Source organism: Calypte anna, chromosome 1 (genome assembly GCF_003957555.1).
Source record: "Calypte anna isolate BGI_N300 chromosome 1, bCalAnn1_v1.p, whole genome shotgun sequence".
Classification (NCBI taxonomy): Eukaryota; Metazoa; Chordata; class Aves; order Apodiformes; family Trochilidae; genus Calypte; species Calypte anna.
The window spans coordinates 88,205,953-88,265,713 of record NC_044244.1 but is presented as its reverse complement, the minus strand read 5'-3'; the positions used below and the strand labels follow the sequence as shown (position 1 = coordinate 88,265,713).

General features: G+C 45.3%; 2 protein-coding genes across 13 annotated transcripts; both read right to left on the bottom strand.

The window, feature by feature from the left end:
• Positions 1-9,745: 9,745 nt before the first annotated feature.
• ING4 (inhibitor of growth family member 4) lies at positions 9,746-24,728 on the bottom strand. Of its 2 annotated transcripts, none has more exons than XM_030468777.1 (8): positions 24,649-24,728; positions 12,615-12,686; positions 12,243-12,409; positions 11,939-12,053; positions 11,534-11,642; positions 11,269-11,416; positions 10,801-10,862; positions 9,746-10,611 (listed from the first exon to the last, which is right to left on the bottom strand). In XM_030468777.1, the coding sequence occupies exons 1-8, from the start codon at positions 24,665-24,667 to the stop codon at positions 10,572-10,574; spliced, it is 732 nt and encodes a 243-aa protein (XP_030324637.1). In that variant the 5' UTR covers positions 24,668-24,728; the 3' UTR covers positions 9,746-10,571. The 2 variants fall into 2 exon arrangements, with proteins under 2 accessions (XP_030324637.1, XP_030324632.1); XM_030468772.1 differs by lacking the exon at positions 24,649-24,728 and adding an exon at positions 24,501-24,579.
• Positions 24,729-32,272: 7,544 nt separating this feature from the next.
• On the bottom strand, positions 32,273-54,906 carry ZNF384 (zinc finger protein 384). 11 transcript variants are annotated; one of them, XM_030454007.1, is made up of 13 exons: positions 54,869-54,906; positions 54,591-54,691; positions 53,983-54,031; positions 52,878-53,066; positions 50,200-50,270; positions 49,807-50,047; positions 49,142-49,472; positions 44,263-44,343; positions 37,231-37,455; positions 36,400-36,582; positions 35,490-35,568; positions 34,478-34,636; positions 32,273-34,309 (listed from the first exon to the last, which is right to left on the bottom strand). In XM_030454007.1, the coding sequence occupies exons 5-13, from the start codon at positions 50,263-50,265 to the stop codon at positions 34,034-34,036; spliced, it is 1,641 nt and encodes a 546-aa protein (XP_030309867.1). In that variant the 5' UTR covers positions 50,266-50,270; positions 52,878-53,066; positions 53,983-54,031; positions 54,591-54,691; positions 54,869-54,906; the 3' UTR covers positions 32,273-34,033. The 11 variants fall into 11 exon arrangements, with proteins under 11 accessions (XP_030309867.1, XP_030309821.1, XP_030309831.1 ...); XM_030453961.1 differs by having other exon boundaries at positions 50,200-50,266; XM_030453971.1 differs by having other exon boundaries at positions 44,263-44,340; positions 50,200-50,266.
• Between the last annotated feature and the right edge of the window lie 4,855 nt (positions 54,907-59,761).

Genomic DNA, 59,761 nt, shown 5'->3' with positions numbered 1-59,761 from the left:
GGGGTCTTTTTGGGCTGAGTGGCAACTGGTTTGGCTTGGTTTTGTTTACGGGAAGGATTATTTTGGGTTTAAGTTGCTTGCATTTTGTCTTTTTCCCCACAAAACCCCCAGCCTTGCCCACCTGCTGCCCACCCCTACCAGCTGCCCCCTCCACTGCCCCCGGGCCTTGCCTCTCCATGGGGACACCCCTCCATCTCCTCCTTTCCCTCCTTTGCCTTCATCTGGGCCCCCTATTCTCCCACCTTCCCTGTGCTCAGCAGCCCCTGAGGTGGCCTCAGGAGGGTGGGTGGGGGCTGGAGGAGGTGTCACTCACCCACCAGGCAGGGCAACCACACCATGGCTGCCCCAGGTTCTGACAGGGTGGCCCAGGCAGGGATGGAATGTGAAGGGGGTGGCATCACAGTTGGGGTGCAGGGGGCAACAGACAATGGCTGCTGGGGGAGGAGACATGGGGCACCTGTGGTGGCTGGCAACAACCTGCAACAACATTTGAGGCCTGGCTAGGGTGCCCCTGGGGTGAGGGCACCCCCAAAGGTGGTACCTTTGGGGTTCCTTGTACCCCAAAGCATTTTATACTCTTCTGCAGGGGAAAGGGGACAAAATCTGTTCCACATGTGGGGATTGAGACACACTCCATGTTTCTCTGGGGAAAGTCTCAGCACTGGATTGCATCGGGATGTGTTGGGAAGCTGGCTTGATCTCTCCAGAGCAGCTGTGCTGCCTTCTGAACCCCCATTGGGTCACAGGAGCACAGCCGGTCATCCTCTACCCTCAGCCTGAGTGCTCTCTGTGTGTTGAAGCCCTCACAACAGCAGAAGGGGGAATGAATGGTGCTGGTGAAAGAGGATTTGGGACCACCAGCATGGAGGTGTCTGAAGCCCCACAGGGTTGATTTTGAGGGAGACCCAACCCCACACACCGTGGGTGCCTGACCAAAGTGCAGGATGCAGACACAGTGACCCAGATGCGCACCCTGTGGGTTGCAGCCAACACAGCACTTCCTGAGGGTGGGCACTTTCTGATGAGAGAGATAAAGGCACCATCATAACCATCATGGGCAAGCAGCTGTCAGGGTGGTTGGAAAGAAAATGCTTGGCCCAACAGCTCCAAGAACTGCATCCATAAGTGAAATGCAAGGTGGCAAAGTGGCTTGGACTGCCCATGGATTCAGCTTGGCCACCAAATGACAGACTTGTAGGACTGAAGAGGAGCTGCAGACAAAGTCCACAAAGTCTTCAACAGCACAACAGGCTGCTGCTGAAATTTCTTCTGTCACAAATCCCAGGAGGGGCTGTACAGGTCTGCCAAGGTGAAAACTCCAATCAATGCAGCCTTGCAGGCCATGGGGGAGGTGTCTGAGCATGTAGCATTGCAGGAGACAAGGTGCACTTTGCCCTAAGATGCCTTGTTGGAAGATAATGTTGCCGAGAAGCTTGGAGCCTGACTGTTTAACAACAGCACTGAATATCTAGGATGGTTTTGTAGCTTCTTAGAAAGACAGCGATCAGGAGACATTTTTCAGCTAACTCTTGCCACTCACATTAAAACAGGCAACACTGCTGATGCTTAAAAATTTTGTCCCACTCCTCGTCTTCCATTACTTAGGTTGAGATGAAGTGTTTATCAGCTGATTTTATACAACTCTACAGCCGTCGGCTCCCCAGCTCTGTTAATCCTCTCTGCTCTCCCGTAACAACAGAGCTCAGGCTGAGTTCTGTTGTCCTGATTCCAGCAGCTTTCCAGAGGAGCTCATTCCTGACTGCTGTGGCTGATGGAAATGACTCTGGAAAGCACATGGCATGTCACACAGTGTCATCCATGTCTGGCATGTCCATGGTATGCAGCCCACACCTGCATGTGCCAGCAAGAGATCTATGGTGTATGGAAACAGGAAACAAGAACGAATGAGTCATGAAGAGTCCCTGGACATACACTGAACTCAAACACAAGACAGAAGATGCAGGAGCTGCCAAAGATGTCATCCTTGGTTGATGCTCTAGTAGCAATGCCTGTAGGGAGCTACTTTATATTTAGAAAGAAGGTAGTGATCTGAGGGAAGGTTGGATACCTAGCACTTCTCGTGCACTGTGGCACACCCCAGATTTGGTTCAGGTTGTCAGGTTCCTTCAGGGAACTCTTATGGTTCACAAGGGCTTTGAGAAACCAGCTAATCTGTGGTGAGCACCCAGCAGGGGTGGGAGGCTGCGAGTACAGGAGACACTGCTGTGTCCTTTGGCTTGGTTTGAGCCAGCTGGCTCTGACAAATAAGTCATCTTTGGGGGAGGGATGAAGACAGAAGGAGCAGTAGTTTGGAGAGGAGGCATCAGTACAGTTGCAAGCCGAGTGGGGGTCCACTCCCTGCTGCAGCATTGAGCAATTACAGTGGTCAGTAGCCCATAGCACAGGGGTGATGTTAATGACAGTATTTTCTGATTTCTGAGAGTTAACTTGGCACCTTTCAGGTTGTACTACCCATGGTGCATAGCAAACTGCATAACTTATGGTTGCAGACTTGAAACTGTGTTTTCAGAGCCACCACAAAATGGTGCTTTCTTCAGACGGTGTTGCTGGGTCAGCCTGAGCTCAGCGGGATGATGCACTCAGCTGTAACCCCCAGGTCTGCAGCGTGCCCTGCTCCCACAGCAGATTTGTGGAACAGCAGGATAACAGCTTGCTGCAGTTACAAGAACAGGAGTGGTGTGTTCCATGTGGCTATCTGATTGCCATGTTTATTCTGAGCTTCAGAAGATCCTGTCTGGTTTGTGAAGGACCACCTCTCTGCCCAGTTAGTCTTGTTGTTGTCTTCAATACCTCAGTTACCAACCCAAGGTCAAGTTGGACAGGGCTTTGGGCAACCTGGTCTAGTAGAAGGTATCCCTGCCCATGGTAGAGAACTAAATGATCTATAAGACCCCTCCCAAACCATTCTGTGATTCTATTTCTCAGCATTTTCCACTGTGCATATTCCACCACATACACCACCAGCAGCAGCAATGTCTGAAACTCTTAAAAACTATGGCTCACAGGCCCTTCCTCCTCTGCTACAAAGGGCTGTATTTCCCTTTCCTTCACCAGGCTCATAGAATCACCATGGGGTCAAGGTGAGCACCTCAAAATATCACCATCCTGGACATGACAAGCTGATTCAATTCCCCTAGCCTTGAGACAAACCAGGCTATGAGTTCCTTAAGGGGCTTCAAAGGAAAGGGAAATCTGTGATACATTAATTTATTAAAACATACATCTAAGAAAGCAGGTAGAGAAGAGGGTCCAAAGCCCATCACAATCCCCTAGCAGGGTGCTACCCTCTTCCCTCCAGAGGTGGCAACATTCAACAGCAATGGCTCCATCTCTCCTTGGGCTCCCCTCTCTCTCCTTGCCCACCAGGCTGACTTTCTTGCTAGACCTCAGTTCCCAAGGCATTTGGTTTTGCTCCCATTTCAGCAATCCTTTGGCAGCTCTCTTGCTAGGAGAATCTTAAGGAGAGGCAAAAGATGGTAATAGTGTTAATCTTGAGTTGTGGGACAACAAAGCCCCTTAACTGACACAGCAATCCCTACCCCAGTGCCTAAAGGACATGGATTTATATGTCCTCCAGCACTGCATCTGGGGGACACAGAGCTGCACCGCCAGGCTGCTCAGAGCAGCTGCCACCTGGTGACAACAGAAGGATGGACAGCCCAGCCAAGAAGCCATCAGAGCAAGAAAGGGTCCTTTTCCAGTTCAGATCTAGGTCTTCCACCAAGAAGGATCTATTTGAACCCTGGACACCTTCATGCTGATAGCTATGGCCCTGTGGGATTCCACTCAGACCAGGTCTCCACCTCCACAGACAAAAGCATTAGTGTGTGTGCTGGTTTAAACTAAAATTAATACAAATTGCTGACTTTAATCAGAAATAATCTTCACTCCGCAGTTGGGCTTCATCTTGGTAGGTTTACTGTCACTGGCTGAGAGCTGTGTGAATATGCTGATAAATATAGACTTTACATTAAAATTGGCACTCATTTTAACCTAGTGGATATGTTAATCTATTCACATTTATTCAAACTCTGTACAGTTATATCATGCATTAATTCAGATACTTAATTTACATTTTATTTTGTCAGGAAATAGTGAATGAAACATTTTTTTACTTGTCATTTAGAAAATGGTATATTTAATTGATTGCAAAACCAGCATTTTAAAATGGCTTCTTAAATTAATAATACAACCCAAACCAGGGTGGATCCATAAAAGCATGGTTGAATAAACTGCACAAGTTTTTTTTAAGGAAGGCTTCTTTAGTGAAAGAACAACCTGATCCAACCACAAAGTTGGGGCTTGGACTACAAAGCTCCAGAAAGATCTTTTCCCACCTAAATCTTTCTGTGGTAATTAATGTTTTTTTGCTGACGACTTTCAGAACAAGGAAATCTCATGGTCTCGCACTTTTTTTGTTGCTTGTTTTCTATGGGGGGGGGGGGGGAAATCCATCCATTTGTCTTCCCAGGCAGGTTTCCAGCTTCAATAGCAGTGATCCAGGACACTGAAATTGAATTTTACATCTACAAAAACAGACTGAAGCAGGCAACTTGCCGAACATTTTTTGACTTTAAGAGCTTTGTTTGTCTCTCTTTAAGACTGGGCAAAAATGTCTTTATAATGAACGCCTCTATTGCTTTTATGTATTCAGAAGAATAAACATAATTTAGCATAAATTAATCAAGATGATTGACTTTATTTATAAATGAACTGAATTTTATTTGATAAAAACAGCTACATTTCTTCTGATACTGTAACTACTAGGCAGCAGAGTAACTTCCTTCAGTTGTCTCTGGAAAGAAAACCAGGACATTTTGTTTCCTTCAAGTAACTCTTAGAAAGTTGCAGTCTTCCTTCCCTGCTGCTGCTGATTTAGAGCAGTCAGGAATTGCATGCTCCACAGGTGCTGCTGCTCAGTTTGTCAACATCTCCACAGTTTGCCCTCTTGGTTCAAGTGGCAGGGAAAAAACAGAGACATGGTCAAGTATAGAAAGCATGACAGCTTTTAAACTGTCAGACCAGTCATATTTTAGACCTTTGTGCAGAACCCTAGGTCTAAGCTTGCTCAGAAGTTTGGATAGTCATGGTAGGTTAAAACCATCTACTGATGAGTGCTTGGTTCGTGATTGGTGTCCCTCGACCTGCAGCAGGAGCTGTGAAACATCAGCATTCCTGCTGTCAGTTTACCCAAGATTGTTCACTGTGGTTCACAGAATGTTCAGGTTGGAAGAGATCTCCAAGATCATCCAGTCCCACCTTTGGCCAACACCATAATCTAACTAATAACCATGTCCTTAAGGACCAGGTCCAAATGCCTTTTAAATGCCTCCAGGGATGGTGACTCCACCACTGTCCTGGGCAGGACGTTCCAATGCTTGACAATCCTCTCAGTGAAAAAAAATGTCCTAACATCCAGCCTAAACCTCCCCTGGCATTACTTCCATCCATTCCCTCTGGTCCTATCACAGTTCACTAAGGAGCAGAGGCTGTTTCCCTCCTTGCTCCACCCTGTCTTGAGGTGGCTGAAGAGAGTGATGAGGTCTCCTCTCAGCCTCCTCCAGACTGAACACCCCCCAGCTCCCTCAGCTGCTCCTCACAGGACTTGTGCTCCAGGCCCTTCATGAGCTTCATTGCCCTTCTCTGGACAATCATGCAATCTCTGGTTGCATCATGGTCTGGGCTCAGTCACCTCATCCTGCTATGCTTTGGGTGGATCTTTACTTAGCCAAGTTAATGACCAGATAACCCCTCCTTTCGGGACTTGGAGGAAGTGCCTCCTGTTTCTCTGTGGATGTCAGAGTGGAACAATCCTGCAGAAGTCTGTAACTATCATTTCACCAAAAACTTACATCTGCGTATCTGCAATGAGAAACATCAAGACGACTTGGGTCCTATTTTCAGACACCTATCTCTTGGGAATATTCACTGCCAACTTGGGGTCTCTGAACTAATTTTGCCAATGTTTAAATTGAGTCTTAAGATCTTCAGAAACATCACCTTTCACCTGTAGCCATGCAACTGGTCCTTCTTATCCTAGCTTGCATTACTAGAGGATGTCATAATACCCAGTATATATCTCACCTGATTTAGAACCAACAGCAGCCCTGCTTTGAAAGGGAAGCTGGACCAAACCACCCCTGGAGGTACCCTCCAAACAGTGTTTCAAACTCTTAACATATATATGCAGTCATCTTGTAAAAACTGATCCCTGGTAGTCTTGAGTACCACTGAAACACACTGCAATTGAGCTTCAAATGGTCTTCTTAAGTCCAGAAGACTTACACAACCACAGCCAGCCAGAGACTGTCTACCACACACCTCTGAATGTACAGTTAGGTAAGTAATTAAGAGTGCTTAATGAAAGGGTGATGAGCTCTGGGGCTAGTTTAATCACTTGCTATCTTTGTAACAGCTAAGAGGGTTGTCCCAATGGTGCCAGGTGATGGTAGTGGCTGGGATGGTTTCTGTGCACATCACACATTGGACATGGCAGCAACAAAGCTCAGGGGGCAGGAGCTTGCTGAGCCCATCTGCTCGCTGGGAAGGGGAATACTTTGCTGAACTGTCTCATCAACACACTTTGCCCAGATACCTAGGAATGAATAGTGCCCACAGATGGGGCAATCACAGCTGGACAAGATAATTCAGTCACTTGTGTGCATGACCAATTATTATTGACAAGTGGGCTTAAAAAGGCTGGCAAGTCTGCTGTATGGCTCCAGCTTCCTGAAGACTCTACTCATCAGCTAGGTTATTTCCAATCACTCTAAAAGGGCAATTTCGCCAGCTCCATTTTAGAAAGTGTTTATGTTGCACTCACAGCTGCTCCAGGAAATCTGCAAGCTAGCCAGTTCTCTAAAGGAGTTCATGATTGCTTTAACTTAGTGTATCCCTTCTTTTAGCATTTCAATTCTAGAAGAAAACTTTTCAGATCCTATTACCACTGCAATGATACACTTAACTATTAGCAGTGACAATTAAAAAAAAAAATTAAGTAATTTTTGACTGGCCTTTTTTGTTATTTCCATTTTGTTGACCTGGATTTCTTGCTTGTTTTAGAAGCCGTTTCCTTCTCTGGTGTTTCAATATTTCACATCTGGACTGCTACAGCAGCCACCTTGACGTTGTTACAAACAGCACAGAGCTGGCTCTTTTCCAGCCTTGTAGACTGCCCAGAGCCTGACAGGGAGCAGACCACAGATGCCTTCGGGTGGCTATCACAGGATGACAAACATCATCCTCCAAAGACTGCTGATCAAAAAAGCCTTCATCCCAATAGAAGCTTATTAAAATCTTCCTTACTGTTTGTCTAGGAAGTACATCATCCCCATTCTACACCAGCACCAATACAGAATAAATATTTACAGAACACTTCCCCCTCCTCTCATTACAAACAATTCTGCTATCTGCAGTTAGTAATGGACATGTGCCATGTTCAATTATATCAAAAACAAAAGGCATTTAAAAAAAGCTGCTTATGTTTCTAGCCTTGTTGCTTGTAGGCTTTGTTCCTCCTGGCTTCAATTTTTGTACTTTGCCATTTCTAGCCTATACTGGTTCTTTTATTACTGGTTTATTTACTTATTTTATTTATTTATTACTAGTGATTAAATGTTGCACAGTTACTACACCGATTCCCTCTCTTGAAAGCTTCAAGAGTTTTTAACTTCATTTTCATCTATACTTGGTAAGCTGTAAGCTATCCTTGAGTTTTTTTTCCCCAGTACTTCTTGTCTAAGCTGACTTCTTCCTGTAAGTCCCTTTTCTGCAGCCAGTGTCCATCCTGGATACTTCTGCTGGTTGAAGCACCCCTTCACCGGACAGAAGCAGGATGCAATGGCAGAACAGTGGGTAAGTGAAGCTTCCCCCCTAGCACTCCTCTGTGTTTTCTGGCACTGAATCAGAAGCCAGCTAGGCATTTCTTATGTGTTTTCCATTATCAGAATGTTCATTGGAACATTCTCAAGCGTCCCAAGAAGCACATCAGTAAACCTGTGGCCAAGTCTTAGCCTGGAAACAGGAGCATTCTGGTCTACCTCCCCCTCTCAGCATTCTTCACTGACTGCAGAAGACCTGAGACTTTTGTTTCCCTAGTCAGAGCTACCCTCAACAGAGTTACCCCTCCTGCAGTAAGCAGCACCTCAACAATGGGCTGTCTTGTTTCCTGGTTTGGCGTGCAACACACCCCTGCCCACTCCCACTGCTACACATTACACCATGTGCATTTATAAATGGCTTTTCCTCCATCAGCAATGGCTTCATTCCAGCCACCACTTCAAACACCTCTCGAGCTCACAGTTCCCGGAGACCTTGCCAGTAATGGTGGCCACTACAACCCACTGTCCTCTCCCATCCAAACACTTAAAGGAGTGTTTGCATTCTTGTGTCACCATTTCACCCCGCCCAAAGCCCATTTTCAAGTTCAGACCACATCCTCCTTTTATGCTGCTAGACAAGCACCCAGCTGGCATGTGAGTAGGCTCACCTGAAGAAATTTGTTCTCCTGTCACAGCCTTCTCCCCCAGTGAATGATGGCACAACATCTCCTGTTAGAAAGACCGTATCAGACACACAATCAACATCTTCAAGGATTTACTTCCTGCATTCATACGGGAAGCCCCAGGAAAATGGTCTAAGACAACCTGGGAATGGCAGTACATACTGTGGCCGTGGCACCACAAACCATATGAGCCATAGGCTGGGTAAGAACTTTTATCTCTATTTTTCTGTACAAGATGTGAAGCCAAGCACTTCTTCTCCAAGCACGTGGTGCTGAAGCACTCAATGATTTCTGTTCAAACCCCAACAGAAGACTTAACACCAGCTTCTGAGCTGATGGCTTTGATGGTCCCTCTACCATTACAAGGTGAGAGCAACATGGCTTTTCACCTACACAGTCCTCTGAATGTTTTTAAAAATGAACCTCTACAAGAGCTTTGGCTTTTTGACTAGAGCAACAAAAATGCCCCATTGATCCCCATGCGAGTTATCTATGTGAGGAAAACATTTAGTATTTAAGGTGAAAAGCTTAAACCCTTCTGCATAGCAAAGAACAGGCAGAAAGAAGAGATTACAGGTCATTGATCTCCAGGCCATGTCAATGGAATTGATATAGGGGAGTTGCAGTACAGATCATCTCTTCCCAGTTACCTGCACACTACAAAGAGAGACACATCTGCAGTAACTGTTTTAGGATGTAACATTAACTTTGTAACAACACCTGGAGTTTCTGGCAACAAGGTGACCCAAGGTGACCCGCTGGCAAGCAAGTTATCCGATAACTGAAAAACCTACACACATTTCTGGAAGACCCTGGCTTGCCCTGATTGCTTATTTTCTCAGCTGTGCTTCCCAACAGCCACAGGGATGGTTGGCCTTGTGTAACATCCATCTCTCCTCCTCTGAGAGAGGACAACGGATGAAGTAAATAATGCTACAAAAATGTAAATAGATGTCCACCCTCTTGTGAGGGCATGACTGAAGGGGCAGGTATTTTTCATAGCCACCAGAAAGCTCAGTAACCTTTTGCAAAGTAAAATAGGTACATTTTCAAGCTGACTTAAGCCCAATGTCACTTATTAACATTGTTCAGGATTGTGACATGAAAAAGCTGTACCACATTCATAATTTAGAATAAAAGCAGAGCCAAGAAAGAAAGAATAACTGAAGTGACTGATTGGTCACAGGTTACTTTGGAGATGACAGTAAGGCAAACAGAGCATTTGTCTCAATGAACTTTATTTAATTCTTTATTATACACATGGGATCTGAGTCCCCAAACTTCCCATCATCAACATAATGGAGAAGCACTACCGCACAAAAGGAAGGCAGAATTTTGGAGCAGGAAGACAGGCTACATCAAGCCATTTCTCCCCATGTGGTCAGAAATTCTTCCTCCTTCACACAATATGCTTCCCAGACCAGCAGGTTTACCCCAGGAATAAGAGAGACAAAACTAGCTCTAAACACTCCCTCCTCCTTCTCTCCCCAACAAAAGAAGCTGCTCAATGCCAGTAGTGGAATGGTTAAAGACAGGGAGTACCTTAGATTTTCAGTCTCTCAACCAGCCCACTAGATTAAGAGGAGGCCTGGTTACTCCCTCTCTCCTGAAAAAAGATCCAGGAAAATCAAAGACCTAAAATGCTGAAGACTTACCTCCTTTCCTTCCCCCATCCCACAGCCTTGTTCTCTAAGCAGAGAGTAGGCAATGAACTCTGAGGAGGCTGAAGGAAAGCCAAGGAAAATCAGGAGCTACCTGAATCCCTGGGAATCTGGTGGCTACCCTGGTGCCCTCATTCATTCCCTTTGAGGTTCAGAGACCTGTTTGGAACAGTACAGAGAGGGCCTCCCTTAGGGATTCGGAAGCAACCAGGGATACAGAACACACAGGAACTGCTGTGAGGGTACACACCATTCCAGGGATGGCCCAAACCACAAACAGGGCAAGACTGCCCCCCCAGCCAAGGCCCCAAGGGCTGGGGGAGCTGGGACGAGGCCCTGGCAGGGGGAAGAGAGCTCCTGTAGCAGTACTGAGGGCTCATGTGATTTTACTTCTTCTTCCTCTCCTGGGAACAACGAGGGCAGAACCTGGTAGAAAGCAAAATAAAAAGCCAACATTTAGGGCATGACATGAACCTCAATCATGCAGTCCCCTTAGTTCAAATTTTTCTTTCTAAGAGGTCTTCTAAACGTGTATATACTGTACCCTCCGCTCTGACACCCAGGACCTCCCCTTTCCAAAGACCAGCAGGCCCTCCAAGTTGCTTTTTTACTCACCACTTTCCCCTTGGTTTTGTTGTCAGACCCACACAGGCAAAATGAAACCATTCAATGGAACACTGTTGGGATGGAAAGCAATCAGTTACAGAGTAGTCTTCTTTTGAAATCATTGCTTCTGGGCTACAGGAGTTTCCCAGCATTTGACCACAAACTCCTAACCACCTAGCAGTGATCAGGGAATGAAGACTCACACACAACCTATATATAACTAGCAAGGAAAACTCCCCTCTCCCTTGCTAAGCGTGGCGGCAAGAAAACAACCTGCCATTTTACAGACAACCCCGAAAAAAGAAAGAGGCACTTAACAAGTCATGGCAATTCACCCCTCTGTCCTTCCAAATACCCGAGATAAGCCCTCTTCTTCTCACTGCTTGCTGTATCAGACCCCACCCAAGCAGGACACGACTCTCCATGCAAGACTCCCCAGTCCCTTCTCCCCCATTTACACCAAGTGCAGGCTCTTACATCAGGATTGTCGCAGCCAATCATCTCCCCATAGGAGACCTGGTGGCAGAGGCAGTAAGTAGGCTCATTGGGGTCCACTGGCATATCCAATACATCTGAAGGGTGCACATTTCCAAAGGTAACTGAAGGCATCCCATACTCTGTGCTACTGCAGGACGGGAATAAAGAGTGGGGATCAGATCCTTTGCAGGGAATTCTGGCTAGGCTTCCCCTTTTCTGATTCGTAGTGCTGTGCCTCCATCCCAAAAATGTCTTAAACACTTACGTGCGGACAAGCTTCAATTTCTTCTGGGCAGTTTTTGGTGCCTCCTCATCAGAGTTCTTCCCTTTAGAGCGAGCACGGGCAGCTTTCTTTTCTTTTTGGGCTCGGCCCTCTGGTAAAGAAGAGAAAAAGGTGTTGCTCCTGCCAGCCCTTCGGAATAGACACCTGATTGTAACCACGTCTCCAGGACTAAGATACTTTGGAATGTATATTGGCTTTGAGCCATGCACCCCATTTTAATTTTATCTAGAGGCCTTGAATATGCTCACACATCTTTTTACCTGTCCTTCAGATTCCAGCGTAACAGTCTTTGATCTGTACCACTCCAGTGCCTGCCTTCATCCCCACCACTTCCATAGTCACTTGGCTGCCTCCTGTATCAATCTGCAGCCCAGTGGTGGTACTCACTCTTCTTGCCCTTGCTGGAAGAACTGTCATAGTCACTCGACTCTATCTGCTTCTCCTTCAGGTCTGCTTCAAAGCGAGCGAGGTCTGTGTCCAGCCGCCGGATGTGCTTATCAACCTGCAAAAAAGGCAGTGACCAGGCGTCACCCCAGAATAGAGTCCAAGAGGACAAAGAGAAGAGGGCACGGGGCTTGCACTATGAGCTCAGAAGCAAGAGTGAGGAGGGCCTAAAAAGAGAGATCGGGGCCTTCCAGAACTGGGGGCTTCAGTACAGCCTACAGTAAACATAAAACACTTCCCTTCATACCATCTCGTAGGTCTGCATTGCCAGCTGAACCTTGTCGTCCCCAAACTCCTTGCATTTCCCATAGGCCTCCTGGATTTGCTTGAGAAGCCCCAGTTTTTCCTCCGAAGACAAAGTCCTTGCATTGCTGATATACTCCGTGGCCAACTTATCTATTTCCGACTTGAGGTCTGAAACAAATTTAGCCATTAAGCACATAAATATAGGTACATACACACAAACTACAGTACCCTGCATTAAGAGGGATGGGAGAAGCAGAGCAGCTGTAGCCTTCCTCCCCAACCCCGAGATCCCCATGGTAAAGGTAAAGGAAAGAAAAAGCTGGTCAAGCTGCATACTTCCTGTCCCACCAACAAAACCATCTCTAATCCTCACCTTCTGTCCTCTGATCCAGATCTCGCATGAGCTGGAAGTTTCTCTGCAGCTCAAATGGCAGGTTCTCAATACCTGCAGGGAAAGGAAGATACACAGGTAAGTCAGGTTCCTGACCAGGATGGCAAGGCAGGAACAAAGCACACCAGTAACAACATATACACCACTACTGTGGTTCCCAGTGCGTTCTCCTGTGCCACATTAGCATGTGTCCATTTGTTGCCAACTCCAAAGATGACAGACTACAAAAACATGGTATTTTAAATCCAGGAGCATAGTTCTATACTACACAGTAGTTAAGAGAAAACTGCTGCCATATAGAAAGATCTACATTAAGAAAGCAGAAAACCAAAATCCGTAATGCAGTCAGTAAATATGGTACAATGTATCCATCCAAGAACTCTAATCAGCAATGAAAAAAAAAATCCAACAGCTAGTAAATAATGCCATTTAGTTAATTCTACGCAAGGATGTCAAACTTCAGAGTTGATCAAATGCTAATTCACTGAAAAGCGAATCCATTTTAGTGCATCCATTTTACATACAGGGTACAGGAGACACTGTTCAGAGTCAAAGCACAAGTCTGAGAGAGGATGGGGAGCAGGGAACAGCAGTCCTAACCGTCTGTCCATGTGCTCCCTCTTCTGCCTTCTGCACGGTAAGCTCAGTGTGGTCTGTCCAACACCAGGAAGGATGCTACATACCGTGAATAATAAACATTTGTAGGGCTCTGAATGAGCAATATGAAGTTGATAGTCAACTAATTTTCAATGCATTTTGCTACTCATCCCCTAGGCATCACCAGATGCTCAACTGACAAAGCTGATAAAATTAATTTTCATTTTTCCATGCCTGTCTAATCAAACTGAGATCTACTGTCACTGCATTAACCTGAAGTCCAAGCTTGACTGTTGCCACCTTCAATATCTAATAAAAAAAAATCATCTCTACAGTAGAGACATTTCATAGAATCATAGAATTGGCTGGGTTGGAAGGGACCTCAGAGATGAAGTCCAACCCTTGGTCCACTACCGCTGCAGTTAGCAGACCATGGCACTGAGTGCCACATCCAGTCTCTTTTTAAATATCTCCAGACATGGAGAATCCACTCCTTCCCTGGGCAGCCCATTCCAATGCCTGATCACCCTCTCGGTAAAGAAATTCTTTCTAATATCCAACCTAAACCTCCCCTGGCACAACTTGAGACCATGCCCTCTTGTCTTGCTGAGAGTTGCCTGGGAAAAGAGACCAACCCCCCCCCTGGCTACACCCTCCTTTCAGGGAGTTGTAGAGAGTGATGAGGTCTCCCCTGAGCCTCCTCTTCTCCAGGCTGAACAGCCCCAGCTCCCTCAGCCTCTCCTCATAGGGTCTGTGCTCGAGTCCCTTCACCAGCCTGGTTGCCCTCCTTTGGACCTGCTCCAGGACCTCGATATCCTTCCTAAACTGAGGGGTCCAGAACTGGACACATTTCCATGAAAAGCAACCTGCTGGCAGAGAAGGTCTGTATGCAAGATGTGGGTTTTAACAAGTACCACATATAGGCCATGAAATTAATTCCTGTAAGAGGCAAAAACAATTATGGGCCTCACTGTGCCCAGATGCTGTTCCTTTAGTTCATCTTTTCACAAACAGAATATAGTAAGTTACATACAGCATCCTAATAAATAATGAAGCTATTGCTTCAATAGATGTTGCCGTTTCTAATTAAATATATGAGATATGCTTGGATAGTAGGTGTCCTTAAGTACCTAGATAAATAATCACACAGGACATACACATTGCCCCCCTGCATTCAAGGACAGTTAACAGTGCAAAACTGAATTCTCAAAAAATTAGTAAGCAGCAAAATTAAGGCTACCTGCACATTTCTAAACTTGATACGTCTGCATTTGTCCAGCATGACAGACTTCAAACTACAGCTCATCTCAAAAGAAAATGGGGACACACTGCTTACAACTATCATTGCTTACTAAAGGAACTTATGACAGGGATGAAATCCAGCTTGGGAATCTCAAGACTATGCCTTTTTCCTTCCTGCAGTTCCCGGCCTCGACAACTCCAAACCTTTCAGTAGAGCAAAGGAAACATTACCCACACTGTAGCATGCTAGTTTTCATTCCTCTCCAAAGCACCCCCTGCAGAAGACAGAGGAAAACAGTATCTGTTTTTGCACTGCACTCCGAGTTTGTTAATTTAAACTGAGTTTATTAATCCTGGAAGATCACAACTTCCAAATTCTGGGATTTGTAATTAAAAGATCTGCAAATAATCGAATCTCTTTTTCAATTATAAAAATGAAAGTCTGGAAAAGCACAAGTTCTTCTGATTACAATCAGTTTTCCCTCAGCAGGGCTAGGAGCCTTTTAGACAGAGCAAGCAACTGAGCTAGTACAAAAACCAGTAGGATGCTATTCTCCAGGCAGAACAACCCCACATGGGGTTATGGCCACATTCTGCAGCAATGTTCTTGCGGCAGGGGAAACAGGCAGGAGTTTGTTTCTGGTACAGGACATGAAAGAGACTGTGCTCTAGTTTTTCACACTTTTTTCTTACTCTAAAAACCTGCCACCACTACCACAAGCACACGCTCTTCAGACTTTTCTTCCCAGGGCCGCCTTCTCTCACAGCCAGCACTCGGCCAGGCAAAGGTCACCTCAGCCTCATTACCTGCCCCTGCCTCTGCAGAGCTCTCTGCTCCCAGCAGCTCTCAGCAGTGCAAAGAGGCTTTGGTCCAGCCCTGGCTCTGGCCAGGCAGACACTCAGCACAGACACAACTGGAGGATCATTTACCACTCAGGCACATAGGAGCCATGAACTTCCAGCTGCTCGTTAGCTGCGCAGGTTTCCATGGTGACCAAAGAGCCAAAACTCTGTCATTTGAATTCCTTCCCTGCTAAAACTGGCAAAATAATTTCCTAAAATTCCAGCAAAAACTTTCATTCTGCAAATCTATTATTAGACCAATGTTCTGTAATCACTATGTCAATAAACTGGGAGAAGATGAAACAATTGACAGTGCAGTGACTTTATAATCTGAACTGCTACAGAGATGCTTTATCTATTCAACTGAAAGTAAAAAGAAGCTAAGAAAAGCACTACAAATTATCATATGGAGAGCCTGGCAAGAACAAAAAGTGTAACAAGATAAAGCTGCACCTAAGCAATTTTTAACTGAGCTACAAACTATTTGTATGGTGTACAGTTTAATCTCACGATGGGCAAGTTTTCTGTAGTCTGCAGACTAACTAAAAAGTTCTTGTGTATCCTTAGGAAAAAAATGATGCTCTTCATCACAAACTACCATAGTGGTCACAACACTTGCTGTAATTTCTTTGTCTGCACTGTGCTGGTTGTCAGACATCACCCTAAGAGTTCCACAGAAAAAAGTTTAAGTTTCCATTTCCTCATTCCTACTCATTGAACACACATTCCCCTCAGTCTTTCTGAAAACATTCATGTAGTTTATATAATTTCATTTCCTCCCAAATTTCTCCCTTTTCTTTTACAGTTAATTTGCTCTCTTTTCTTATTGCAAGATGCACCTAAACTTTTCATAACTAAATACTGTGTATTATAAAATATCCAAATAATTCTCAGATTCCAAAATGGATCACAGTAAAGAAAAAAACACCCTACAGGCATCCTTGATCACTGGGAGGAAGTGAAAGGTAGTCACTCTGTCCCAGACAGATAACAAGTTGACAGAAAAATTAAGAGAAGTGAGGATATCTTTCAACACAAATGGCATGGCAGCAAGAGAGGAAAAGGAGGATGGTGAAGATGTACAACGAAGGAAGTGCTAATAAGGGCAGCAGGTCGGCCAAAAGCATGAGCTGCCATGACTGCAACTGAATTCTTTTGCACAGGTCCACACAGAGCCACGTGCAGCCCCACTCATTCCTGCTGCAGTACACAGATCATCATGTACAGCATCAGAGCAGGTGTCTCAAGTCAAACATTTATCTACCTTTGTCTTTCCCCAATTCTTACCCCTTCATCACCTCCATTCTTCTTTCACCTTCTATTGCCCTCTTTCTTTGTCATTCCTTCCCCCATTTGCTCTCCTGCAGGCACCCATAACCATGCTGTCTTGTCCCTTTAAGAACCATGAACTCTTGCTCCCCAGGTCAGAATCCATCACCACCTTCTTTTCCTTCTACTAATTTATTTCTTTTCAGAAACATGTGGAGTGTCCAGTGTAGACAACTGATACTTAAACTTCAGATACTTAACTCTGACATATGCACACACAGAGCAAGCCTACAAAACCTGGTGTCTCTCACTAGGTTCCATTCCTCTGTAGTTCATCTTTTCACTGTCCCAAACGGGTTTGTACTGTGACAATGTCCAAAGTCCTAAAAAGAGATCCATTGGAGCAAGCACCACACAAATAGACAGTGACTTTCCTGAGATATCTGTCCACCGACATGTTCAGATGCAGGTTTAAATTCATCAAAAAAAAAAAAAAATAATGGAAAAATACATTTTGAAACATAACCACAGTTGCTTTATTGAACAGTACAGATTTCAGCAAACACTTTCAACACCACATTGCTGAAGATGATTTAAAACATCCTGCTTGGTTCTCAATATGTTGCAGCTTTTGAGGTATACTGCAGGACAATTGGCTTACAGCAAACTTCAAGATCTTCTTTGCTTCTTCATTAGGGGGAAGGAAGTCTTGTATATCCCTCTATCTCTCCTTTTAAAGGATATAACCCTTTTAAACTGCTGCTTCTACTCTTTTCTGTGTTCTCAGCTAATTATTTATCTTCCTATGCAGTTCATTGAAATTGATGCATGAGAACAATATATACCTTCCTCTCTATTCATATATGGCTCAGCCCTGCTGCAATATGCACATCCTAACTTGTAACATCATCCTGACAAGGTCTGCAAGGAGTAATAGTACTTATATTTTTCCAAACAGAGTACTCGGGTGCATGGTAGAATGACTTATCCACAGGCACCCAGGAATTCTGTGGCCATATCCTGTGCTCTAAGTTCTGGGACACCCCACTGCACACTTGTCCACTCAGGTGCATCTACTCTGGGGGCTGTCCAAAGAAGCATTTATCAGTCAGCAACAACAGCCACAGAAACCTACTGCTTCACTAAAGAGTGGAACACTTTCTTAGGGAGGGAGGACTCTTTTTGCCTTTTTCTTATTACCTTAGTTCAATGCTACAGCATCCACAGTTAAGATAGCAGGCAATGTTGTTAAGTCTCAGAAAAGTGATCTTTATTTTTATGTTAAAAGTCAATCTTGATTTTAGAATCTTGGAGGGTTTGGAAGGCTGGCATGTCACACAGCTACAGGCATTTCCAGCCCATCAAAGATCTCCAAAGGCAGGGACCACCACCAAGGAGATCACAGGGCTGTTTGCCAAAACAGTCACATCAGATTTGCTGTTGACTTAAGTGAAGAAATGCAGAGAAAATGCAGTATGCTTTGTCTTGTTAAGCTACCTTGTATCAGCTATGATAAAAACATCAGTCAAAATGAATCCTAAATAAACTGGCCATTAAAAATAATAAATGTATTAGCATAGTGTGGGCTGTGCCTATAGCTTCCACACAGAAACAAATTATCCCTATGAATCACCAAATCCCCTTCTCGGCATGGATCTCTTGTAATTTTCCACAGACCATTTGTGCTTGTGATGCAATTAATCCAACGTCTCTGTAAGACGAAGGGCATCTTTCACTTGACTAAAATTACATTGGATATAAAACCAGTTTATTAAGATATTTACATATTGGAAGTATGATGTGACAAACTCTAGAGGTAAGAACAGGGAGGTATGGTTGCATGCTACACTGGGGAAGGGATAAGAGTAATGATGGCAGGTGAAGTGAGAGATAGAACTGCTGGGGAACCTGGAACACAGTCAGGACTGGGAAGGAAACAACAGCCAGCTTGAGCCAGTCCTGACATCACACCCATGTCCTCTGAGAGTATTAAGACAGCAATACACATCATACCCTCATTTGATGAAGTTATACAGAAGAAAATCCAGGGAGATGTAGCTATTCTGAAATAATAATCCTATTTTCCTGTGTTAGCTAATATTATCCCAGAATGAAAGAACATTCCCATGTCAGCTGGAGGAAAAAGACAATGCCTTTCAAAGGGTGTATGCTGTGACCAGAAGTTTTCCAGTACTGACAAGCCCTGAACTGGTGCAACTCTACATGCCTACTGACATGAACACATCAGATGAGCAAAGGAAACTTGATTCAACCCTAATCAGTATAAAAAAGGGGAAAAAACACAAAAGAAAATTACTACACAGTACCACCTTAACTTACCAGCTCACAACTCCTCATCTAAGTCTAATGTTTCCATCATCGTCTTCACTGAGGCAGATATCTCCTAGTATCTGCTCCTGGCACAGGTCCTGACTGGTGGCCTCCAGGCCAATGGAATGAATATCAAGCAGCCATCTGACTAGACAGCCCAGTGACATCCTTCTGCCTCTCAAGCTCACCAAGATTACTATCCCTCTGCTGATGATACTCAAGCATTTAGATCTAATTTAGACCAAATGTTGGCATAATCCAGTTCCTCAGAAGTTTGGGGTGGGGGAAGATGGAAACATTTTTTTAATTGTTTTGTTACCATTTCTTAACAACATTCAGTAACAGACCAATCATACAGAAATCTGAACTTCCTTCCAGTCTGGCACACATTTCCCAACTGGAACAATGTGTTCTCCCACTTCAGTAAGGCAAATACAGCAACAGCCTCATCAGCCCAGGCAGGAAACAGGTGGACAGTGATGGCTGTAACCATCAGTGAAGGTGCTGCTTGATTGCTTCAGAAAGCACACCCCTATACGTGACCCTTCCATTCACTTCAGCTATGCAAGCAATGGGGCAGAAATCCTCAGCAGCAGAGCATAGGTAGATGAGCAGAGAGGTCATTTGATAATAAATTCAGGCACCAGGCAATTGAGAAGAGGTACATGTCTTTGTTCTGTTGCCATAAAAGATTAACTGATACCCACGAGGTGGGTAAATAGGGAAGCACTCATGGTAGAAAATACATGTGGTTGCACACAGAAGTTCCCTTCACTATAAAGATAATTCCTGCAGTCATGGCACACTGACATATAAACAGACACTTGTAGAAAATTATTTGGGATGTTTCCTGAATATAACTGCTTCAATGATGCCTACTATAAAGCAGGTCTGTGATCCCCTCAAAAATTCCAAACATGAAGAAAACTCAGTGTTTGCACCTCACCTGCTGGAAAATCTGTATTAGTCACCCATCATTTCTCCCCCTCAAAGCCTCCACTATAGTATTTCTCACCCATTATGAGAACAAATACTGAGCCAAGCACAGTAACTTCGAGAAAACACAAACATCTCTAACAATACTTCATGCACATTCAGTCTTCTGATCACAAAACACTTTTATTCCTTTTCCTTTTCTTCCTCCATTCACAGATCTGAATCTTTGCACCTATACTTTTTTCCCCTACTGAAGTTGCACTACTTTCTTGTCATGAGGGAAAGCACTGTGGTATCTTGCTTTTCCCCCCTCAGAAGCAGGCATAAAATGGATTAGAGACCAGACAGAGGACAGTACTTGAAGAAACGGAAATCTTAAGTTCAGCCACGGAAGAGAACTGAGGAAACAGCCATACACAAAGAAAAACAGAAGAAGAGAACTGTAATGAGAAACATTCTTCTTTCCCTTCCCTGAACCCTTTGGCTCAGAATGGTAATTGAAGGAAGGTTTCAGTAGGATGAAGGTAGGTGATCAGAGCAGACGAGATAAGGAGTTCCTCAGTCTCTTTACACAGCACAGAAAGAATGCATATATTTTTGTGCTGTGTAAACATCTGCTAGGGGCATAACACATTTCAGACAGATATGCTTTGCAATTAAAAGCTTAAAGCAAAGGCAAGGGTACATCTAATCCTAGTTCTACACCTAGTTTCAAATTACAGCAAGAACTTGAAAGCTACTGAGATACCAGACCTAAGAACTCGCCATGCATCTTTTACTAAGAAAATTGTTGTCAACTTGGCTATTCCACAAAAATCTCCTGAAAAAGAATCTTAGCTGTCCAACGTAGAGGACTCAGTTTATGAACTGAAACAACTGAGGCTGCACACGCAGCTTTCTCAGACTGCTCGTGCATTTTAACATTTAAATTTTACCTAATTTTAACCACATGAGATTTTTGTACCAGCATTTCTCATTCCCAGTGACTGAACAGTGATTAAAAGTTTTATGTTATTCTCTTTGCCCAATACAAAGTCACACATACACTACCCAGACCTCAACTGGAAAATTGCCTTGGTAGTCAGCTTTTCAAGGTGTTCATTACTGTGACTATAGAATGCTTTTTCACAATGCTGCTGTGGAGTAGCCCACTTCCCTCACTGACAAAATGAAGGTCAAGGAATTTACTGAGACAAATAGATCAAAGCCAAGAAGGGCAGCTAATTACTTACACATCTCTTGAAATGTCTAAACGTATTTCAGAATTATCTGTTCAAAGCAGACTTCAACTGCAGCAATGAGCACCCTGCATCCTTTTCCTGTGACTACAAGTTTTCACTCACAGTCTGAGGGAAGCACAATCTATGCAAGGAGAAGCTGTAAAAAGCACGATGCCCAAAACAAACAGAAATATCAGTCTCACTTTGTCAGTGGTAATTATCTGCCTCAAAGACAAGGCCACATTTTATCTTCCTTGAGTCTGCACTTAATTCATTATACACCTTTCTTCAAGAATTTGAAGAGGTCCCACAAACAACTGTCTTCTTTCATCACACACTCCTCATTCATTCCTTGAGCAGATGCAGCCAGTAAACCATATGAAAGAGAAACTCTGTGGGAGGAAAAAGCCAATTCAATTGAAAACGGTGTCTACATTAGCACTATTAATACTGAAATAATTTAATTCCGAGAAGTAAATGTAAATATTAGATATTTTTAAGAAATGACAAAACATTCTTGACTATTTATTTGCACCAGTTCTTAGGGAGCTTTGGAAACTTAATGAAAATACAGATAAAGTGTTAAAACAAACTTGCCTGACTGGACCTTTTTTGATAAGAACGTATGTTTCATTAGTGAAAACAATATCAAAATATGATTAATATATATTAATATTAATTAATATTAATCAATATAATTAATATTTATTAATATATTAATATATATATTATATATAATATGATTAAACCACAACTTGCATCAAATATTCAATGCAGTATCAGAAATTATCTTGCATGACAAGGCAGAGTATGAAAAATGAACCCCCAAACAAACCAACAAATATAAGATATAATAAAAGTACTTCAAATAGCTACATAAGAGTTTAAAATGCATTACAGAGAATTATTAGCAGTGGCTGCACCACTCATGCAAATCTTTCCTGAAAAACTGCAAGGTAGCAGTTTTTGATCCAGTACAAGAAAAGTCACTTGGGAGTGAGATACAGATTGAAGAATAATGGGTGGGACAGACCACTGAGACAGCAAGAGGCAGCCTGGCTGCCAACAGATACTATCAAGTCCTCGGGAGGGTAATAACCTGTAGGAAGGACCAATGTAGGTGATGGATAAAGGACTCTAGACTGCATTTCTAAAAAACAGAAAGATTCTATCACATCAATATCACTGTAAATAGTTACCTGAACACAAGCTCCTAGCTAAAACACAAGGGTCAGCAGGTTTGGGGCGTACCCAACAGAAGAACGATAACCTGACTTCTTTAGTTAGTACCATGAAGAAAACTGGCTACTAAAGGACCCTACACATTTTCAAAGGGCCAGAAGTTCAACTTGGATGGCTACAGAGTAGAGGAGGCCTGGAGAATAACAATATGGCTCATTAGAAGGCTGAAAAATATGTTATCTCAGGCAATTTTTTTTTTAATTTATTTTTGCTAAGTTACCAGAAAGAAGGTTAAGTTTTGATCAATTTACACAGGTAAGAAACTTTAAATAAGAGGACACTTTAACACAGCAGGTATAAGGTGTTAGAGGTGTAAGCACTTAGTATTGGAACTGTGAAAATTAACTACAGACAAATATCACAAAACCATGACAGAAAAGCCTATGAGCACACTAAACTGAATATACTGGAGGCTGATATGGATGCTTTCTAACTGGAAGTATTAAAACTCATATTATATGCTTTTCTGAAAGAACCTCTACATGAAGCACAGACTTGTTAGCTAGCAAAGGGAAGTAAAACTGCATATGTGATACAGGATACCAAACAAAATTGAAAAAGGCCTTTACAAGGTCTAGGAATATGCAAAAAAGGCTAAATCATTAGACTGAGGATTGCTTTGTTCTTCCCAATATCTTTGTAGACAGATTTTTTAAGGTACTTTTAGATTGTGCATATTACTTTTTTTTTAAGGAAGGCACCTTAAAAATGGCAGTCTACACCACCATATTTGTATTTACTTTAAGCAAGATGAGAATCTCTAATTCAATGTCAAGACCACGCATCACAGATGAGAAAGACAGTAAGAGTTTGTAATTTCCTCTGCAAGCTTTCACTAGAGAGGAACAGAGAAAATTCCAGGGAGTTAATAGATTTTAGCTGATAGTGTTGAGATTCAGAAGGGTTTGTCTTTGGAGGGAGCACTCTTAAACCACCAAACTCATCTACAGATTCCTTTCTCTCCAACTTAGCATCTACCATACCACTCCACATTCAGTGCTGCATCTTTCTCATCTCTACCTACCACGTGCAAATTCCAGCCTTTCACTCCTTCACCTTCACTCTGTAGCACTTAGCCAAAATGCACCTGCGCTCTCCCAGAAGGAAAATTAACATCCATCCTCTCCACCCACTTACTCCTTGTCCACCTGCTTCCTTCCCCTCTTCTCTAGTCCACTGTCATCCCAACTCCTGGCCACCTTTGCTCAGAAGTCTCAGCCAACTGCAGTCGTCCACAAGAGAATGAGAAGAGCAGAAAAACATACATCTTTTCACTTTAGTTTATTATGGTTCTTGAACTTTCTGAATTCACCCTGCTTCCACATTTCAAGTGCTGACACCAGATTAGAATGAAAACATGAAAAGAGCACTCACCAAAGAACAGGCTTCTAAACCTTAATTCATTTGTAAATTCCTTTAAAAAAAAAAAGCAACCAAAACCAACCAACCAAAAAACTCAGTCTCCTCTGAATAGCCTACTGTTTTAAGAACACAGATGTAAAACACGCATTGGAAGTTTTATGTCCCAACGGGCTGAGTTTGACAAAGTCAGAAACACTTTAAAGCAGGGCGATACCAAGAGAGCTCAAACAGCGTCCCCAACCCTATTTACAGAGCATTTACGGAGCACCTCCTGGATCGCCAAAGCAGGACTGCACTTGTCAAACGGCAGCGAAGGGAATGTATTAAAACCGCACCCCTACAGCCAAAGAAGTCGTCTTCGGCTTGGTTTCCAGTTTACCCTGGGAAGGCCGCCGACAGCCGAGCTCCTTCCAGCGGGGCCATCCCAAGCTCCCGCCGCCAGATGTGCTGACGGACGGACCGCCCGCCGCGGTGATGGCTCCCGCAGGAACCCCAGCCGAACCCTGGCCCACAACGGAGGGGTGGCTCCGGGCGGGCCGCCGCCGCCGTTTCTAAGCGGCCCCAAGACACCCCTGCGGGTCGGGCAGCGGGCAGAGCCTCTCCGCCCGGCCACAGGGCCGGAAGGCGGCGGTGCCCTCAGGGCCGGGCCGCGAGCAAGCAGGCAGGGCTGTCTCCCGAGAAGCTCAGAGCAGGCCGCGGCCCCCCAAACCGCTAAGCCCCGGAGCGAGGCTCCCGCGGGGCCCCGCCCCTCCCCGAGGTCCGTCCGACCGTGCCCCTGCGGCCTCCCGCCCGGGCGGCCCCCGGCCCCGCCCACGGCGGCTCTTACTATCCAGGTAGTGCTCCAGGTACATCCCCGCCGCCATCTTGGGCCCCGCACACACGGGCGCTTCCGCCGGGATGCAGACGCCGGCTCCCGCCGCCCGGAAACAGCGCTGCCCGCCCGCCGACACCGCTTCCGCCCGCCCTGCCCGCACCTTCTGATCCCGACGCCATTTTGGGCTCTGCGGGGTACCCGGGGCGGCCCCATCCACCGCCCTTTCCCGCCCGTGGGGACGGGGCAGCCTGGTGGATGCTGCTTCGCTCGCTCTGTCTCAGGGCTCCGCCGCGGCTCCATCGGCAGCGCCGGCACTATAGCCCCGCCGGGGGTGACGGATGAGCCCGGGCCACTCTGCTGCTAATTGCCGGGAGCAGCTGCGGGCCCGGCCGCGGAGAGACGGGGGGGGCAGGCCAGGCCTTCACGCAGCTCCCTTGAGGTGCTGGAGAGGAAGGAAATACCTTGTGCCTTCATCTCCGCTCTAAAAGCAATGGGGGTCGTCTTTTGGGAGGTACGGAAGGTTCTCCCCCGGCTTCAGATAATTTTTCAGTAGCCTGTATGGGCATTCTGGGGAGGAAGAGCTGTTGGTTTGTTACGGCACTTTGAAGGTTTACCATCACCAGAGAACTGGACAGCAAGAAGTAGCTGTTGCTGTGTTACAGACCATCTTTGTCATAAAATGATTGTGATACTAACTTAATGCATCTAACAAACGAGAAAGTAACGAAATTAAGTTAAGCATGTGACCCTCGCTCTCTTTTCCCCATTTTGCCTGAGCCACCTTTCCTCACCATGTATCACGAGTCACTTCTAGGTCTGACCTTGACTTGCTACAGAGCTCAGGGGACCTTTCCCAGACTGTCCTTTTGGTAGTGATTGCACCTGATGCGGTATGGTACTGTGCTACGTCAAAAGAATGAAGTCACATGCGATCATGAAGGAACCGAGACAAAATTATCTTGCTTCTTCTGGTCTTTAGAATCTGTAATATTCAGGATTCTTGTTTCAAGAGGTCAGCATTAACTTAACCAAACTGGGTTTGTTTGGCAAATGTGCTTCATTGCCTTTTGTCCTGCCCACTCACCTGAGTAATTTTTTTTTTTTCCTGATAGAGTGTATAATGAGGTAAGTCCTTGCTCAGGACTTCTTGCTGCTAGATTCTGGCCATGAGGAGAAGTGACCAGTCTTGTTCCTTCTCTTTCCCCCTAAAGATCTTCCAAGGCACCGTGCCTTCATTTATATTGATGTACCAGAAACAAGTCTTGCAGCAGCCTGCAATGCAAGACTGAGAGGCTGTTACAAAAAGCACCGCATCTGTTTGAACAATCAACTGTCTTGATGTTACACTATTTGGTTGATTCGGAGATCCGCTGAGTGGAGTCTTTTCCAGACCTATTCCTAAAGTAATTTAAGTTACTTATGACATATTTTTAATTATTCAAAATGTATTTCATATTCTTTTCCATTCCCACACGAAGCAGCTGGCTTCAGTTAACTGAACATTATTGTTAAGTCTCACTTTCTTAAAGTACTTCAAAATTCTTGTATAAATTGCCTTACATTCTTAATTAAGGACAAGGATGTGCCTATAATAAATATAAAAATATACATCTGCTTCTTATAACCTGTCACAGTACTGTACAAGAATGCCCCAAATGCATCTTGCTTGGAGCTGTTAGGAAACAGTCATTCTTAGACATCGGCAATTTGACTGAGAGACCACCTGGGGATCCCATCTTACCTTCCAAGCCAAGGCTAGGGAGATTTCAAAATGTTAGACCACCTAAATGGAAAGACAAGCTCCCTTTGGGATTGTTGCCAATACTGATACAAAAGACAGGGAAGAGACAGTTGCCTAGAAACTAAAACGGTAAACTTCAGAAAAATATACAAATGTATCTTTAACTTCATTAACTGCCCTGGTGCAGTTGGAAAAAAAATGAGGCGGTTTTGTGTACCTGCGTGGTCTCATGGCAGAAAATCTTCCAACACAGGAGAAACTAGTTCCTGAGGTATGAAAACAGAAAAGTTAATGTCTGTTTTGCTTTCTTTAGAGAGCCAAGACACCAAGGTTCATGGAGAACTGCATTGCTCAGGGTTCCAGAAGCATCCTCACCCACAGAGGGAGTGTTAGCATGGTAGTAATTTGATGAGAGGTGTGATATGCTTTAGAGTAACCACTTCTGCAAGTGAAAGTCCTAGCATGGGCACAGAGGTTTTCACAGGAAGATGCTTTCTGAACTGGAATAAGCTGTAGAAATACATGTCTATTAAATTACTATCCCCGATCCAGCCTCATACCTTGATATGCAGTAACTAACGTAGTAACAAAGCCCCATATGCTGACCCCAATGGTTAAACACACACCACCCTCCCAATCTCAGACTTTGCTACTTCAGTTGCATCCTACTGTTAAAACTAGTAAATATCCCTTCTTTAGATGAAGGACCTGACTGATGAGTGGGTTTACTGCCCAAAAGGCCTAGATGTCTCATAAAGGGAAGCTAAACAGCCTACTGAAGTAGTCTAGAGTAGTGGTTCTCAGCCTTTATTCATCTACAGATGCCAAGAGTATTCTCCCCTGGAAATGTAAACATCTGCACACCAAATTTAAACCTACAGCTTTTCTGTTTCCTTCAGATCTCTTAAATGCTGTCCAAGGATAACAAGGTGAAGGCCAATGCTTGAGAGGGTGCCTTAGGCACACCCCAGCAGGAGGCTTACACCTTCTCAGTCTTGGTTGGTTCCCTTTTTTCTGCAGAGGTACACATTCATCTCATCCCACTCTTTCCCATTCTCAGTTCAGAGATCCCTGCTCTGCATTTCCTCCTCCTCCTCAGGAAGGACTCAGTGTACCCACACTTCATTCTTAAGAGCTCCAGACAAACGATCTGCAGCACTTGCCCCCAAGGTGGTTAATCAGTTTTACAAATGAAAGAGGCTGCCAAAGGCCCCAGATTATAGCTATGTTGGCATTCCAAAAACATAACCTAATTCAGCAGCAAAACTAGGCATACACTCTAGTTCTTTGGTGTCATGATTTCTTTCTTGATTCTTTTTTCCATTCATTACACAGACACTACATGAAACGGAAATGTTTGTTGGACCAAGTTACTACATCTCTCTAGTATTTTGGTGTTCTACTATACAGAAACAAGAAACCATGCACACAAATGTTATCTGTTGTACCTGAAATGACGACTGAACAGGTACCTATCTTGTAGCTAAGGAAATGTACAGAGCAATTTCAATCCACGTTCTGAAACTGCACTAGTAAACCTGGGCAGCTTTTGGGTACGTTACCTGCAAAATATTAGAAGAAAATCCTAAACGTGATATATATCCTTTAGTTGATATAAAAATGATAAAATAAACAATAAAAATATAGAAGACAGGCAGAATCTCATAATTATATTCTATATTAAGAAGAAAGCTGGATGATTGTAGACAAATGAAATATTACCTATTGACAACGAGATTTAGGAAGATGTTTAGTTCTACCCATTGAACATCCTAGATGTTGCATAGCTAGAAACTCACAAGCAATAATTCTAAAAGAATTATCTGGCAAGCAGATGGAAACAATGGGGTTTCTTTTCCAAACAACTTTGGAGCTCTGAATGTATTCCAGAAGACCAGTAAATAACTTAAAAAGTGTTTGAGAAGTAACTGAGATCATCTAGGTTGCTGTAAAGCCAGCTAAACTAATGCTAATTTGGCAAAATCATAGTGTGATTGATAAGGGGTGCACTCAGATAAGAAAAGAAACATAATTCTATTTGTTTTAACCTAAAGAAAAAGATCTCATTAAAAGAACTACATATCCTTTTATGGCAATACAAGTTTGGTGGCTCAAGAGAACTGTCTAGGCCTGATGCAGAGACTTATAACTGAACCCTACACAGCCTGCTCATTCATGAAGCAAAAAGAAAAGCAGTAGATAGGTAGAGCCAACGATGGAGCCAAGACTTAGTGTGAGACACCTAAACCAGCTTAATTTAATTTAGCTCTTTGGAAAGAGGAATACAGTGACTTGATCACAGGCTGTAATTTATTACAAAAGGAGAAAGACAGCAGAAGATTTTAACGTGCTGAACAAAAGCGTAACAAGACCCTATGGATCTAAACAAAGAGTAGTAAAATAGAATGGTAGTTTTAATGACAGTGATAACCAACAACAAAAATCTAATAAGGGCCATGGTTGATTAACCATGAGGCTTTAATTTAAAGAAATCACAGAAATCAGTGTTAGGGGTTGGAAGGGTCCTCAAGAGATCATCGAGTGCAACCCCCCTGCCAGATCAGGCAAGTCTTAAATATTTTTTTAAGATTTAACTGAATTATAGCCAAGCAATACTATCATTAGTCACAGCTGAGATTCAGCTACTGCTTGTGGGTGACTTTTCCAAATTATTTCTAGCCTACATGCTATTTCCCTTTAAAGCAACGATAATTTGCAAAATCCAGCTAAGAACAGACGATTCACTAAAGGACAAAAAGAGAAAGTGCTACCACCTTCCAGCAAAGAAACAAGATGCAACTTAACACAGAACTCCAGGGTCACTGTCTTCTTGGGTACAGACATACAGAAACAAATGGGCTGGCATCACAAAGTAAAATGTGGGGTCAGAGAGTTCAAGGGAACCGAAGAGGAAAGGAAAGACCATGGGATCTTGTTAGAGAAAGTTCCTCTCGTGTAAGCAGGAGTTAAATAATTGAACCAGTGTTGGCTTGAATGCACAAAGCTGAAAAGCTGCAGACTGTGGAAACCTGAGGCTTCACCATCTCAGCAAGGAAGAATCTTGTATATTTGTTACACATTTTGCATCCCACAGGTAGCAACTATATTTTTTATACTACCTGAAGCATCCTGAATATGTTGAGCAGCCTCAGGAATCCAAAAAGGAAGACCTAATCCAAACTCAAATAAGTGAAAAAGATAATAAGGGTAAGGTATCTTAAATTATTTCTACACCAGCAACAGGATTCTGGATAAAGAAAGAAATAACAAACTCTCGTTGATGAGGAAAGAAGGATACCTGGAATAAAGTAGCATTTCTGAAACTTGATGGGCCAGTCCCTTAGTAAAAAAAAAATCATTAATTCCTTTCTGGATGACAGCAAAAGCTATCTGAGCAGGAACAAACTGCACAAACACAAGCAATAACACCTTTGAAATTACTAATAACACAGGAATTGTACAGCCTTAAACACACATGGATCGCCATGCTAGGTAACAGATTCCAGGGAGAGGAAGGATAGCACATTAAAAAACAACAAACCAAGGACCATGAAAAGTGATTTCAAGCACCTTGAACATATGAAACGAAAAACCACTGCAAGGAATTTTAACTTGTGAGACATTCCCCAGGGAATACAACTAGTCAGCAAAACATCCTTTCAACTTTTAGAACTGTAGCTTTCTTAATACAAGACACTGCACCCAAAACAATTCAATTTTTCAGATTTCAAAGTTATGTGTACAAGACAATAACTCGAGTGAGTTATTGGCAACTGCATCCTAGTCATATGGAATATGAACATGCAGAAGAGAGCCACAAGCAGTAATAAACCTGTGCTGAATCTATACTGATTTCCAATGTGAGCAAAATCAGAAAATGGTCTGTCCAAGAAAGCAAATAAAGCAGAAAAATATGAAACTCTGCTGTAAGAAAAATTTATTATGTGGCCAAAAAAGCCCGAATTCCACAATCAAGAAAGAGGAAGACTTTTGGTAAAAGATAATCCTGGGTTCACTAGGAAAGTCTGTGAGCAAAAAGAAACAATTTAAAACAAAACAAAACAAACAAAAAAGAACCCCAACACACCAAATGGGAAAGGCCAGACAACAACTGACATAAGTTAGACATTATAAAATAGACATTATAGAGTTTTATGGTAAGGAAAACTTTGTGGCTAGCAAAACTACTGGTAATAGGAAAGAGACTGGATCTTTCATTCCTTTCTTTAAATAAAAAAATAAACAAATCTTACTAATAGTACTGATGCTAGATAAAAATGGTGAAAATACTAGCAATACAGAACAGGGGAAATCAGTCAACACGTATTTCCATATTCAGAAAGAAATAGGATGTGAACACTTGTATGAAACCTCTAACCAGTACCTTAGTATTAAAGTAGAAGTTAGACAATGTCTAGCGGGGTAGTATATTTTTAGCCAGTATAGAAACCAGCGTCCTAAGAGTTCACTAACAAGCTCTCTAGACTATTGATGCAGATTTTAATTAAACTTGGGATATCAGAGAAATACCTTAAGACATTCATGACAGTGTTCCCAAAAGAAAAATGAAATTATTCAATGTCAAAACTATGGAAAAACTGTTGAGATGAAGAATTAATGAATGAAAAATAAAACCTATAATCCAACGGTTTTATGAAATAGAGATTTTGTAGAAAAAAATATAAGAAGGAACCCAAACCTTAATTTCATTTTTAGATTACATCATTATACATTTGGTTTAACAAAGGGGGACTGCATAGGTGCAACATACTTAAATTTTTGTAAGGCATTGACCTAGCACCATAAGTAAAAAGATTTACTGTACATTATCACACACTAAGAGGATTAAGAAATGCCTAGCCTGCAAGTCTCAGGAAGAAGCTAATAAAATGTTGCACTGAATTATGCTTTTCAAGTTAGTGTAGGTCAGATGCAACAGAACATTTTCAACTTGGATCAGAAAGTAACAAATATAACAACTTAGGTTTGTGGGTGACCAAGTTGGGAAAGGGGTGAGTAACCTGGATCATCATGAGCCAGATCCATTCACACAACCTGGACTTCAACACAGCCTGACTTTAAGTATCTAGAAAACCAGAACTCAGACCATACCTGTAGAAAGGGGGAAACTATGATGGAAAGCTGAGACTTCAGACGATCTGGGGGTCAAACCAGACAAGCAGCTCATGTGAGCTCCTATATAATGCTGCGAGAAGAGGGCAAACTCAATCTTCTGCAGACTTAAGGCAAAGGGCAGGGGGATCTTGTCCATAGCACTGGGGCTTGACAACTCCATTCTGAAATGAACACTTTTATAAGATGCTGAAAAATTTGACAAGACGTAGGAGAAAAAGACAAAAATAATTCACAGGTTGGAGGAAATCCCTTACAGTGGAAGGTTTAAGGAGTTCCATCTATTTAGCTTATCAAAAAGTGGACTGAGAAGTGGTATTACAGTGCTTAAATACCAGTCCAGGGGAAAAAGCCCCATGGTGGTCAAAGGCTAAGCCAGCGGGATGGATGTGTCCACAACTGGAAGCCAAAGCCAAACAGACCCAAAGGAGAAGTCTGGCTTAAATATTTAAACAATGAGAATATGAAGTCCTTGCACCAGGCTACCAGTTGAAGGGATTCTGTGCGTCCCAGTGTCCCAAAATCAAGCCAATGCATTCTGTCAACACATACTTCAAGTACATGTTAGTTCTCAGGGGGCTCAATCCAGAATAAAAAGGTTGAAATGTCACCTGTGAAATGTAGAAATCAAATTAGACAGCTGCTTCTAGCCTCAGCTATGGCTCCAGAAAACACTCCAACTCCCAACTGCTTGCAGCCAACCCCAGTGACCAAACGCAGAGAAAAAATGTTTCTGCCACAGGTTTCACACATGCAGAGCTCCTCGCTTTCCTAGTGTGAAGTGCAAGACTGCCTAAAAGCAGGGATGTTGCTGCCTTTGTGTCTGCCCACACGGCCGCTCAGGACTCACAGCAGCAAGATGCTCGTGCAGTGCTCTGGTGCAGGGGGAAGGAACACACGTCACAGGGGCAGGGTGCCCACAGCAGCACCTTCAAGGAGCCTTTTACACCAGTTTATTTCTATACAAGGTGGTTAAAAAATAAAAAGCCCCTATTGGTTGTTCATACAGAAGTCTGGGATTCTATAGGCTTTGGGTGGGTGATTGATTTTAAATCCCAATAATACATGCTTTTTCCCTTGCCTTCTCATTCTCTTCCGAGTCAGCCTCCACAATCCAAAACAGGACTAGAAGTCATGTGGACCAATTAAAAAAAAAAAAAAAAGGGGGGGGAAGGAGAATTGAAGACGAAGAGAAAAGGGAAAAACAAACAAAGATTGAAAATAAAAATTTGCCAGGATAATGCGTTTTATAAACACAGAGATAGAAACAGTTACAGCAAGGACAGAGCGGGCCAGGGGTGGGGAATAGATATTTATATATATATATATATATATAAATTCAAGGGGCCTTCAGTTTATTCTTGTTGGCTCCCCCTTCTCATTAGATTGGTCTCTCTGTGGGGATCTTCACCCCCTTCTCTCCACTGTCGACCTTTTGGGGATTCTCTCCCATGACCAGGGTCCAGAAGAGGCCACCACCACTGCCACGTGAGTCCAGCCCGTCTTGGCAAGAGGGAGCCTGGGAGAGCACTGTGACGGAGGCAAGCAGGAGAAGCTAGCCTTTCCCTGCCTCCTGCTGGCTCCTTGCAAAGAATGGTCTATTCCTCCTCCTCCTTCCCTTTGGGAAACTGGGGACAGGACAGGTGTGTGAGAGTCAGAACTGCTGTTGTTCCGCCTTTCGGGAAAGGGAGTAGAGAGAAGGGTGATGATTATTTTGGCAGTCTCTTACCCTCCCTCCAGTTGCTTTTTGGTTTGTTGTTGATGCCTGCAGGCTTTTCTGAGGAGGTTGGGGGAAGCAGGAGGGAGAGGAGGAGTACAAGCTGCTAGGACATCATCCACAACGGGCAGAAAGAGCAATGAGCGGGAACCCATGCTCCTACAGGGCCTTGGCTGTCATGCTGTTCAGACAGCTGGGAGAGAGAGAGGCAGGACCCAGCTCCAGACAGACTCCTCTCTATTGCTCTCCACCAGGGGAGGAGAGAAGAGTGCAACACTTCACAGCCCTCGGGCAGTGTAGGCCCCTGCCCAGCCCAGAGAACATGCCTCGCCTCTCCCTCCCCAGCACTGGTCTCACCTTCCACTGGGGAGAAGGAGGTTTCTCCCGTCCAGTCCTTGGGGCAGAACAAGTGACCCCTCCTCCCTTCCACAAGCAGGAGGGACAGGAATGGGTATTTCTCACTTAGACACTCAATGAAATCCTCAAAAGAACCTCGTCCAGCTGTGAACCCTGCCACATTCTTCTGTGGCCTGCTGAAAACGTGTCCGAGCCCCTGCGCATACAAGGACCGTCTCTCCATCCCATCCACCATGCATGCCTCAGCATGCACACCCCCTTCATATGCATCCTACAGTGAGAGAGAAGGCAAAGCGGGGGCCTTTCTTTGGGTTTGAAATGAGGGGCTCTTGCATGAGGAAGTGATCCCAGCACAGGAAAGGGGCTCTTGCACAAGGAAGCATCCTCCTACCAGGCAGGCTGTTGCACAGAAGGAGCACCCCCTTGAGACAGGCTGTTGTTCAAGGGGCTGCCATGGACAGGGTTACACAGCCAGAAGAGGCTGTTGCAGGAGGAGAGGCCGGAGACTGTTGCACAAGGAGGGCCGCTGCACAAGCGGTGCGCCCCTGGGCGCAGGCTATGCACAAGAGGCTTTCTGCTCCCTGGGTTGAGGTCTCTCTAGGAGCTGGAGAGGTGCTCCACTTGGATTGCGCTGGTGCTGACAGTGAGGCAGATGTCCTTGTGATGCTCTGAAGTCTTGTAAGGAGTCAGGTCAAAGGAACACTGGGGGGGAGGGTTGGGTTGGTTAGTGTCTCCAGAAGGGCCCCCTGCTGCACCCCCACCCTGTGGTTGGAAGTGCTGCTGCTGCTGAGAGGCCTGGGCTTGTGCCTGAACCACCTGCTGCTGTGGGTCAGGGATGTTGTGTTTCCGCATGTGCTTCATCAGGTAGGTCTCCTGCAATGGGGAGAACAATGTGAGAGAAGCGGATGATGTCTGCAAAAGCCAAACCCACGGGGAAGGGGCAGGGCTAGCTAAGGGGGGGCTGATCCCATTGGACCTCTCTGGGAAATGAGTCTGCTTTTTCTCTGGGAAATGAGTACCCTCAAGGCAGCAAACACTCACCGAGGTGTAGGCCCGGCTGCAGATGGAGCAGGTGTAGACCTTGGCGTGTTTCACTGTGTGCGTTGCCAGGTGTACCTCCAACGAGGCGGCATCCGTGTACGCACGGTGGCAGTTGTGGCACTTGAAAGGTTTGTCTTTGTTGTGCTGCCGTCTGTGGGACTGGGGGGGAGGCAGTGGGGTGGAGGAAGGAGGAAGCAAGCACAGGGAACAAAACAAGTATTAATACTTGAGGTGGCTTTACGTCTGACACCCCCTTCCAGCCAGGCTCCAGGCTCCAAGCTCCCTAGCCCCTGTTTGCTGAGGGAGGTATGCCTGGATCCTGTCACAGGGCAAACTGCTGCTCCCTCCAGCCCACTACATCTTCTTTACAGATGCCCTTATTTCTCAGGCATTTGAAGAGCAGAGTCTCCTAACTTTACACAACCCCCATTTTCTCACTTCACACACAAGTCTTTCTCAAGTCTTTTGCTTTTCATTTTCTCCCCTCTTCTGCCTCACTAACTATTTGCTCCCGGCATCTGTCACTGCCCTTCAGGGCAGGATCTGCTTTAACTGCTCGCAGGCATTTACAGCTCTTTGCCATTTGGCACACCTTACAGTTCCCCTCCTCCAGGGTACCGCAACAGGACACACCACCACTGCTCCATTTGATCCCTACTTTTATGCCCTCCATTTCATATTAAAACAAACAAACAAAACCCAATCAGATTTTATGCTATGTGACATTTAGCAAAAGTCTTGGCCCAGCTCAGTAAGAAAACTGAAAAACTGACTGGAAGAACTTTACCAAGGTCTCAACATTCTCAAGTCAAGTTTAAGGTTTTATAGAATGCAACTTCTTTGGGCCACTAGTTCCACAAAAATTTCTCCCCCACCCAGAGCCTTCTGTATTCTTTCACTCTCCTCCTGCCCCAATTTCTCCAACTCCTTTACCACAGGTGAGGAGCCTCTAGTCCAACTTGACAGCTGCCCTTTCCACCTCCATTGGGGAGGACAAGCCCAGGCCCCTTACCTGCAGGTTGGAAAGCTGGGTGAAAGCCTTTTCACACCCAGGGTGAGCACATTTGTAGGGTCGGTCCCCGGTGTGGATACTGTTGAGGAGGAAGAGCACAAATGGGAAGCAGTGAGCAGGCAGGCATTGCAGACTGCCAGGGCCTGGTGCTGTGATAAAATCTCACAGTCACTTAGGAGAGTGGGGAAGGGGATGATGTTGCCTCCAGATGCTGTTCCAGCTAGACAAAGGGAGCTCTGCCCAGCTCCTGTGTCCAGCTAGAAGCTAGAGAAAACAGGCAGTCAAGCAGACTTCTGAGAGTGACCAGGACTGAGGAGCAAGAGCTTATGAATCCCTGGCAGGCTTGGCATGTGGGCCACCTAAAAAGGGGTTGGGAAGGAGTCTGGAGGTCCAGGCTTCCTGCTCCAAGCTCAAAAGTCCCATATGACCAAGAGGAGTCTCTTCTCCTCTTTCTGCAGTACCAAGAAAACAGCTCTGTTCCTTCTCAGGACAGACACTCCCGACACTTTTCCCTTTACATTTTCAGGTTGAGATCACCTACGGTGTTCATGTGTCCCTGACCCCCTGCAATGCCAGGAGAAGCTTCCACACACTCAGTCCAACCCCCGTGGTGCCAGTCTGGGATCCCCTACGGCCAATGCCTCTCTCTCTATCGCTCTCTCTCTCTGTGCCCCCCGCGGTGCAAGACCATGGATACCCAGGGACAGCACGTGCCCACCTCAGCCCTGACGTGGTCAGTGTCTCCTGCGCAGCCTCCACTCCGTCCACTCTGGTGGGTCACCTCCTTCTGTGGGCGCAGCCGGCCGCGTTCCCCGCCCGCCCCCCGCATGCTTGGCGCGCGTGCTCCACAGGTGCATGCCGGCAGCGCGGGGGGGCCAGGGCCAGGCCCCCGGCCTCCTCTGGCCCTTACCGTGTGTGCTGCTGCAGGTGGGAGAGCTGGCGGAAGGCCTTCTGGCAGTAGCGGCAGGTGTAGGGCTTGGCCCCCGAGTGGATGCGGAGGTGCTGGGCCAGGTAGGATGTGTTGGCGAAGCTCTTGGAGCAGTGAGGACACTTGTGCGGCTTGACAATCGCCGTGTGGAGCTTGGAGTGGATCCTGCCGAAGAGGAGGAGGAGCAGCAGCAGTTGGACACGACCGCCATCTGGCTAGTGCTGATGGAATGAGGGCACAAAGGGGGTGGGACAGCACCAGGCTATCTGCTACAAGGAGGAACTCCAAACACGGCATGAGCTCGCTTGGTCTCAAACCCGTGCTCCCTTTGGATTTAAGAGATCGTGGTCTGTCCGCACCGGGGGAGGATCCAGAGAGAGGAACTATAGAGTTTGGACTGAGGGGCATTGGCAGAGCTGTGTGTGGGAAGCCTACGGCTGAAATAGCAGGGGGGCTGCAAGCCTGGACCGAGACATTTGGCAGCACTATGCTGGGGTGACAGGGAACAGTCCTCCTAGGCCCACTCTGCTCTCGCTCTGACACAACCAGCCCTACCTCCTGTCACAAAGCATCGCTCCACGGCAGGCGCCCCTTAGGGTGAGCTGCGCTAAGCTCTGTGCATGCCCAGCCCCTCGCTAGCCAGTGACAAGCCTCATGTGTTGGACACCGCTACTGCCACTTTGTCAACTACCTGACCGGCCCGAGGAAAACAGCGTGGTCTCCCCAGGCAGCTGCCCACTGCGGGTGCTCACAGCATGCTGGGGTGACAGCAACATGCAGCGCGGAGGGCTCCCGGCCTCCTCTGTGCCTTACCGTGTGTGCTGCTGCAGGTGGGAGAGCTGGCGGAAGGCCTTCTGGCAGTAGCTGCACGTGTAGGGCTTGGCCCCCGAGTGGATGCGGATGTGCTGGGCCAGGTAGGAGCTGTTGGCGAAGCTCTTGGAGCAGTGAGGACACTTGTGTGGCTTTGTCTCCGTGTGGGACTTGGAGTGGATCTGCATCTCCGACTTGGAGTAGAAGGTCAGCGAACACATCCGGCACCTGGGACCGGGACGAGGGGAAGAGACAGCGTCACATGGGAGCAAAGCCAAATATGTATCAACTCTAACTGGATGGGGTCTTCCACACTGAGTGAAGGAGGGATGTTTTCTCACTACATGGTTCTGGGGAGGTTAGACCTGGGACACTGTGCTCAGCTGTGAGTACTCTGGTCACAGGGGGACAAAATTAAGCTATAAACTGGCAGAAGACACCAAGCAAGACCTTGCAGACAGACAAATAAAGGTCTTGGAGGAATCAAAGAGGTTAATTTATTAGACTTAAAAGGGAGATAGGGCAGCACTTTGGAAATTTTCCAACAGCAAACCGAAGGGGACAGGAATAATAATTCCCAGATAAAAAAACCCCACTTTGTTCGTTTATGATTTATTTCAGTGAAAAAGAAAAAAAAAAAAAAAAAAAGGTTGCAAATCCTGGAAATCCCAGGTTAAGGTTCATCTTTGTAATGAAGTTAATTCTATGTACTGCAAAGTCTGCAAAAGCTGTTATGACCACACCCAATTAATTCTGCTCACATTTTTTGAGAAGCTGCTTCATTATTTAGAATACAAAATGCTGCAAATAACAGTGCTGCTTTCCTAGCAGGTGTCATAAAGATGATCTGGATATCAAATGTGTTATTTTGCTGGTCTAATGGGCTTCCATCATTTATAACTTACTGATGTGATGAAAAATGTTTTGTCTAGGAGTTTGGACCCATCTGTTCCCATAATGATCAGAAACATATTTGGTAACACACAGACTCTTTGAACAGAAAGAGGCAGTCGGCATTTATCTGCTATGGATGCTGCTGTTAAAGACTGTTCCTCCCACCTTAACACCAGGCTGTTAAGAGAAGCTTGCAGAGTTACACAGTTCAGGATGGTAAAAGCTTTTAAGGTCAATAATTTGACAGAGAGACAAAGGCTGCATCCAAGTTACTGGACTTTTTTTTTAAATAAAAACTGTGCCAACCAAGGACCAGAGTTATGGTTTCTCTGAACTTAAGTTTGCAGACTTTTCAATGAAACAAGATAAAATTGAACTTGCACTTGGAACTTCCAGGGCCACATCCAAGAGAAAAAATGCTGTCCAGAAGAAGTCTGTTTAACATGAATTCAACCTTCACAGTGGGCTGACATATGTTTTTGTCTGTGAATTTCTTTAAGTTTTACAACTGCTCCAAAACTGCTCAGTGACAAAAGTCTCTGCAGGTATTACAAGCCAGACAGAGCTGATCCTGGTGTTCCCTATATCCATCTCCTCCAAGGAGGATACTACATTACATCTACTATTTTGACTACTGGCATTGGAGCCAGAAGCTTTCTGAAGAGCACAGTCTGATCAGCATGTGTAATGTAGGGAGTATTTATCCAGCACCTACCTTAACTTCCACAGGCCCTTCCAAGCCACAGCTTGGTTTTAAGCCATTTAACTGGAAGCAATGCCTCCCTATCAAGCACTCTACCACACACCTGCCATAGCATTTTTTCCTCTCCATCATTGTTCTTTCACATTCATCTTTCTCTTAATCCACTTTAATTGCAAACCTTAACAGAGCAGACAAGCTAAACACATCCTTAGATAAATCCTTCCTCATACAAACACAACAATCCCTTCTGGAATCAACAAACAGAAGCAATTGGACTGATTATCCCTAGGACTATTACAGATACATGGGGGGAAAAAAGAACACCAGAACAATCTTTTTAAAGAAGTAGCTCTTGGTTTATAAATCAAACTGTCTCCAAACACTCATGAAATTTGTTGAGACTTCTGAAATGTTTTAAGCTAGACCTGAATACAGCCCATGCATTTTGCAGTCCTCAAGTCATACTTACAAGATGAGGATTGTAAGAGCAGCAATGCTAGAAAGAACTTTGAGGTGAATACTGAACTGAAAAGTACCTCCGAGTCTGAGTCCCTGATAGTGCAAGCAATTATGCCACAATCCCATGACTTTTATCAAGTTCCCTCTCAGCAGATGCTTACTTCCATTACTCTCAGTTAAACTCTGCTCCACAATTTAAGTCCTCTGATAAGTAACCACTCAATTGAAAATGATCTCCCAGTGCAATGCTGTGACAATACAGATAACCAAAGCAAAGGGGAAAAGTAGGTATCACTTCTGTAAACAGGAACAGGGCCATTATTCCTGCAATAGTGTGTCTAATTCTGAAGCCCACCAATCAAAAATTGTTGAAAAACTGAGACAAGCCCAGCAAACTTAAAGAACAATGGTATGTGAAAAACTGGCTTGGCAGTGAAGATTCACAAGGCCCAGCCTATCCAGGGTTGCAGAAATGCTTAGAAGATAGCTTGGTCAATACCCCTATAAATGTATTTGGGAAGAATACCATCAATTACTAGGAACTTGCTTCATGAGCCAAGAAAGGCAAAATGAGAAATTGTAATTGACAGTAGAAGTTAAAAAATCCAAGAAGAAACGGGATCTTTACAACCATGAGAATTATTCATCTTTGGAACACTCAGAGTATGGCCTCAATTACTTGGCCCCTACATTAAATATTTTGAGAGTCCATCTACATTGCTGAGGGTAATGCCTTTCTAAAAGTTTTGCTCTAGCTTCACTACAATTTTGGGCACTGATCTCTTCTGTGCTGTACATGTGACTATATTTTAAACAGTCTATTCTGTTCTGAAAATTTCATGAACTTTACTATGTCATCAAGCCTAAGTAATCCCTTGCATTAAATGTGTAGTGCCATAATGCCACCTACTTTATTTTCCACAGCTTCTGTGCATACTTTGCTTTACTTACTTGCTTTGTCAGGTATCTGCCTTCAGGTCAGAAATTCCTTAGAACAAACTTTAGTGAAGAGAAACAGACTGAACATCCTTTGCTATTTTCAAAATTATAAAGAGGTATTTCTAAACCTGACTGGCACTTGCATAAAAATGGAAGATAAATCTGATTGTTAGTAAAAACCATCTTCCTCCCTGCCAATTCAAACCCCTCTTGTCTGAATTCAGCAGCTACAGACATTCCAGTATTGTTTTTCAAATAACATTTTAAAAGGAAGTCTTGCAAGGACTCACTGTTCAGTCATCTGATCAGCATTAGCCCTGAGAGGGCAAGAATATTATGTAGCATTAACAAATTGATGAACCTTCCAAGTTAAAAAAGCCCTGGAACACAGCAGAAAGCTGCATTTCAGACGAGTTTTGTATTGTGTGGTATATCAGGCATTTTCAAGGGAACAAATGATCCATTTAATTAAGGGCTTCACATTCTGCCTCAGACATCAAATATTAAAGGGGAAGATGCAATCAGCCCTCTAGTGGGCAAATATAGATTTTTTAAAAAAAATGTGAAACCTTTATGGATAATGAGAACATCATAAATGACACTAGCAGCATTTCAGTATTCTCCTTCAGTGACATTCTCCTGGCTGGGGAGATGAAAAGTTGGGAGTGCTCCACGCTAAGCATGAACAAAATGCTATACGAAATAATTGATTTTTTCCCCTCTGTTTAATATCCATTTTTAATCTTTTTCTCCCCACTGAGCTTCTAAACTAGCGTTACTTCCACTGTATTCTTTCTGAAAGCAAGTAACAGAAATGACTGCAGCATTCCCATTGACAGTGTGACACATCCCTACAGTTTATTAAGGCTCTGCAAATTAGACAGCCTAGGAGAACATATTCTTAATAACAGAGGTGTATGTCTCCATAATAAATAGTTAATTTAGTACCTAGCTGTATGCCAGAGATCAAAAGAAACCCCTTTCGATGTTTGTAATGCTTTCTTTTTACAGTGATTCTGTAGGGAAATACAATGAGACATTCAGAGAATATTTGTGTTAGGCAGAAACACCCTCAAAAACCATGAAATGCCAGTAAAGGGTAGATGTACAATTTTAATTCTGCTCCCATATGAAAGTAATTATGATGAGTCATAAACAAAATTATGCTTATAGCAACTAGACTACAATTCTGTGGCACACAGTGCTATATTTTTTTTCACTTTTCATGGAACGTTCCACCTTATTCACCAATTGCTATTATGAGATAAAATACCAACTGAACTACCGGTTCATAGTCAAATTTACCTAACATGGATTAACTGTATTTTTCAATCAAGTGCTTAAGTAATCAGTATGAGTAGTGAAAATTACATAAACTTTTACATGGCTTTGAGAATTCAAATCCCTACTATCTACTGAGACTAGTCTTAGAAGTTAATTGAGCCCTTGCTCCTTCTGTTAGACTACAAATACAAGTTAGGCACCAAGTTTAAAGAACAAAAAAGCAAATCAGGAAGGTCTGCAGTTAAACTAGATGATAAGAGCAAGTTTAGGCTGCCTGAAGAAGCACGAAGATGCCAAGTGAAAACATATGAATTGAACTTCTGCTTTCACAGTTCTACACCCAGCATGAGCTCCTACTCAAAAGTTAACATTATGCTTCCATTTGCCCATTTATGCTACTGGCATCTATACTACCCTGTCTATCAGCTACGATCAGGAATCTCAGTCAACTCATTTTCACAGGCTTTCAAGTCACTTGGTGGCTTAATAAGCCTAAAGAAAATCATTTACTCCTGGCAAGGCAGCTTAGTGCTTTTAAATGCTCTCACCACATTGCACTTTTCAAGTTCCAAGATTTGAGGGCACTCCTGCATTTTGTCCACTTTCCCAAATGTTCTTTAAAAATTCCAGGCTCAGAATTTTGTGGCATTTCAGCACATTTCACAAGTTGCCTGTCTTCTTTTAATGATGCCATCACTTATGATTTCAACAACTGCATTAATCCTCTTCTGTCACAGCCTTGTACTGGGAGCTCACACCGTGTCACTGAATTCCTAAAAATCATCTTCACAGTCATACTGTTTCCCCATATTCCTTATCCTTGGATCAAATATATTCAATAGAATTCAACAGGACACTTCTGTCTGATACTGCTTTCCACTGTCTCCAAACACCTAAGCCTCAATCCCAGACTACTTGAGAAGTCATGGGGTATTACTCAAAAGGCTGTCTTCCATTGGACTATATAAAAATATAATTTGCTTAATAGTTTCAGTTTAACAACCACATAAGGCTTCTATTTGGGGGGTTTTTTTAGCTATCCACCAGCTATTACTTATAGATATAAATTTTATCAGCCACGACTTTCTGCTGACCTCCAAATCACTGAAAAACATCAGGCCTAAGACCTTTCCTACCAATTCGTGAAATCAGTCATCATTTATTACAAAATAAAACATAACAAGGGCTTTCCTTGTATAGAGGAAACATGCAAAAAGCTAAACTTAAAAGAATACAAAAGCCCCACAAGAAAGCCCTGGTAAACTTGGAAACACCAGAATTAAGGTCATCTATGTCACCATAATTTGGCTCTGCAATGCAGGTGCATTGTGCTACAGCCTTATTGACTGTTTCCACAGAGCTGCAATCCTTATTACGTTGCACAGACAGATTCTTAACTGGCAAGTGTTCAGGTTTTTTCATCACCACTCTGTGTGCAACCTCAAGCCTTGTTGACCACATGCAATTCCAACCTCATGAAGCAGAACCACTCATCTGTTGTACCCACCACAGAAATACCAGTGCTCCATAAGCACTGATCAAGCCCCATAACGCCCCTGTTTTATTTTTTCTAAGGTAAGGGAGTGAAACACAGTAAGACAGACATACCCACTAATTCCAAGTGGCCAAACTGATACTTATGGCCACTTCTTTTTCCTTTAAAGGAAAATTAATATCATATGCATTCAAATCACAGCTCCTATATATTTCTATGCTACGATGTAATGCTTCTGTAAAGCAAAACAAGGTCTCACATGTAACAGAGGACTATTAAACGATACTTGAGAAGAGATTATGGTTTTAGGAGCACCAAACGTTAATTATTTCAGGATTACTGTCTGTGGTCATTTTTAGCCTGCAGCGAATGGAAATCCACTGAAGACCAGACATAACTTATATCTGCACAGGCTTCAAGGCAAAATTTTCTGCAGGCTGGAACCACACAGCTGTAGGATACCATGGCAAATCTGTGGAAGAGGCAAGCATAATCCACAATTGCTCAGACTAGCAGTCAAATGCCTTCCCAAAATCATCCTTCTTAACACTGAAACTACATGTCAAAATATATTTTTGTTTTTAAACAGTATTTTCAGGTTGTCTAAGTAAACATGCAGGACTGACATGCCATCATGTACACAATGACTGTAATCACAAAATCAAGGATGGTATCAAAGTGCACTGACTCAATAGGGCCAAATTAAGGTGTGACAGAATAGTTACAAGTTCTCTCTCCCCAGCTGAAACTGTGACTGTCCCACTCATTCCCTTGTACACATGCATTCCATTGATGTGTAAGTAACATGCTAAAATTAAAACTCACAACTGAAGGACCTTTCCTGTTAAAAACGTCTGCTTGGTACTATGATGAACTGATTGTATGTGTGCACAGAAACACAGTTACATCTCAGCAGAAGGGACAAAACTTATCATAACACAAGTTTTTACCTTATTATATCCTGAGGCATGTGGTAAGTCTTAATTTTGACACTTTCTAGCCTACAGGCACACATTCATATACAAAGCAAAGCTTATGTGTACAAACTGTGTGTGTGTATATATAAATATAACTACATATATATGGATGCGCTTGTGCACCTGCCCACCTCAGAGTTCTGAGATCATAAGCCAGTTTCAACTAAATCTAGAAAATGGGTAAGGACCTTAAATTCATCACAAGTCTTATTAAAATATGCAGCTGGGGAAAGAAAAGAGACCCTCTTGGAGCCCCCTGCTGAGGGAAAGGCTAATAAGCTCACCCTTGATTAGACATCAGAGAATCCACACAGGAGAGAGCCGCTGGAAACCAGGCTTCATTAGTTCCGCTGCTCACGGAACTACTTGTTAAAAAAAGCAAACAGAAATTCCAACATGTGGCATCATACTGACACCCATGTTGGTCATAAGCAATCTTAAGATCAACTGCACAGACCTCTGCCACTGCAGCTAGGATGACAAATGACAACAATGGTAGTTTGACACCTTTTTCTAGCCTTAGAGGGGCATGAGGTTCTTTGCCACACAAGGTTACATTCCTCTGCTTAGATAGAAAATCTAAGACATAGAAAAACATCAAGAGACATAGAAACATTTTAGGAATGCTGGGTTGAATATTTCTAGGCTGTGGAGGGAATATGGTCAAACCTTCTGCCTGACACTTCAACCTTAACTCCACCTTTGCCCTTCACCTTCTACCCTGCTGCAATCCCCTCTCTCTGCCACCAAGACCCAGGCCCAAGCTCTTTACTGACATGTCTCAGACTCCTTAATGCAGTGCTTGTTCCCTATTCCATTTTCCCAGTTACCTAATACCTGTCTCCTCTATTCCACACTTCTGCTTGTCTGTCCATGCCCCATGCTCTTGCTCCCATCTGTTCTGCTAATTCTAGGTACCTCCTCATTTTCCAGCCCCTAACAGATCTGCCTCTTTTTTCCTCCCTTCAATCTTGGTCCTTCACAGATTAACTCTGTGCCATATCTCCCTTACAAACAGACTCCCCTGATGCATTCTTTAGGCTTTAACCTTTTCCCTCTCCTCCTTTTCAATTCCCAGCTCTGCTCTACCAAGTTCCCAAACTTCCTAGACAAAATCATCTCCAGACCCTGGCCATAACTCACTCCTGTCCCTACTACATTTGAACCAAGCAGTGCCATCTTGCACCTTGCCTTTGTGCTCATCAGAGGGGGGAGGTCACTGTCAACACCAGGCACATCAGACTCCCTTCTGAAGCAGAAGCAGCTGTGACTGGAGGAAAAGCATGCTTGGCCCTTCAGTACTAGTCTAGAAGATACTTATTTGCTGCAGAAAGAACACGTATTTAGCCCAGCCTCATGCAGAAAATGTGAAAGGTTAGAGCCTATTTATCTATTCTGTGGAGAAAGGTAAGTCTGGTCAGTGCCTGGAGTCATGCAAGCCTTAAGAAATTTTGAAGAGGACATTGTATATTTCAACTACTAAACTATAAAGCATCTCAGAGCATGCTCGACAGATTTTTTCCAAGCTTACAACTTGGCCAAATTTGACCGTAGCTTCACAGGTGCAAGTGGCTTACAAAGGCATAGTCACCACGTTTGAATCTATTCAAAACCATGTAAAGCTCACAAAACTGCTATGCTAAATCCAGTACAGGGCAGAAAAAAAGGCTTCTGATGAGACATGTCCGAGAACATACCCACACATTGCATTCAAACCACTGGCTGCCCTTGTATCCCTAATTTCCTCACTAAAGGGAGCCTCCGTCCAGCTCCCTCACACTCTACAGTTCATCTCTGCTTCTTGATAAGCCCTCTAAGGCTTCTGTGCACTTTTGCACTATTGACTGACCTCAGAAACTACCTATGTCTTTCAGCTGCTTATTGTCTCCCAAACCACCAGCTGTTCCCACAAGGTAGTGGTAGTAGGAAAACTGAGAACTAGCAGTAGGGATCAGAGAGCTTGTTGGTTACAGTATGATGACAAGGCCCTTCTCAAGCTTACAGCTCTTCTGTTGGTTTCCTAGGCTCCAAAGCACAGCTTGCAAAGCCTTTGCAGACTATAAACTGGTATTCATCCTAGCCTTTACAAACTTAACATGGGAACCAGCCTATAAAGAGCTCTCTTTCTCTTGCAAAGAAACTATTTAGAGAACTGTTTGTTAGAGAGAGAACTGACAACTTAGCCCAGACTAGCTCAAGCAGTTCATCAGTCTTGTCCACTGATCATACCCACACCATTAACTTCTAGAAGTGCACAGATACAGGCACCAAAACAGTACTAAGAAACAATCCTACTGCCTCCAGGATGTATGCCCACTCTCTCTTCTTCAGCACCTCTTAAGCTACTGAAAAGAAGCCATGTGTTTCACACTGCCAGCATCTTACTAGAAAGACTCTCAATGCCAATCTCATTTTCAACTGAAAAAGGATATTCTATAAAGATGTCAGGGAATAACAAAGAGCTGAGAATGAATCCAGACAAGACTGAAGCAGCATTACTCATGAAGGAAAACGCTTCACAGGACTGGGTTACATGCTGTCCCCTGCAGGTGCAAGCACTCTTCTAATAGCACAAAACAAAGCACCAAGGACTCTGCCAGACTAATCCTACAGCTAGATGTCCAAGATCTGCAAGGGACACCATCATCACACCTTTTTTTAAAGAAAAAAATAGTCACAAGAATTCTTACACTACTTTCACAGCAGACTACTAATCCTCTTTTACAGATGATACAGAAGCAAAACATCTGCCATTTGCTGGAGCAGGAATCTCTTCATTCTGTACAGAATGGGATGAGCTGCAACAACAGTCTCACCTAGGTGCTCCAATTCCTTCTAAGTGTGCCTTGCTGTGCTACTCATCCAAGACTTCACTCTCTCTTCACCAACACACTAGCAATCAGGAATTAGGGAAATCAGCCACCTGCTCAGGCAGTCGGGACAAGAAAGCTCTCTGAGCTCAAAAAGAAACTTAAAACAAAAAAAGATAATCACTTTAAACAGGAGGATTATTAAAATTATTGTAATTAAATATTCCCAAGCTTGAGGAATTAGATATTAAAAAAGGCACATTGAGCAATACAGTACAACTCCTTTCAGGCATCTGACTGGGTTCTTCACGTGCCATCAAAAATCATACAAACGTAGACATATGAATACTACAAGCAACTCCTCCTCCAGCCTCCCTAAGGGAACAAGAGTAGATGAACCTCATCCACAGTCTAAGATGTGCTGCTAACTGCAGTAATGGGAATGACCCCAATCACCCCGTAGAATGAAAAAGCAACACAGGAGTCCTCAAGGTTTTAACTTGCAAGTCTATTCATACGTACATTAGGAAGAAATGATTTTACAGTATTTCACAATAGCTTTCTCACCCACAGCTCCAAGATAGCATTTTCTTTTATTGCTTTTAGCTCTAAACTTGCACATGGACACCAGTCAAAGAGAAGACTTTGGTGGTCTTCAATAAATCTCAATTTAGCTATCTTGTACCTTAGTTCTGCTCAGGGGAAGGCCTGCTTGGGATGGAGGCTGGAGGAAAAGATAGATGTCATGCTGACATTAAACATTAAGACAAGAAATCTCCCTAACTACGTGTTCCTATGTATAAACTCATTTGTGTTTTTCCTGCAAAGTCTTTTTCATGAGCTGTTACATAGACTATGCATGTTCATAAACTTTCTGCTGAGTCATTCCACCTGGAGTGGGCATTTTTTTCCAAATTTCCAAGTAAACAAGGAGCTATAATTAAAGTCTTGGTTTAACTTTAATTCTAGTGCTCACTGCCAATTGTGTCCCCTGTAAATACATATTTAACAACCTAATTAGCAACCCAGACTGTAAGCAGCTTGAGTAGTTTGGAATTGTGGCTAAGTCCCAAAATAAATGGTGGTATTACAAACAGCAAGCTACTTTACACTCCCACCCCTCTTTATCATACGCTGATTATATTTTAAAGTGGAAGAACTGGGACATTGGGCAAGAGAACAAAAAGGCTGATCCAAGTCCTGGTTTTCTACCCATTTAGCTGTATTGATTTAAAAATGTAAACATTCTTTAAATGCTATTGTTAAAAATTAAACAGAACCTGGGGTGGTTGCACTGAATCTGTGTAGATGCCTTCATACTGTTATGACTTAATTCCAGAAACATACCTACAACTGTACAAAAAAAAAAAAAAAAAAAAAAAAAAAAGGGGCTAGGGTGGCTCAAGGGAAACACTTTGAGACAGGATAATCAGCACAAAGAAGGAAAATTAAAAGAGCGAGGGACCATTTCCTATTTCTTTTTCCATCTGGGTACTACTTTGCCTCTTACTACCTTAATCATCCCTCAGAAACACCTATCACTACATCACCCACCAACTAAGACAGGACATCACATTTCCTCCCTGGTACTTGCCTGCTCTGTCCACTCCCCACATTTTCTAAAACACCTACATTCCTAACCCACTATTCCCTCCCAGTTAATCTCTCCCTTTACCACCACTCACTTGTAGACAAGCCACATCCCTCCAAGCTCAGAAACCCAACCTCAGGGCTCAGAACTCTCCTGCCTCTTATCTGATACCCCTAGGGCTCAGAAACACCCTTACACCTAATTCAGAAATACTTTTTTTTTTTCTATATTGTTGTGAATGCTGAAATGGGAGATCACAAGGGGCAATGCACACAGGAGCAGACACCATCACCACAGTTCACTTTCTGCTCTGTGTGCCTCCAGATTGTAGTTTTTACACTGGACAGATTGGACTAATTTGGGGCACCCAGGGCTCTCACACTAGGGCTCTCAACTAACATCAGACAGTACTGCATTCTGCAGTACATCAGCCATACTTCCTGGCTGTGGCATCAAGGAGACGGTTAAGCCCCCATAACATCACAGTCGTCAGCTAACCTAGTAACATTAACATCTGTGCATTTAGGGAAATATGGCAGCCCACTACAGTGGAGACCCTTGGTTTTGGGTGGACCCCACCAGCTTACAAACATTCCTGATTAGAGAGAAAACTCAACTCTTTCTGTTGCTGAAGGAATGCCTACTCAGGGACTCTACAAGGAATGGGCAGAGATCTCTTTTTCCCCATGTAACCCTCTAAAGGGCTTAACAAACCCCCATCCCCATGCAGTGTTACAGTCAAGGTTTAACTCTGCTCCCCACCTGTATGTCTTGCCATCCTTGTGCTGGTCCTCATCATCCTCGTTTGACAGCACAAAGGGATCGCTCATCTCTGGCAGCCCCGACTCCTGCAATCGTTTCTTCTTTCGGCCGCGGGGTGGTTTGGGGGCAACTCCCCCACCCCCACCACCCCCACCAGCTTCAGATAGGGTGGTTGTCCCTTTCTTGGAGAGGTCAGGAACCACCTGAAGGGCTGCTTGTGAGCCAGGGGGTAGCGCAGAAACAATCATGGGAGCTGAGATGGGAAAGGTCTGGGCAGAAGAGGCTGTGGTCACCAAGGAACCTGATGGGGAAGTTATCACCAGACCAGGACCTGCAAAGAAAGATGGAGAAAGTCAGTTATGTCATTTCTGATTATGTCCAACCCCCTTATTCCACAGAATCAAACCTTATACACCTACTTTTGACTACAAACAAACACAAGAGTAGCCTACACATTCCCAGTCTCCACTGCTGGAAGTCAAACTTCCATAAGGAGAATAGATGTGTGGAGTGCCAAAAGATCCACAGTGAAGCCATGCCAATGCAGTCCACACCATCACTAAGGATGGGGATAATCTACAGCCCTAAATGGATTCTCCAGGACTTTCTCTTCTCTAATCCTGGAGTCTCCTTCATATGCCCCCAAAGTCTTTGGAGTCCCTTACCTGCTGTCATGAGCCCAGCAGACTGCACTGGTACCACAGTGATGTTCTGAGTCACGGGGGCTTGACTGTGTGGTGTCAGCTGCTCAGGCTTGGTGTCTGAGTCCATGGAGATACCAGCAGGGAGGGCCACAGAGGTGGGCACTGTCAGCAGGGCAGGGTAGTGGGGGGGAGCCAGGCTGCAGCCCTTCTCTGTGGGCAAGAGCTGCTCCTTCATCTTGTTAATAAACATGGTGTTCTCAATCTAAACAGGTGGGAAAAACAGTTTTTAGAATACCCTGGCACAGATTCTTCCAGCAGCTGGCTGAGCCAGAAATGCAACAGAAACACTCATCATGCATGAATTTCTAACAGGAATCGAGAGCAGCATGATAGGTTAGAAGACAAAGATCTTACCTGTCCCGAGACGGTGGGCACTGCTGGCCAGAAGTACGGGGAGGAGTTGAAATGAGATTCTTCCATCCTAGCTGGGCACAGGGGGAAAGAGGAAGGGGGAAGGGAAGAGGAATGGAGGAGAAAAAAGACAGACAGACAGACACACACACACACACACACAAAAAGAACATTAAACCCAAAGAGACTACAACATGGAACTGACCCAGTCTAATGCTGCGACAGTTCCTTCATCTCCCCTTTCTTACTTGACCAACTTCTCCCCACTTTTGAGCTATTCACCCAAATAAAAAAATTATTTTCAGGAGGAAAAGCTGTCTGCTGTTCCCACAGGCTTGGGTCAGTCTCAAATGCCTCTTGCCCAACAGCCATTCATGAAAAAAAAAACCCCAAACCAACCAAAAAACCACAAACCCCAGGACTTACTACAAACCCAGAACAACTCAAAAAGTCCCCAGCAATCATCCCTCCAAATACATGGCATAAATGATGAAGCCTGTGCCTCTGCAACCAGGCAAATACAGTTGAAAACCATTTTTTCTGTCACAGACAGGCTGGGACTTTACCTGTCCCTCCACCCCAGCAAAGACCCAGATGCAGCAAGGGGACATTAGCATTATGTTATGCAGGAAGAAAGGCAGGAAGAGAGAGGGAAACAGACTTGCCCAAGATAACAGATAGCCACAGCAGACCAAAAAGTCAAACTCCGGGCTCCTAACTTCTTGCTGTCCACTGCTCTGAGCATCCTCATCCCCATTCTCAAAAGAAAACCAAAAATATCACTCAATATTCCTGACAGCCAAGATCCTCTGCTCTCATCCAAGAAGACAAAGCAGTGGGAAAAGAACCTGATCACCCTTTCCCCTGAGATCCCCTATTTTCAAGTGGGATCGTGTTGTGGCTCTCCACTGCCCATTGCATTCCCATCTTTGGAACAAGATTCTGCAGGACTCTGTCCCCAGCCAAGTGCTGCAGCTCAATGCTCCATGCAGTCAGGAGCTCAGTGAGGACTAAGTCAAACACCAAGAGGTAGCCCTCTACAGACAGAAGTGTCATCTCTTTAGGAACACCCATCTGTCAAAGCCCTTCCCATTCTAATCCTGACATTCCTCTGTGTAATAGCATTCGTGACCAAGGTTTATTATACTTGTGAAAATGTTATTCCAAAATTAAAGAAATTCACAGAAGAGTATTCACTGCACTCAGAGAACATCTGGCAGAGCAAGCTGCTTAGAGAAAGCAAGCACTGTATGTTTCTCATGCAGCTACCTGCAAATTGTCCCACTCCTAATTCTGTTATGATGTGGCAGTAGTCTAATTAATGAGTAAATATTGCTTCTGAAGGGCCTACCTCAATCATCAGATAAACTGAGGAGCACGCCCCAAGTAGCATACAACACTTACTTTCCAGACATATACTAGGGCAGAATAAATACATGTGGAATTGCTGCACGCGAGCCAAAATGCAAAGACAATTTTCCTCTATGTAGAGAAGCAGTATTTAAATGAACCAAATTACCTGATAATTTTGTTTTTATGAATTGCTCATGCAACAGCAAAGCCAAGTGTTCCTGCCTCACTCACTCACTCCAAATCAACATGCTTAAGGAGGAATTATTTACCTTGCCTCAGTGGCATGCAGTCAGACTGCTAGCTGCCTGACTGAATTACTTGGGATTTACACTGCTGTGATTCAATCAGAATCTGCTGGGGCAAGACTCTTACCTTCCTTCCTCTCCTTTCTCTTCTGAGCCAAATTAATTATTAAGTGCACTGCCCACAGCAAGGCCCTATGTATGTAACACTTAATTACATGACGTTTTTCTTCCCCAGGATGGGCACACATGAAGAGATAACGCATTCCTGGCAATTGAGCACCATCCGAATCAAGAGGGGTGTTTGGATTGGAATGTAAAGTCTGGGTTTGAGGTTGTTTGTTTGTGTTTTTCAAATAAGTAAGCCTTTATTTGCTTATCTTCCACATCAAAAGCATCAAAGTAAACCTGACTTTGTAAAAACATAGCCCATATAATAATCAGATTAATTTTCCAAGTGAAGTTTGCAATTGTCCAAGAATCTTCTTGATTCAATGGCAAACTTCAGCAGTTAAAGAGATAGACGCCAATTTAAACAAAAATCTCACAACAGCTTTCTTATTTAAAGAGTACAAGTTGTGAAACTCAACTCCAGTTCCTAAAATCCAGACCAGCACAGGTGAGGGCACTCACTGGCTGCCTGTCTTGATCCAGTCCCCAAACAGAACTTCAGAGAGCACCCAACTTCTGCTTGCCTTGTGTTCAAGTTAAAATAAGGCTCTTACTAATTCTTAAAAGATGACTACGCTGTTTTCATTAAAATCTCCTAGAATCCACCTCCCCATCCAAAAAAGCTTCATGCTTGAGCAGATAACAGGCCTCAAAACTTTTGGCTTGAAAGGCTGGAGTGTGATGAAGTTATAAGAATGAGGAGAAGGAAAAAGTGCAAGAGTTGAAGCTTTCATGCAATCTTACTAGCAAGCCAGTCTTCCAAAGGGAGAAAACAAAGATAGAGATTCCTCCACCAAACCACTGCCCTAATACCCCCAGCTGCCCCCCCCCCCTACCCTGCTTTTAGGCTAAATGGTATTTTGAAAACATGCACCCCTAATTTGCAGCCCCCACTTTAAGGCTGCTTACACTTACTTTACCAGAACTCTGCACGTAACCCTTCCAATTGCTCTATAACTACCAGACATGGGCTGGAGCTTCAACCCTGTACCACCGCACGGTCCCACTGCAGTGCCTTCATCATCCCATCTTCCACAAACAGGCCAGAGATGGGACCTTCTTCCTATTCACCAGTCTAGTATCAGACAGATGTCAACGTACCTCCTGATGTAAACCAAAAACACCTTCTATGTACAGACCACAAATGTACATAACACCAAATAAACAACCAAGTGAAGCAGAGAACTCACAAGGGACAAGGAATCTGGAGTTTAGCTCTCAGAGTACTTCACAGAATCAAATGCTTACATTCAAATGCTTATACTTCTCTGCAGATCATCACTTTACCCATAAACAGACACGTGCAAGTACACGGTGAGGTAGAGGCTGTGTTTCTGGAAGGCACAGTCAAGGCTGGGTATGCAGGTGTTTAGAGGCTGACTTTTAGTATGGCTTTCTTTATCCTTCACACACCTAGCTTTTACTTTCTATGTGGTGCAGAGTTTTCAGTTGACCAAAAGCCCTGATGATGAGACTCGGGAATGATTTACTGCGTCCTTTTTGTGCCTGCCCAAGACCTTTATTCAGTTACAAGAAGCTCTGAGGCTTAATTGATGCAGAATACTACAGATGCTGAAGGCCACGCAGGCCATGAGGCCAAATGCAAAAACGCCTCCTCGAAGCTCCTGAGCACCAAAAAGTTCAAGCACCGCTACATCTTTAGAACGAGCACGTCTGGATCCCCATCAGGAATAGCCCAAAGATGCTGGACAAACTCCCAAATCCCAAACCCACACACCAGAGCTGGAAAAACTTTGGTGCTGTCCCCTGACCCACGCATAGCTTCCTCCCCGAACCGGCAGAGTTCCTGCGGCAGCAGGTGCCTGACAAGGGACATGCCCTGTGCCCCGGCTCCTTCCAGGCAGCCCATCCCCTCTCCCACACCCTGGAGCGCTTCCAGCCCCCAGGCGCCTTGACCTGCGGCCCGTCCCACCCTACGGCCCCCACCCCCCCAGTCCCGGCGTGGCCGGAGGAGGCCCCGGGGCGGAGGGTGACTCGCGCGGCTCCGGCAGCTCCTTACCCCTCTCACTCTCCCTCCTCATGCATCTCTCCTCCTTCCAGGGCCGTCTCTGCAAACAAACCGCCAGGGTTACGGGGGCGCCCGGGGCCCCGCATGACAGCGGGCGGCGCAACGCGGGCCCCCCGCAGCCTCCGGCCCCTTCCAGCCCCCGGGGGAGCGGCCATGGAGGGGGAAAGGCTCTCCCGGCAGGGACCGGCCAAGGCGGGAGGGGGGGCCCGGACCCACCTCCCCCCGCGGGGCCCCGCGCGCACACGGCGGCGGCGTACGAGGGCGGCGCGCGCCGCCCGGTCACCCTCTCCCCCCCCCCCCCCCCCTCCTCCCCCCTCGCGGCGCGGGCGAGGCGGGGCGAGCGCGGATCCCCCCGCGGCGGAGCCCCCCGGGCGCGCTCCGCACCCGACACCGGGACGGGCGGGCGGGCGGGTGAGCAGACAGACAGACAGACAGACCGACAGCTCTCCCCCGTTTCCGCTTCCGGATCGCTTCGGCTCCGGAAGTCCCGCGGACCCGGCCCCCCCCTACCCCCCACACCCGCCGCCCGGCAGATTACCGGGCACCACCCCCAGAGGCGACCCCGACCCCGACTCCAGCGGCGGCAGCGGCCTCCTCACCGGAAAGAAGAGCGGCGAGTCGCTTCCGGATCAGGGGGCGGAGCGCGCCTCTACTCTTCCGGGGCACCGAAAGCAGCGGAACGGCGTCACCGGCGCCTTGGCTTAAAAAAAAAAAATAAAAAGAAAAGAAAAAGAGGCGGAGCGGCGGCGGCCGCCGGCCCGGGGCAGGTTTCCCTTCAGCGAGAGCACCGGCGGGTGGCAGCGGGCGGCGGGTCCGGGCTGGAAGCGGGGACCGTGGGGCGGCGGGGAGCGGGGGGCAGAGGCGGGCGCGCGCTTACCGGAAGTGCGGGGTGGCGGCGCGCGGGGAGCCCGGGCTCGGCGGAAGGGCGGAAGTGGCTGGGCCGGCGGGGGCGGGAGCGCGGCGTCCCTCAGCCCGGCCGCCAGACCACTTCCGGCCCAGGCGGCCTTCCCGCCGTGACGCGCGGAGGTGCGGGGCACTCCGCCCTCATCAGTATTCATGAGCCCGCCTCGATAACGCCGCCCCGGGCCCGCAACCGCCTCCCTCGCCCACCTGCGGGCAGAGGTTGGCCCCGCTCCGGCTGCCTAGGCCTAGGGCGGGCGTGAGGGCGCGCCGTCCGGACTCTTCCTCCCGCCCCGGGGCCCGGTGAATGCTCGGAAGTCCCAGCCGGGAGGCCTTGAGGCTGCTTCAGCCGGGCAGAGAGATGCTGCGGCCCGGTTTCCCACCTGCCCGGAGTACCCGGTGGCTCTATCGTGGCGCCGGTGCCAGGGCTGCAGGGAGTCTCTGGGTCGGCTCGGGTGGCCGCGCCAGCCCAGCGAGATGGGGCGGCTCGTTTGGTCGGGATTAATTGACCCAAAGGCTCCCCGCCACCGCCCGGGTGGTCCCTGCCTGCCCCACCGCCTGTGCTGGCTCCAGTGCTTTTCCGTGGCCGAACGCCGAGCACCTTCGGCATGCTAACCCGACAGAAAGGACTTGGAGCAAGCTGATTTTCTGCGGGATTGGCAAGCTGGGCCGTCTCTAGAAGTGCTGTGGGGAAGAGGAGAGCAAGGCCAGGCAGGGAGGGGAGCGGGATAACTAACCCTTGTTCCTTAGTTGCAAGCCGATATCTCGTTTAACCGCACCCCAAATACCAGAGTTTTTTTTTAATTTGTAACCAATTGACCCGAGAGGGGGCTGCAGCTCTCCCTCATTCTCACTCTTCGAGGATTCCGTTTCACAGGTTCAACCCACCTGGGTTCTGGCTGGCAATTTCCCCCCTGCTCACCCTGTGCTGGCACCACCAGTGGTTGCTGTGCAGCCCAGGTTACTGCACTTGATGCAGCAGGAGGTCCCTTGAGTCTTGGTGATGGTGCAGGAGAAGGCATGAGGCTGTTCCTGGAGCACTCCACAGAATTGCTAAGCCAGGCTGTCTGATCACCCCCACGCCAAATGGGAGGCACCCTGCAAGGTCACCAAGCCAAGCTGGCTGCTGCAGCTCTGCTCTGTCTCAGACTCTTCAAATTTTGGTGGAAGGCAACTTCTAGGTATCATCTACTTCATGACATTTCTTGTAGCAGGGATATCTTTGGCACTGGGTCAACCTTTCAAGTCAGGTTAGGTTACCTTCCTCACCTGTGGTCTTGTTCACTGGGCACCTGGCTGGGCCATTTCTGTGCTCTGACTTGGGGAAAAATCATTGTGTTTTGTGTTGGTTGGTTTGTTTTTTGGTTATGTGTTTTTTTTGTGTTGTTGGGGTTTTTTTTTTGGTGTAGTTTGTTTTTTTGTTTGGCTGGCGATTTTTTGTTGTGGGGATTTTTTGGTTTTTTTTTTTTTTTTTGGTTTGGGTTTTTTGTGTTTGTTGTTTGTGTTTTCGTTGTTTTGTTTTGTTGGGTTTTTTTTTTAAATAGTTGCACGAGTTTTTGTGCCAGCTCGGCTTGCTGGAGCAGCTTTTTTTGAGAGAGCCAGCATGAGTAAGAGGGTGGGACCAGGCGGAGTAGAACTGTAGCAGGCAGCGGTTAGATCGGCTCCAGCGATCGTGGAACCGCAGCATCCGGAGCAGCGGGCAAAGGGAAATCTGGTGGCTGAGAGGCCGGCGGCTGGAGCCGCAGTGCCCGCCTGCCCCCTGAAGGTGCTGAGGCATTGCTCAGCCCAGGTAGCATTAAGTTCCCCCTGGGATGAGGCGCCGGGATTTGCTCCGTGTTCTTCTGCAGGAGTCACGTGAAGGCAATTGTTGATTTATTTAAATAAAAGGAGTTGGCAGCCCAATCAGTTTGGAAATTAATTTCCTTGTTAATTTGGGGGTTTTGACTTGCTCATGAATATTCACGAATGCGCGTGTTTTTTGTTTTTTTTTTTCTCTTCCTCTATGCAATTTATTTGTGTGATTGTCAGATCACCTCTGAAGGTGACATTGCTCTCCTGATTCTGCAACGCAGCAAATGTATTCAATCTTAAGCCTTGAAAGAGAAACTGGCCTGACATTGATGTCTCTTTTGCCTCTTCTTTGTCCCAGAGTCCCCTGTAGCCTCTGAGCTCTCCTTCTTCCTCACCACATGATGCCCAGGAAGAATTAAGACCAAGGGTCTCCTCCAGGAAAAGGGCTTGGCACCTGGGAGAGCTTGTTAAAAACGCCTTATATTGGAAAAAGAAAAGTTGGAATTGCCAGCTGAGGAGTGGGACAAAGTGGTTAATTTTTTCTTACTGTGCCTGGAGTTTTCTGCTCCCCCTCCCACCCGGCACTGCTGAGCACCCTTCAGTAGCACGTGAGGCAGCGTGACTAACATCTGTCACAGACACTTGATTTCTCTTATCTCCTCTCCTTAGGAGGAGGCAAAATCAGAGAAATTAGTGCGTGTGTGTGTGTGTCTGCAGAGCAGAGCTGAAATCTTCACTCTCTTTCCCAGCAATCTCTTGCCCCCCTTTATGTATCCTGCCTGCTCTTGTTCCCTCTCTCCACCAAGGAGGAATGTCCTGGGTGCCACAGTAGGCTTCTCCCTAGTGAGGTGTGCCCATATCACACACTTACGTGCTTTGGGCTTCTGGCATTTCATTACAACTACCAGATGGGCTCGGCTGAGGATTGCTCCTCCTACCCCCTGATGCTGGGGGTAGGAGGAGCAGTGTGGATGAAGAGTACGAAGAGAATACTTACTCCTGCACGGGGATGAGCTTGGCATGCTGGTGGAGATGCCCAGGCTTAGTTGCCCCTTCCAGACCAGCTGATTTCTTTAGAAAAACTCAGTTTTGGTACAGTCTCTCTCTCTACAGCTTCAGAATATGTCATCTCAGGGCTTGGAGCTGTGCAAGAAGGGGCAGCCAAGCTGCACCAGCAACGGGGTTCACCCTGTGGAGCTGCCAGCCCAAGCTGGTATCTGGAAAGGGGGTGACTAAGAGAGGTTTATGATTGTGTGGCAAGAAAAGCCAGCAGCAATGTCAAAGCCACGGCAGGAGGTAGCTGAGCCCTGAAGGGGGAGGTAGGTGGAGGTTAGTGGGGCCTCCCTCCTGGTAGCAGAAGTATGCCTGTATCAGCTGGGTGCTCAGCCTCCTGCTGAGGGCACCAACTCCTGACAATCTCAGAAAAGAAAATGTGTGGTGGAAGCCAGCTGAGCCCAAAGTTACCATGGCAGTTGTTCTCTCACGACCTTTGTAACAAGCTCTTCTGCACAGCTTTGACCCGAGAGGGTGGCAAGCACACATCTCCTCATTGATGCCTGCTCTATCCCCCGTCCTTGCTAACTCCTCCACAGCCACAGCTGACTGTCACGTTCCAACCCAGCTCTTCCCTTCTTTTTCATCTCACCTGATTTCTTTCTCTCTTTCCTCACCACCCAACACAAAGCACCCATCCCTGGACCTTAAATAATGGCTACAGACCATCTGCTCGTGCTGATGCTGCATGCTCTGTGCTTGAACACCTTTTGTCTGCTGCTTCTGTGAAAATTGCACTGTTCACAGTGGCTGCCTCATTAATATAGGTGGTACTTTGTGTCATGGGATCCTGCTTGGCTGGCTTCTAAGGCTGGTAGACCTGGCCTGACATGTTAAGTAAGTTGCCTGCAGTGGTACCTGGATTAGTTGCTGGTAACTGAGCAGTGGTCAGGAATGGACAGATGGGTCTGGAAGGTGTGATAATGTAGTAACATTAGTAGGGTGTTCATTCCTGCCCAAATTTTCATTTGCTTGTCGGACAATATTAAGTTTATCCTGAAGCTGGTATTTTCATCTTGTGAGTACGTTTCTCATCAAGGCATGTTGTCCTCACTCTTTCAGGGAACTGACATCTCTTTGGCAATTGGCTGATTAAATCCCCTGGCAGCACACAGCCGAGAGCATTTCAGCACATCAGTTGTGGCTTTGTTTTTCTGCTGCATGGGAATAAATTGCATCTTCCTCTGTTCAGTAACTTCTCTGGTGAGTGTTGTTTAAGGTTTGAGAAATAAATGGTAACACAGAGTTACTATGTTATCCTGTACATGCTTGCTTGCCTGAATCATTGCATTTTAGTGGCATCTGCTCTCTTAAAGGAGCAGAATCCATACATCTGGATGTGTGTAAGCACATGCAACAAAAATCTACTGCTTTTTTACTGAAAGAAGTAGGTTGTTCTGGAATTGAGGATGCTGGGGTCCCTGTAGGGCAGAAAAGTGGTAACCCCAGGATTGATCAACCTTAGCTACAGATTGGGTTCATTTAGCTGGTGTAGTAAGGGCAGATAGTTACTGAGCCCTCTGGCCAATATGCCATGAATACAAATCCCATAATCTCAAAGGAGGGTAAGGTATCACTAGATGTGTCAAGACAGCCAGAGGGTCTATGCCTGAGAATCTTCAGCATGGCAAAAAATCGCAGTCACATCAGAAATTATGAGCGGGATCTCTCTTGCATGCTCACAGCCAAAGCACATCACATTTATGCAGGCAAAACCTCTTCCAGTGAGGTGGTACCTTCTCTGTGGTGACAACCTCAACATACTTAAACAAAACCAGATTTTATTAGATCACCACAAAAAGTCTCAAGAAAACATTTTGAACATGGTACAACAGTGAGCCCACCAAGCAATGAAGGATCATAGAATTACAGAATTATAGAATGGTTTGGATTGGAAGGAGCCTCAAAAATCATCTAGTCCCAACCCCCCTGCATGGGCAGGGACATCTTCCACCAGACCAGGTTGCTCAAAGCCCATCCAGCTTGGCCTTGAACACTTCCAGGAAGGGAGCAGCCACAACTTCTT

Excerpts from the sequence above, each read along its gene's own strand:
- ING4 (XM_030468772.1), bottom strand. The coding sequence starts at position 24,537 with ATGGCGGCGGGGATGTACCTGGAGCACTACCTGGATA. Across the intron at positions 11,643-11,938 it reads TTCCAGCAAGGGCAAGAAGA|AGGGCCGAGCCCAAAAAGAA; the intron begins GTGAGTACCACC and ends CTTCTTTACCAG. Across the intron at positions 10,863-11,268 it reads TTGGCTGCGACAATCCTGAT|TGTTCCATTGAATGGTTTCA; the intron begins GTAAGAGCCTGC and ends CCATCCCAACAG.
- ZNF384 (XM_030453961.1), bottom strand. The coding sequence starts at position 52,930 with ATGTCTGGTAGTTATAGAGCAATTGGAAGGGTTACGTGCAGAGTTCTG. Across the intron at positions 50,267-52,877 it reads ACGTGCAGAGTTCTGGTAAA|GATGGAAGAATCTCATTTCA; the intron begins GTAAGTGTAAGC and ends GTGCCCAGCTAG. Across the intron at positions 34,637-35,489 it reads CCCAGCTTTCCAACCTGCAG|TCCCACAGACGGCAGCACAA; the intron begins GTAAGGGGCCTG and ends CCTCCCCCCCAG.